The sequence below is a fragment of the Pleurodeles waltl genome, chromosome 7 (genome assembly GCF_031143425.1).
Source record: "Pleurodeles waltl isolate 20211129_DDA chromosome 7, aPleWal1.hap1.20221129, whole genome shotgun sequence".
Classification (NCBI taxonomy): Eukaryota; Metazoa; Chordata; class Amphibia; order Caudata; family Salamandridae; genus Pleurodeles; species Pleurodeles waltl.
In genome coordinates this window covers 628,941,072-629,013,160 of record NC_090446.1, presented here as the reverse complement: position 1 = coordinate 629,013,160, position 72,089 = coordinate 628,941,072, and positions in this window count along the sequence as shown.

Here is a 72,089-nt window from a genome sequence, read left to right as displayed (position 1 = left end):
TCTGACCTGAGTCTGAGTGGTAGGGGGAACCCAATCAATAATAGTTTGGATTTTCCCCTGAAGTGGTGCAATCTGTTCCCCACCAACAAGGTGTCCCAGATAAACCACCTTACCCTGCCCTATCTGGCACTTTGAAGCCTTGATAGTGAGGCCTGCCTTTTGCAGGGCCTCCAAAACTTTCCATAGGTGGACCAGGTGATCATCCCAGCTGGAGCTAAAGACAGCTATATGGTCCAAATATGCTGCACTGAAAGCTTCCAGCCCTTGCAGGACTGTGTTCACCAACCTCTGAAAAGTGGCAGGTGCATTTTTCAAACCAAAAGGCATTACAGTAAACTGGTAATGTCCTCCAATGGTAGAAAATGCAGTCTTAGGTTTAGCATCTTCTGACAATTTGATCTGCCAATACCCTGCAGTCAAATCAAAAGTGCTTAGATACTTGGCAGATGCCAGTGTATCTATAAGCTCATCTGCCCTGGGTATAGGGTGAGCATCAGTTTTGGTTACCAAGTTGAGACCTCTATAGTCTACACAAAACCGCATTTCCTTCTTTCCATCTTTAGAATTGGGTTTTGGTACCAGTACCACAGGAGAAGCCCATGGACTGTCAGAGTGCTCAACCACTCCTAGTTCCAACATTTTCTGAACTTCTTGCTTTATGCAGTCCCTGACATGGTCAGGATGCCTATAGATCTTACTTTTGACAGGTAAACTGTCTCCAGTATCTATAGTGTGCTCACACCAAGAAGTGGTGCCTGGCACAGTAGAGAAGAGTTCTGAAAATTGTCCTAGGAGATTTATGCAATTGTCTTTCTGCCCAGCAGTAAGACAATCAGCCAAAACTACACCTTCCACAAGAGCATCTTGATCTGTGGAAGAGAAGAGATCAGGTAGAGGATCACTGTCTTCTTCCTGTCCCTCATCTGTTGCCATGAGCAGGGTGAGATCAGCCCTGTCATAGTAGGGTTTCAGGCGGTTGACATGGAGCACCCTAAGGGGACTCCTGGCAGTGCCTAAGTCAACCAAGTAGGTGACTTCACCCTTCTTTTCAACAATTGTGTGGGGTCCACTCCATTTATCTTGGAGTGCTCTTGGGGCCACAGGCTCCAAGACCCACACTTTCTGCCCTGGTTGGTACTGAACCAAAACAGCCTTCTGATCATGCCATTGCTTCTGGAGCTCTTGGCTGGCCTGAAGGTTTTTACTGGCCTTTTTCCTGTACTCAGCCATCCTTGATCTGAGGCCAAGTACATAGTCCACAATATCCTGCTTAGGAGCTTTTAAAGGTTGTTCCCAACCCTCCTTTACAAGTGTGAGTGGACCCCTAACAGGGTGTCCAAAAAGAAGTTCAAAGGGGCTGAAGCCCACTCCTTTCTGGGATACCTCCCTGTAGGCAAAAAGGAGGCATGGTAGAAGGATATCCCATCTCCTGCGGAGTTTTTCAGGGAGACCCATAATCATGCCTTTGAGAGTTTTATTAAATCTCTCCACCAGTCCATTTGTTTGTGGATGATAGGGTGTTGTGAACTTGTACGTTACACCACACTCCTTCCACATGGCCTTTAAGTATGCAGACATGAAATTACTTCCTCTATCTGATACTACTTCCTTTGGGAAGCCCACCCTGGAAAATATTCCCAGGAGGGCCTTTGCCACTGCAGGAGCTGTAGTGGTCCTTAAAGGAATTGCTTCAGGATATCTTGTGGCATGGTCCACTACCACCAAGATAAACCTATTGCCTGAAGCAGTAGGAGGGTCAAGGGGGCCAACTATGTCAACCCCTACCCTTTCAAAGGGAACCCCAACCACAGGCAGTGGGATAAGGGGTGCCTTTGGGGTGCCACCTGTCTTGCCACTGGCTTGACAGGTTTCACAGGACTTACAAAATTCCTTTGTGTCCTCAGACATCCTAGGCCAATGAAACAGGGGAACAAGCCTGTCCCAAGTTTTCATTTGTCCTAGATGCCCAGCTAAGGGAATGTCATGTGCCAGTGTTAGGAGGAACTTTCTGTACTCCTGAGGAATCACTAATCTCCTGGCAGCTCCAGGTTTAGGATCCCTATGCTCAGTGTACAAGAGGTTGTCCTCCCAGTAAACTCTGTGAGAGTCACTGACATCCCCATTAGCCTGTTTGACAGCTTGCTGTCTGAGACCCTCTAATGTGGGACAGGTTTGTTGTGCCACACTCAGCTCCTCTCTGGCAGGCCCCCCTTCACCCAAGAGCTCAGCAGTGTCTGCTTCCAGCTCCTCTGGTGTAGGTTCTGCACAGGGAGGGAATTCTTCTTCCTCAGAAGTAGAATCCACTGTAGAGGGAGGGATAGTAGGAAGTGGTTTGCTTCTACTAGCCCTAGCTTTAGGGAGCACTTGGTCCATTGTTCCAGGATCCAAGCTTCCCTGTCCTTTTTGCTTTTTGGCCTGAGCCCTTGTCAAAGCAAAAATATGCCCTGGGATGCCCAGCATTGCTGCTTGGGCCTCCAACTCCACATCTGACCAAGCTGATGTCTCCAAATCATTCCCTAATAGACAGTCTACAGGTAAATCTGAAGCTACCACAACTTTCTTTGGACCAGTTACCCCCCCCCGAGTTGAGATTTACAACAGCCATGGGGTGGCTTTGTGTTATGTTGTGAGCATCGGTTACTTGGTACTGGTGTCCAAGTATGTGTTGTTCATGGTGCACCAGTTTCTCAATCACCATTGTGACACTGGCACCTGTGTCCCTGTAGGCCTGGACCTCAACACCATTTATTAGGGTTAGTTGCTTGTACTTCTCCAAGTTATGGGGGCAAGCAACCAAAGTGGCCAAATCAATAGCCCCTTCAGAGACTAAAGTAGCCTCTGTGGTCTCCCTAATCAGACCAACCCCAACTAAGTTACCAAAAGTGAGCCCAGCTACTCCCTTGGATTGGCTATTAGTAGGTTTGCTCCCACCACCACTGCTATTAGTAGGGACACTAGGTGTAGCAGTAGGGGTTGTAGTGGTAGGAGCAGTGGTGCCTTTCTTTGGACAACTGGGATCTGTTGTCCAATGGCCTTTTATTTTACATAAATAGCACCATGGTTTCTTTTCCTTGTTCTGATTAAAGGAGGATTTGGACCCACCACCCCCACCAGAGTGTTTTTGTGGGCCTGATGAAGACTCATTTTCAGATTTGTCCCCACCCTTGTCTGAAGACTTACCATCCTTCTTTTTGTTGCCATCTTTGTCACCCCCTGTATGAACTTTTCTGTTCACTCTTGTTCTGACCCATTTGTCTGCCTTCTTTCCCAATTCTTGGGGAGAGGTCAGATCAGAGTCCACCAAGTACTGGTGCAACAAATCAGACACACAATTATTAAGAATATGCTCTCTCAGGATTAAGTTATACAGGCTGTCATAATCAGTAACTTTACTGCCATTTAACCACCCCTCCAAGGCCTTCACTGAATGGTCAATGAAATCAACCCAGTCTTGTGAAGACTCCTTTTTGGTCTCTCTGAACTTTATCCTGTACTGTTCAGTGGTTAAGCCATAACCATCCAGGAGTGCATTCTTAAGAACTTGGAAATCATTGGCATCATTTTCTTTCACAGTAAGGAGCCTATCCCTACCTTTTCCACTAAATGATAGCCATAGGATAGCAGCCCAGCCTTTGAGGGACATCCTGTACAACACAGGCCCTCTCAAGTGCAGCAAACCACTTGTTAATGTCATCCCCCTCCTTATAAGGGGGAACTATCTTGTGCAGATTCCTGGAATCATGCTCTTTTGCAGGATGACTATGGGGAATACTGCTGCTGCCACCATGGGTATCTAAACCCAACTTCTGTCTTTCCTTCTCTAATTCAAAAGACTGTCTATCCAAATCCAGCTGTTGCTTTTTGAGCTTCAGTCTGGTTTGTTCCACCCTCAACTTATTGAGTTCCCTCTCTAACATTCTGTCATCAGGGTTGGTGGGAGGGACATTTCTAGAAACAGAGCTATGATGGGAATGAACAGAAGGAGACCTGTCCCTTACAGAAGCCACCCTAACAGCTTGGTTTACAGAAACATTACTACCAGTATGGTGAGAATAAATGCTTTTGCTATGATGTGAGACAACACTATTTATATGGTGTGGCTCATCATCATTACAATCTATGCTAGATTGTCTAGTAATGGGCAGGCTAGGAAGTTTCTTTCCTGAATCTTTTCCTGGGGGAGTCCCTGAATCAGATTGAGAACTATTAGGTACTTTTTCAACAGATGAGGCACCTATGGCCTTATCCTGTTCTCTAAGCATGTTAAGTAACAGTTCCAAGGAAGGATTCTTCCCTACACTCAAACCTCTCTCTATACAGAGACTCCTTGCTCTTTTCCAGCTAAGGTTGACATATGCAAGTTTGGACAGATCAACATTTTGGCCTGTGCCAGACATTTTTAGAGAGAATTAAAGTGATAGAAAAAGAGAAAAAAGTTTTCAGAACTTTTTGGAAAGACAGAAAAAAACTTTTTAAACTTTTAAGAACTTTTTGAAAGTTTAGAAGTACTTTTCAGCACTTAGAAAAGAGTGAAAAGAGGAAATGCAAAACTTTTTGGCTATGTGTATATACACTGACCTTGTTTTGTATATTTTTCTCTTATGAAAAGTACAATGACAAGAGTGGTAAGTAGTCTCAAGCACTTATCCCACCGCTGCACAACCAATGTAGGAGGCTGGACTGGCTTGTAGTGAGTACCAAGGGGTACGTGCACCTTGCACCAGGCCCAGTTATCCCTTATTAGTGTATAGGGTGTCTAGCAGCTTAGGCTGATAGATAATGGTAGCTTAGCAGAGCAGCTTAGGCTGAACTAGGAGACGTGTGAAGCTACTACAGTACCACCTAGTGTCATATGCACAATATCATAAGAAAACACAATACACAGTTATACTAAAAATAAAGGTACTTTATTTTTATGACAATATGCCAAAGTATCTTAGAGTGTACCCTCAGTGAGAGGACAGGAAATATACACAAGATATATATACACAATAGCAAAAATATGCAGTATAGTCTTAGAAAACAGTGCAAACAATGTATAGTTACAATAGGATGCAATGGGGAAACATAGGGATAGGGGCAACACAAACCATATACTCCAAAAGTGGAATGCGAACCACGAATGGACCCCAAACCTATGTGACCTTGTAGAGGGTCGCTGGGACTATTAGAAAATAGTGAGAGTTAGAAAAATAACCCTCCCCAAGACCCTGAAAAGTGAGTGCAAAGTGCACTAAAGTTCCCCTAAGGACAAAGTAGTCGTGTTAGAGGAATAATGCAGGAAAGACACAAACCAGCAATGCAACAACTGTGGATTTCCGATCTAGGGTACCTGTGGAACAAGGGGACCAAGTCCAAAAGTCACAAGCAAGTCGGAGATGGGCAGATGCCCAGGAAATGCCAGCTGCGGGTGCAAAGAAGCTTCTACTGGACAGAAGAAGCTGAGGTTTCTGCAGGAACGAAAAGGACTAGAGACTTCCCCTTTGGTGGACGGATCCCTCTCGCCGTGGGGAGTCGTGCAGAAGTCTTTTCCCGCCAAAGGAACGCCACCAAGCCTTGCTAGCTGCAAATCGTGCGTTTGGAGTTTTTGGATGCTGCTGGGGCCCAGGAGGGACCAGGAGGTCGCAAATTGGATCTAAAGAGAGAGGGGACGTCAAGCAAGACAAAGAGCCCTCACTGAAGCAGGTAGCACCTGGAGAAGTGCCAGAAACAGGCACTACGAGGATGTGTGAAACGGTGCTTGCCGAAGTTGCACAAAGGAGTCCCACGTCGCCGGACACCAACTTAGAAAGTCGTGCAATGCAGGTTAGAGTGCCGTGGACCCAGGCTTGGCTGTGCACAAAGGATTTCCGCCGGAAGTGCACAGGGGCCGGAGTAGCTGCAAAGTCGCGGTTCCCAGCAATGCAGCCCAGCGAGGTGAGGCAAGGACTTACCTCCACCAAACTTAGACTGAAGAGTCACTGGACTGTGGGGGTCACTTGGACAGAGTCGCTGGATTCGAGGGACCTCGCTCGTTGTGCTGAGAGGAGACCCAAGGGACCGGTAATGCAGCTTTTTGGTGCCTGCGATTGCAGGGGGAAGATTCCGTCGACCCACGGGAGATTTCTTCGGAGCTTCTGGTGCAGAGAGGAGGCAGGCAACCCCCACAGCATGCACAAGCAGGAAAACAGTCGAGAAGGCGGCAGGATCAGCGTTACAGAGTTGCAGTAGTCGTCTTTGCTACTATGTTGCAGGTTTGCAGGCTTCCAGCGCGGTCAGCAGTCGATTCCTTATCAGAAGGTGAAGAGGGAGATGCAGAGGAACTCGGATGAGCTCTTGCATTCGTTATCTAAAGTTTCCCCAGAGACAGAGACCCTAAATAGCCAGAAAAGAGGGTTTGGCTACCTAGGAGAGAGGATAGGCTACTAACACCTGAAGGAGCCTATCAGCAGGAGTCTCTGACGTCACCTGGTGGCACTGGCCACTCAGAGCAGTCCAGTGTGCCAGCAGCACCTCTGTTTCCAAGATGGCAGAGGTCTGGAGCACACTGGAGGAGCTCTGGACACCTCCCAGGGGAGGTGCAGGTCAGGGGAGTGGTCACTCCCCTTTCCTTTGTCCAGTTTCGCGCCAGAGCAGGGGCTAAGGGGTCCCTGAACCGGTGTAGACTGGCTTATGCAGAATTGGGCACCTCTGTGCCCAACAAAGCATTTCCAGAGGCTGGGGGAGGCTACTCCTCCCCTGCCTTCACACCATTTTCCAAAGGGAGAGGGTGTCACACCCTCTCTCAGAGGAAGTTCTTTGTTCTGCCATCCTGGGCCAGGCCTGGCTGGACCCCAGGAGGGCAGCTGCCTGTCTGAGGGGTTGGCAGCAGCAGCAGCTGCAGTGAAATCCCAGGAAGGGCAGTTTGGCAGTACCAGGGTCTGTGCTACAGACCACTGGGATCATGGGATTGTGCCAACTATGCCAGGATGGCCTAGAGGGGGCAATTCCATGATCATAGACATGTTACAGGGCCATATTCGGAGTTACCATTGTGAAGCTACATATAGGTAGTGACCTATATGTAGTGCACGCGTGTAATGGTGTCCCCGCACTCACAAAGTTCAGGGAATTGGCTCTGAACAATGTGGGGGCACCTTGGCTAGTGCCAGGGTGCCCTCACACTAAGTAACTTTGCACCTAACCTTTACCAGGTAAAGGTTAGACATATAGGTGACTTATAAGTTACTTAAGTGCAGTGTAAAATGGCTGTGAAATAACGTGGACGTTATTTCACTCAGGCTGCAGTGGCAGGCCTGTGTAAGGATTGTCAGAGCTCCCTATGGGTGGCAAAAGAAATGCTGCAGCCCATAGGGATCTCCTGGAACCCCAATACCCTGGGTAACTCAGTACCATATACTAGTGAATTATAAGGGTGTCCCAGTAAGCCAATGTAAATTGGTAAAAATGGTCACTAGCCTGTCAGTGACAATTTGGAAAGAAATGAGAGAGCATAACCACTGAGGTTCTGATTAGCAGAGCCTCAGTGAGACAGTTAGTCACTACACAGGTAACACATTCAGGCACACTTATGAGCACTGGGGCCCTGGGTTACCAGGGTCCCAGTGACACATACAACTAAAACAACATATATACAGTGAAAATGGGGGTAACATGCCAGGCAAGATGGTACTTTCCTACAGCGCTCATAACCTTTTGTCCACATAAACTACCCATGCCAAATTTGCGTCCTTTTTCTCCAACTTCCTAGGGATTCTACAGGTACCCAGACTTTGTGGGTTCCCCTAAAGGAGACCAAGACATTAGCCAAAATGCAGCAAAATGTTTGTTCTTTTAAAAACAGAAATGGGAAAAAGGGCTGCAGAAGAAGGCTTGTGTTTTTTTTCCCTGAAAGTGGCATCAACAAAGGGTTTGCAATGCTAAAATCACCATCTTCCCAGCTTTCAGGAAAAGGCAGAGTTGAATCAGAAAACCCCATTTTCAACACAATTTTAGAATTTTACTGTGACATACCTCATTTTTGCTATTTATTGTGCTTTCAGCCTCCTTCCAGTTTGTGACAGAAATGGGTGTGAAACCAATGCTGGATCCCAGAAAGCTAAACATTTCTGAAAAGTAGATACAGTTCTGAATTCAGCAAGGAGTAATTTGTGTAGATCCTACAAGGGTTTCTTATAGAAAATAACAGCTGAACTAAAAAAATATCGAAATTGAGGTAAAAAAACAAACAGCCTACTTTCTCCACATTTTACTCTGTAACTTTTTTCTGCGATGTCAGATTTTTTAAAGCAATATACCGTTACATCTGCTGGACTCTTCTGGTTGTGGGTATATATAGGGCTCGTAGATTTATCAAGAACCATAGGTACCCTGAGGGAATAAATGAGCTGGATCTTGCAATGGGGTTTTCATTCTATACCGGGTGTACAGCAATTCATTTGCTGAAATATAAAGAGTAAAAAATAGGTATCAAAAAAACCTTTGTATATCCAAAATGGGCACAAGTTAGGGTGTTGAGAAGCAGTGGTTATTTGCACATCTCTGAATTCCGGGGTGCCCATAATAGCATGTGAATTACAGGGCATTTCTCAAATAGATGTCTTTTTTACACACTGTCTTACATTTGGAAGGAGAAAATGTAGAGAAAGACAAGGGGCAATAACACTTGTTTTGCTATTCTGTGTTTCCACAAGTCTCCCGATAAAAATGGTTCCTCACTTGTGTGGGTAGGACTAACGCCCGCAACAGGAAATGCCCCAAAACACAACGTGGACACATCACATTTTCCAAAAGAAAAGACCTGTTTTTTGCAAAGTGCCTAGCTGTGGATTTTGGCCTCTAGCTGAGCCGGCACCTAGGGCAACCTACCAAACCAGTGCATTTTTGAAAACTAGACACCTAGGGGAATCCAAGATGGGGTGACTTGTGGGGCTCTCACCAGGTTATGTTACCCAGAATCCTTTGCAAACCTCAAAATTTGGCCCAAAAAACACTTTTTCCGCATATTTCGGTGACAGAAAGTTCTGGAATCTGAGAGGAGCCACACATTTTCTTCCACCCAGCATTCCCCCAGGTTTCATGATAAAATTGGTACCTAACTTGTGTGGGTAGGCCTAGTGCCTGCGGAAGAAAATGCCCCAAAACACTATCTGGACACATCAAAATTATCAAATACAAAACAACCTGTTTTTTACGGGGGCACCTGCGTTTTTGGTCCTGGGTTCAGCAGCCATCTAGGGAAACCTACCAAACCCAGATATTTCTGATAACTAGACACCTGAGGGAGTTCAGGGAGGTGTGACTTGCATAGATCCCCCAATGTTTTCTTACCCAGAATCCTTAGCAAACCTCAGATTTAGCAAAAAAAATCACATTTTCCCACATTTCTGTGTCAGATCATCACACCGGGACACATTTTCTACCACGTAACGTTCCCGTCAGTCTCCTGGTAAAAATGATACCTCACTTGTGTAGGTGGGCCAAGTGACTGTGACAGAGAAGAGCCAAAAAGATGTCAAAATTGAGGGAGAACCAAAGCGGGTCCAAAAGGGCAGTTTTAAAAAATAAAAATGTTTAGGCTGAAAGTGCAGCAGAATTATTATTGGTATAGATGAGACAATGCTGGGTGGTCGGAATTTTGTGGGTTACTGCAGATTCCAGAAGGTTCCATCACAAAAATGCGGGAAAAATGTGTGATTTCCAGCAAAGTTGGAGGTTTGCAGGGGTTTGTGGGTAAGAAAATGGTGCGGGGTGCATATGAAGTACACCACCCTGGAATCACCCAGATGTTTAGTTTTCAGATGTGTTTAGGTCTTATTGTTTTTTCTACACAGCAGCGTCCCAAAGTCCAAAAAGTGCAGCCCTCACCATTCCAAGTTGGACAATTTTGAGAGTTAGCCAAGCTCTCAAGACCCAAATGTAAAACCAAAACCCCAAATAATCAAATGTCCTCTTTCTTGCCGTGGGATAAGATGTTTTAGTGTGTGGGGGAGAGCTGAAAGACTGTTACCCCCTTCAGTTGGGGTGGGGGCATAACCAGGCCCATACTGTTTGGTAGCCACCACCCCACTATTTTTCGTTTTTTTTTAAATTCCCTGGCATCTCATAGACTTTCTGCCCCTCCCCCGGGCTGTGGATCAGGGGTAATTGCCCCATCTGCCCACTGGTGGGCAAAACAACTTTGGCCCCATTTATTTGGGGTGTGGGTATGGCCATACCCCAACCCTCTGTTTTTGAAAAAGAAAATCTTCCCGGGTCTCTGGTGGGCTTTCTGCCCCCCTTGGGGGCAGATGGGCCTTCCAATAATAGGCCCATCTGCATCCAAGGGGGGCAGATATGGCCAACAGTAATGTGCCTCATTGGGGAGTGACCCTTTCCCAAGAGGCTGCCCCCCAAACAAAACACACATACACACACACCAATCCCTGGTGCCTAAGTAGTTTCTGCCCCTCCTCCCCGGTAACAGATCGGCCTAATAGAAATAGGCCAATCTGACCTATAGGGGAGCAGAAATGGCATAAAATAAATTTGCCTCTGAGGGGAACGACCCTTGCCTAAGGGGTCACACCCCTTGGGTGAAATTGATGAAAAAAAAAAAATCCCTGGTGTGTAGTGGTTTCTGCCCCCCTTGGGGGCAGATTGGCCTAATAAAAATAGGCTGTTCCACCCCCAAGGGGCCCGAAATGGCCTAAATACAATTTGCTCCCCAGGGGAGCGACCCTTGCCTAAAGGGTCACTCCCCATATATAAAAAACAAAAGTAAACATAAACAAAATATATCCCTGGTGTATAGGGGTTTCTGCCCCCCCTTGGGGGCAGATTGGCCTAACAAAAATAGGCCGATCTACCCCTAAGGGGGGCAGAAATGGGATAAATGCAATTTTCCCTCCCAGGGGAGCGACCCTTGCCAAAGGGGTTGCTCCCCATACATAAAAACATAACGTAAATAAAAAAAATATAATCTCTGGTGTCTAGAGGTTTCTGCCCGACTGGGGGTAGAATGGCCTAATTATAATAGGCTGATCTGAAAAGGCCTAAAAATAATTTGGCCCCCCCTTGCCCAAGAGGCCGCTCCCCTTATGAGTAAGTGTCCAAAAAAATTCCCTGGTGTCTAGTGGCCATTTCTGCTGACCGATCGCATCGCGATCGGGCAGCAGAAATGCTTGCAGAGACATGAAAGGAAAGAAAAGGCCTTTCCTTTCATGCCTCTACCTGCCCCCTCCTCCTGAGCGGAAGAGAAATGCTGAGCATTTCTCTCCCGCATCGCGCTAGAAGCATGCTTCCAGTGCGATGGGAGGTGACCTCTGATGAGGTTAGCATGCATTCGCGTGCTGATGTCATCAGGGAGTACAGGGGGGTTGGGGCGGAAGGGGAAGCGATTTACCTTTCAGCCCTGCCCTGTGGGTGGGGCAAGGGGAGGCCCTCGGGAGAAGCACCAGGACTTCCCCTGAGGGCCTATACCAGGACGTAGTGGTTACGTCCGTGGCGCCTCAGCGCCGCGCCACTGGACTTAACCACTATGTCCATAGCGGGGAAGGGTCTAACTGAGCCAAACAAATTTCAAAGCATACAACCTCATATGCCATCAAATATTACACCACAACATATGCACTTTTTGCAAAAAACATATGAAATGCAAACAATAGCCAACATTTTTAATTGAATCCAATGCCATCCCTGCCCTGAATGAGGTTTTAAAAACATTTACTTCATGCACTGAAGACTAATATTAGTGGGCCTACTGACTAGTTGCCACTTTGGAAGACAAGGCCACATAGTAAAATAAATGAATATTGCAAATCTAACAAACATGGAGAAAAGGTTTTAAGCTGTGAAGAAAATTTCCTTTATCAAAGATGAAACATCAATGAAATGCAAACTAAATAACCAGACCCCTACCTAAACTCCAGGCTACCCGCCATTATAAAATGTAAACATCAAATTAAAGTAAAAATAACTACTGGGGCATCCTCAAGCAAACAAACAACACCCTTAAAAAATTGTTTTTGAAATTACTTGTGTGAGATCACAAAAAAATAAGACCCGAGTGATTATGCTCTCTCTCACAAAACTCTGTATTTCATCCACAATTGGCACACTGGTGCCCCATTATAAGTCCCTAGTACATGGTACCTAGGTACCCAGGGCATTAGGGTCCCAGGGGCATCCCTATGGGCTGCAGCATATATTTTGCCACCCATAGGGAGCCACTGCAAAGGCTTTTGCAGGACTGCCATTGCATCCTGAGTGAAAATGTGCAAGCACCCTTTCACTGCCATTTTTCACTATACCAGGTCACTTATAAGTCACCCCTATGGTAGGCCTTCTAGCCCAGAAAGCAGGGTGCAAAGTACCTGTGTGTGAGGGCACCCCTGCACTAGCAGAGGTACCTCCACGAACTCCAAGCCAATTTTCCCAGACTTCGTGAGTGCGGGGACACCATTTTATGCGTGTACTGGACATAGGTCACTACCTATGTCCAGCTACCTAATGGTAACTCCGAACATAGGCACGTTTTGTATCAAACATTTTGGAATCATACCCCAAGGCTTTTGCAAGCATTGGTTGTATGATTCCATGCAATCTGGGGGCTCCTTAGAGGACCCCCAGTATTGCCATTACAGCCTTCTGAGGGTTTCCAGGCAGCCCAAGCTGCTGCAACCTCACAGACAGGTTTCTGCCCTCCTGCTGCTTGGGAAGCTCAAGCCCAGGAAGGCAGAACAAAGAATTTCCTTTGAGAGAGTGGTGTTATACTCTCTCTCTTTGGAAATAGGTGTTACAGGTTTGTGAGGGGTAGCCTCCCCAAGCCAATCTAAATGCTTTGAAGGGCACATTTGGTGCCCTCTGTTCATAAACCAGTCTACACCGGTTCAGGGACCCCCAGTCCCTGCTCTGGCGCACAACTGGACAAAGGAGAGGGGAGTGACTACTCCCCTGTCCATCACTCCAGGGGTGGTGCTCTGAGCTCCTCCAATGGGGCCCTGGGTTTTGCCATCTTGGAGTCAAGGTTGGCAGGGAACTCTGGGAGCATCTGAGTGGCCAGTGCCAGCAGGTGACGTCAGAGCCCCTTTCTGATAGGTAGTCACCCAGCTAGGTCACCAAACCCCTTTCAGGGATATTTAAGGTCTCTCCTTTGGGTGGTTCCTCAGATTCAGATTACAAGACTCCAGCAGGAATCCTCTGCATCCTCCACTTCGACCTCTGACAGAAGAAACTGCATCTGGACTCTTCAGGACCCTGCAAGCTGCAACAAATAAGCAAGACGCATTCTGCAACTCTATCCAGTGTTCCTTCCAGCAACTGCAAAATTGCCCCGGTTGTGTATCCTCTGAGGTCAGCCCATCCTCAGCCTGCATCAGAAGGAAGAAGGAATTTCCCTTGGGGTGAAGGAGTCACTCCCCTGCTCCTGCAGGACCATCTGCGATGATGACTGACTGCGTGGATCCCCTCTCCTACTGAGTTGCATGGATCCTGCATCACCAGTGGTAGACTGAAGTGGTCCAGACGGTCCTCTCTTCCAAATGTCCATCTTTGGTGGAGGTAAGTGCTTGTCTCCCCATGCAAGACAGTACCCCTGTGCACTGCATCCTTTGCAGCTGCCATGGCTTGTTGGCATCCTTCTTCCAAGATCTTCATGCATCTTGAAACTCCAGCCCCAGCACACCTTCCTGCGATGCACAGCTCCCTGAGTGGTTCTCCGGCGGTATGGGAGCCTTTCTCATAGTGCTGCGTGGGTCCTTTCTGCAGATCTTATGTCCCCGTCCTGTTGGACTTTTGTGTGCATTGCCTGGTCTTCTGTGGGCTCTCTGATTTGCTGAGTGCCCCCTCTGACTACCCCTCCTGGGTAGAGTCCACCTTCCTGGTCCCCGGCAGCGCCATTTTCTGCTAACTGCGAGCTTTGCGTGTACCAAGGCTTGTTGGAGAATTCCAACAACGCAAACCCAAATGCAATCCTCCATTTTGCATGGGACATCACCTGCACCCTCCAGGAGCCCGACTTTATCTTCTTGGGGGCAGTGCTGACTCTTCTTATTCACCAGTGGTTCACCTTTTGCACCTTCACCTGGGTTGGTAGGGGCTCCTGCCCTTCGTGGAATTGGCTGTGCTTCTTGGACATGGTCCCCTCTCTCCATAGGTCCTCTGGTCCAGGAATCCACTGTTGTTGTCTTGCAGTTTCTTATGGGTCTTGCAATATTCTTCTTTACTTCTCTGTGTGTGTTCTGGGAAACTTACTGTGCTTTACTCCTGTTCTCCTGGTTGCTGGGGTGGGTTGTAGTACTTACCTTTGGGCTTTTCTAGTACTCCCAGCTCTCCTCTACACAGTACATTTGCCTAGGTGGGGGACCGACTTTTGCATTCCACTTTCTTCGTATATGGTTTGTGTTCCCCCTAGGCCATTTCTAACTATTCTGATTTTCACTTATTGCATAGTCTCTATGGTATTTTTGGTATTTGTGTCACCAAAATAAAGTTCCTTTATTTTTGTAACACTGAGTGTTTTCTTTCATGTGTGTAAGTACTAAGTGTGACTACAGTGATATTGCATGAGCTTTGCATGTCTCCTAGATAAGCCTTGGCTGCTCATCCACAGCTTCCTCTAGAGAGCCTGGCTTGTAAACGCTGATTACACTACACTAATAAGGGATATCTGGACCTGGTATAAGGTGTAAGTACCATAGGTACCCACCACAAACCAGGCCAGCCTCCAACAAAAAATATATACAGGAGACAAAGAGAGTGATCCTTCTACCTCAAACTTCAAGTGAAAAGTGACCAGAAGATGGAAAAAAGCACTGGGAGGAACCTGCTGGACAGGAACAGGAAGTTGCAGTCTCTGTGGTACTTCCTTCCCGTTTGTAAAAAAAAAGACTTCTCAATCAAAAGAACAACTTGAAGGGTCCATAGGAGAAGAAAATCCACTCAAAAAACACTTTTTAAGTAGCTTTAGCTGTTTCTGGAGTAGAAAATCTACTCCAGGTCGATTCGTGCTTGTGAGTGGGACTGTTTTGGTCTCCGTTGCAGCCGGAAACAGCACAAGTGAAAACAAAGTCTTGTGCGTGTGACCTGAAACAGCGCAGGAGAATGCAAAGTCTCTTGCGCGCATTCTAGCAGCACCGGAGTATTGTGGGACTCACTAGAGAGCACCAAATCCTGACCTCACGCGCACTAACGAACTCCACTCTGCGTGTATTGCAGAATTCTGGAACTCCACAATTCTCCATATGCGCAAAGTGCCTGAATTTCCCAAATTCAACTGCCAGAGCAGATTTCTATGCCCCTGCCTAGTTCCTATGCCTTTGGGGACTGCCGCATGCCATCCTCCTTGTACTGGCTCCTATTTCTTGACTACATGGCACGCACTGCTGTCCAGTACCTCTCACATACTTCTCCATGTGCGTGGGGCCACGAGAAACACTACCTACTAAGCCACAGCACATATCCCTCGTGTTCTTGCTCTCTGAGGTGGTTGAGGATCCCTCTTAGAGGCCCGTTTTCTTCTGGCCCTGCTGCTGCAATCTTGGGTCCACTGGAGAGATCATTGCCTGTTTGCTGACCTCATTGACCTGGGTGGCAGCCCTGGGCTCTGAGCCTGCTTGTGCTCCCCCAACCCAGAACTGGAGGTAATCTGGGGTGTAGCAGGGCTCATGGAGGATCACTGGTCCAACTCCGCTCATCCCTTGGCGACTGTTCCATATGGCGGACTTCGGGTCTACATGGGCCAGATTTGCGACACACAGTCCCCGCTGGCTGGCTTCTTATTACATCACAGCCTCGCATCCTGGCTCTCTTCATTTTTCATTATGGAGCAAGTATTTTTCTGAGGATGATTCATGCTGATACTAATGACTATGGACCATAAGCGGGTGCTTACCAAATATGGTGCTACATCCTGACAGTTTTCTCACTCAAAGATAGGGTGAAGACTGATGCCACAGAGAAGCCACATCCCCTTGCAGGGGCTCCAGCCCATCCTACTGTCACCGACTCTTAAATTACAGGGACTGAAACACTATTCTGAGTCTTCCAAAGGACCGAAGATTGATGGCTTATCAGAGAAACAAACGCTCCCTCTATCCTGATTTTACTCAGTCTGTGCAGGCGGCATGTTGAGAGTTCCTATCAGCTAAAAGGATCCTTCAAAAGGCAGCTATCCCCTATGCATTGCCATACCCGGCAAAGCTGCACGTCCCGTTTAAGGGGAAACCTCACTTCTTCACTGATTCTACGTCTACTTTCAAGTCCGCAAAGCAAATCGCTGCCAAATAGCTGAGGCCTGGTGCCTCCCGGAGTAGTCAAACAGATAATTCCCTCAGTGACAATGACTGATGTATGGACTGCCAAATGCTTGCTGAGAATGACACAGAGGTGTTTGGCCTGTCGGACATGGTTCCTGATCATGCAGGATGCCAGACTGTTGCCGGATGGACTGGTACCTCCGGGAGATTGCTGCATTCTCAGTTTACACCAATTTCTTTAAATGTGTCTGCAGACTGTCACCTGGGTGTATTACACCTGTTCGGCCACCCTCCCTGATATGGACTGGGGCATTCTCCCGACTGTCCTCTGCCTCCGGAGATGTTTACCTGATTGGTTTTTGTTTCTTTAAAAGGATATTGTTAATGCCTCTCTCAACCATGATTCTGGTTGGAGTAGGTGGTGGGAAGTATTGGGTTGTTGTTTTGTTGTGGTTGATTGCCATTGCTTTACTTCCTCCTCATGGTCACTGAATCTACTAACGCCTACTCATGCATGGGTTACCTCATGACACTTTCTTGTCCAATTCCATAACTTCACCTCCTCGGCACCATGACATTGCTTAAATGCCTCACCAGGAACATCAGTGGGCTTAGTGACCACAGGAAAGCTTGCCTAGTACATGCATACCTCACTAGACATCACATAGATATCTGTCTTCCTCCAAGAGTTACACCTTAACCAACCCTCTACACCTGGGCTGAGTGCATGTTGGTGCAGGGAGACATATACCTCCTTCTATTACAATTATTCTAGGAGTGTTGCAATATTACTACGCAAAGGCTTGTAGTAGCAAGCGAGATGTGCACTCTGTGATAAGTCATACACACAGAGTACACTGTTCCTGTAGAAAAAAGCACAGGTTCAACAAGAGGCACTTCTTTTTTCAGCAGCAAGAGCCCTCACACACCCAATGGGTGTCATGCTTCCTCATAGGGCAGCTCCTCGCTAGGCCGGCGCTGCAGTGCCTAACGGGCCCCATAAGGGGCACTTTACTAGTGTTCTTTTCAGATTGAAGGGGTGTGCCATGAAAAATAGTAGAACTACATTAAAGGTCTACCCTAAAAAAAGGTGGAGAAAAATGGAAAAGAAAACTTAAAATTGGCTCTCGAAACAACTGATTTAATTGGTGTAGAGACTCTAGGTCAATATTAAAAACAAGGGGGAGTGGGAACGGAATAAGGTTCCACCACTCAACAACCAATAACAGCCTAAACAGAGAAGATATCCTGGGGCTGGTACACAGTCAACATGTTTCGCACCCTTGGTGTCTCTACAGATCAATTGGCGCTTCACCAGGACCAAAAAATTTATAACTCCTATGCTTGTAGAAACCTGAAGAGTTCATAGAAACAAACGCAGAAGATTTTTTTTTGTTTATTTCTGCTGTGTTTTGTGCAATTAAGCGGCCCCTTGGGCAAGGGTCGCTCCCATTTGGGGGGCATGTTTGTTGGGGGTAGATCAACCTATTATATTTAGGCTGATCTGCCCCCAAGGGGGGCAGAAACCACTAGAATGGCAGGGATTTTTTTTATATGTTTATTTATGTAGGGGGGTGTTCCCTTGGGCAAGGGTCGCTCACCATGGGGACACACTACTAAAGGCATTTTCTGCCCTCCTTGGGGCAGATAGGCCTATTTTGTAGTAGGCCCATCTGTCCCTATGGCAGAATCCACTTAGGCACCAATTTCTAAATGCTTGATGGTGGGGTGTTTGTCAACTGACGAAGTATTTGCATTTGTGATCATTATTTTTCTCCTTTTTGTTCTAGTTGAAAGCTTTTGTTTTCTTTGCTGTGGCTCCTTGCGGTTTTGGCAGTGGTTGACTTGTGGATTGCATAGTTGCATGTTTTAGGTAAGTAAAAACAATTTATTCCAAAGGAGTATTATTGCCATGCATGAATGACATGTTTGTAGGTGGTGTATTGAATGCATGATTGTGTGTGAAATTGTCCTTAGATTTGTGCACAATATTTGTGTTGTCTTATTTATAATTTGCTTTTCTTTCTTTTGTTTAGTGGGATATCATTGGTGATTGCTGTGTCTGTGCAGAGTAGTTGCTGGTGAGTCAAACTTTTTCAGGCAAGTGAGCAGTATAGTTTTTCAGTTTATAACTCTTACTGATAAAGCTACATTTTATTACTTATCTTACACAGTGCTTGTTGTTGGTGGTGCATTTGTCCAGTTAATTTTCGTAGGAAAGATCATGGCTAGCCGCAGGATGACCGCTCAGCTGGTGGTTGGTATGCTTTTTGAGTCATTGTCTGATCATGATTATGATAGGGACTCTGCATCTGAGGCAGAGGAGGAAGTGAGAGATTCTGGCAGTGAAGTTTCTGTTGGAGAGGAATCTTCTGATGAGGAAGCCACACTCAGTGTAGATGAAGGGCCTGTTTTAGAGGAGCACATTCGTGTGCCATTAGTGCCACAACCTGGGGCTGAAAGGTTTCCCGTTAGAAGACCTGAACTCTGGGTTGCCCCAAACATGGAGCAGCCAGAGTTGCCTGTCTTTACTGGTCTCCCGGGGTGTAGATTCAACACAGAGAACATTTTGCCTGTCAATTTCTTTGAGTTATTTGTGGATGATGTGTTTTTGGAAGAGATTGTTGAGCAGACTAATTTGTATGCGGAGCAGCATTTGAGGGACAACGCTGCTAGACTTAGGTCACACTCTAGAGCTACCCAGTGGATTCCCACAAATTTGAGGAGAGGAAAAGGTTTTTGGGTTTGACTCTCTTGATGGGGTTGATAAGGAAGACGTCACTGGCTTCTTATTGGTCCACTAGTCCCTTGATGGCTCTTACTGCATCAAAGGAGGCACTCGCTGTGCACCTATACCGACCCCTCGCTGGACCGCTTGAGCAGTGGAGTCCAGCGTAGGGGTGGATTAAGTAGCCAGCAGTTGATTGAGCGCACCTGCCAGGAATTACTCGAGCCGGAAAGAGCCAGTCTCGAGAGGTAGGGCGCTGTTCCACTGACGTTGGGCGTAGCCTCCGAGAAGCCGTGAAACAGTGTTTCCGGCTTCCCGAGGTGGCGTGCATGCGTGCGCGCTAAGGAATCTGGGGAATGTAGTCCCCAGATCCAGTGCGAGCGCTGAGAGCCGGAGCGAGGAGTCCGGACTTGGGACTATGTAGTGGGGGCGGGGGTTGTGGTGGAGGGAAAAAGGGAGAGAAAGGGGGAAGGGAAAAAGAGGGGGAAGGTTAGGGGGAAAACAGCAAGGATGAATGGGGGGGAGAATAAAAGAAGGGGGAAGGGAAAATTGGAAGAATAAGTAAGAAGATGAAACCAGAAGAAGAACAGAGGGGGGGAAAAGAGAAGGGTGGCAAAAAAGGGGGGGGAGGGAAAGGAAAACACTGGAGAGGGCAGGGGGTAAGGGGATATGAGAAGATGCATTAGCCTTGCCACGAGATCACCCTGATTCTGACCATCTTTTTAAGATTAGGCCTGTACTTGATCATTTTGTAGATCGGTTTTCAGAGGTCCATGTTCCAGGCAAAGAAGTAGCTGTGGACGAGTCTTTGGTCCTCTTCAAGGGTTGTTTGGTTTTTAGGCAGTACATTCCTAGCAAGAGGGCACGATATGGAATTAAATTGTAAATGCTGTCTGAAAGTAGTACAGGATATGTGTAAAGTTTCCGTGTCTACACTGGTAGGGATTCCAGTTTTGCCCCCCCCCTCCCCCCGGTTGTCCTCCCACTTTTGGAGTTACTGAGAAAATTGTGTGGGAACTTGGTAGACGACTGTTCAACAAAGGTCACCATTTGTATGTAGATAACTTTCACACTGGAGTGCAGTTGTTCAAGGAATTGTTTAGAGTGGACACTGTTGCTTGTGGCACAATTCATTGTAACCGGAAAGGCTATCCAAGGGAGTTTGTCTGTAAACAACTTGAGAGGGGACAGTGCAGTGCCTTGCGGAATGATGAGCTGCTAGCTTTGAAATTTTCAGACAAGAGTGATGTCTACATGCTAAGTACCATCCATGATGAGAGTACTTCCCCCGTGACTGTTTGGGGCCAGGTTGCTGAAGTGCGCAAACCTGTGTGCATTTCAGATTATATAAAGCACATGGGAGGTGTAGATAGAGTTGATCAGAGGTTTGAACCTTATACTGCTATTCGTCAGTCTTACGTTTGGTATAAGAAGTTAGCAATTCACCTCTTCCACTTAGCAACTTTTAATGCTCTTGTTGTGTTTAAGGATAGGTCTCCAGAGTCAAAGATTACATTTGTGAAATTTCAGGAGTCAGTGATAGAGAGCCTTATTGTGGTGGAACAGGCAGGACTTCCTAGAGAAGCAGTGGTGGAGGATGTGGCTAGATTGAAAGATTGCCACTTTGCTGAGCACATTCCTCCCACGCCCAAAAAAGACTTTCCAGCTAAGAAATGTAGAGTGTGTGCTTGAAGAGGTATCCGGAGGGAGACTCGAATGTACTGCCCAGATTGCCCTTCAATGCCTGGGGTGTGTGTTGGTGGTTGTTTCAAGAATTACCACACCCAGAAGAATTACTGGGAACTACCATGAGTGTAAACTGCCTGTTTTATATTTTCATGGGTTCAGTTTCATGGTTGGCATTTCTGTCATGTACTTAGTTAGAGCTTTTGTGTTTGTAGTTTTGCAATTATTTCTAATTAGTTAGTGGTTTATTTGTTTTTAAAACAAAAAGAAAGTGATGCATTGTGTGTGGAGTGGAGCTTGGCTGGCGGTGTACATATTGACTTGCTGTTGGCTACTGCAACACACTGCCAGCCAAACGCCAGTGCACACACTCCCATCAGCTGGTGTGATTGCTGAATCAGGCATGTGGGGGTATGAAAGTGATGGGCCCTTGAGTAGAGCTGTCTGTCGATACGAGTGTTGTAATGTGCTGGGCCCGTGGGTGGTGGTGTGAATGGTCTTGTGCATGTCATGAATGAAAGGTTTGTGAAAGGACTGTAAGGCGGTTGGTTGGTGCCTTGCCGTGGCTTTACAGATCACGCGCTGTGAGTCATTGGTTCAGTTTTTTGGCCTTTCAGCTATTAACAGTGCATTTCATTTTTGTGAAATCTCTTGTTAATAAAATTTGATCCACTGAACCTTCACTCACCCTCATGCTAAATCCACCGGTATGTGTGGTAAAAATAACAATACCTGCTCCGCTGTAGTCAGGCGTCGCAGCACACCTGTGACACGCTAGGTGTCTCGGGTGGGACCCCGATGATGAAGCATGCCACCAACTTGGTTGGTGGGTGAGGGGTCTTTTTAACATAAGTGTTTCTTTTCACAATTTTAGTGTTTGGAACATGTCATAAGTATGTGGACACACCAAAATGATCTACTGCAAAACTACCTGTGTTTGGGGGGGGCACCTATGTTTTTTGTCCCGAATGCGGCCTTCATCTGGGGAAACCTACCAAACACAGACATATTTAAAAAATAGACACCCCAATGAGTCCAAGGAGGTGTGGCTTGCCTGGATCCCCCAAAATGTTCTTACCTAGACTCCTAGGCAAACCACAAAATTTGCTTAAAAAATCATATTTTCCTCACTTTTCTCTGTAGGATCACCACTGCAGCACCCAGCGTTCCCCTCAGTCTCCCAAGTAAAATGATACCTCACGTGCACGGGTCCCCAAAGCAGAGTCAGCCTAAAAGATGTATAAAAGAAAAATGTGTGCTTATCAACTCGCTGTGCTATCCCTTCAATCTCTACAGGTTGTTGGCATTTTTCTGTTGCAGGCACCTGGGCCACCCACACAAGTGAGGTACCATTTTTATCGGGAGACTTGGGGGAACGCTGGGTGGAAGGAAATGTGTGGCCCCTCTCAGATTCCAGAACTTTCTGTCACCGAAATGAGAGGAAAGAGGTTTTTTTGGCCAAATTTTGAGGTTTGCAAAGGATTCTGGGTAACAGAACCTGGTCAGAGCCCCACAAGTCACCCCATCTTGGATTCCCCTAGGTGTCTAGTTTTAAAAAATGTGCAGGTTTGCTAGGTTTACCCAGTTGCCGGCTGAGCTAGAGGCCGAAATCCACATCTAGGCACTTTGCAAAAAACAGCTCTGTTTTCTTTGTGAAAATGTGATGTGTCCAGTATGTGTTTCCTGACGCAGGCGCTAGGCCTACCCATGCAAGTGAGGTACCATTTCTATCGGGAGACTTGGGGGAACACAGAATAAGAAAACTAGTGTTATTGCCCCTTGTCTTTCTCTACATTTTTTCCTTCCAAATGCATACAGTGTGTAAAAAAGACGTCTAGAAATGCCCTGTAATTCACATGCTAGTATGGGCACTCCTGAATTTAGGTATGTGCAAATAACCACTACTTCTCAACACCTTATCTTGTGACCATTTTGGAAATACAAAGGTTTTCTTGATACATATTTTTCACTTTTTATATTTCAGCAAATGAATTGCTGTATACCCGGAATAAAATGAAAACCCATTGCAAGGTGCAGCTCATTTATTGGCTCAGGGTGCCTAGGGTTCTTGATGAACATACAATCCCTATATATCCCCGCAACCAGAAGAGTCCATCTGACGTAACGGTATATTGCTATCCAAAATCTGACATCACAGGAAAAAGTTACAAAGTAAAGCGTGGAGAAAAATGGCTGTTTTTTTCACCTCAATTTCAATATTCTTTTATTTCAGCTGTGCTTTTATGTAGGAAACACTTATAGGATCTACACAAATGACCCCTTGTTGAATTCAGAATTTTGTCTACTTTTCAGATATGTTTAGCTTTCTGGGATCCAGCATTGGTTTCTTAACCATTACAGTCACTAACCGGAAGGAGGCTGAAAGCACAAAAAATAGTAAAAATGGGGTATGTCCCAGTAAAATGTCAAAATTGTGTTGAAAAATTGGGTTTTCTAATTCAAGTCTGCCTGTTCCCGAAAGCTGGCAAGATGGTGATTTTAGCACTGCAAACCCTTTATTGATGCCATTTTCAGGGAAAAAACCACAAGCCTTCTTCTGTAGCCCTTTTTTCCCATTTTGCTGTGTTTTGGCTAATTTCTTGGTCTCCTTCATGGGAACCCACAAAGTCTGGGCACCTCTCGAATCCCTAGGATGTTGGAAAAAAAGGATGCAAATTTGGCGTCGGTAGCTTATGTGAACAAAAAGTTATGAGGGCCTAAGCGCAAACTGACCCAAATAGCCAAAAAAAGGCTTGGCACAGGAGGGGAAAAGGCCTGGCAGCAAAGCGGTTAATTAATCAATCACTCATGTTAAGGCCGTTTTGTTTTTGCAATTGTGCATTGTTGCATTTGCTCACTTTGGGACATGCATTTGAATAAGGGCATTTGCACTGTTATTTTATTATTTTTGCCCTCAATAAAAAGAATTATCCACTTTGAGAAACTCTTTCTTTAATATCCCAATCACCTCTGGAGGTGATCTACTCGTACCCTCTCTGGAAACGGCTTTCCTCCAGCCTATCACAAGAACAAATTTCTTACGCTTTCCTGGGAAATAATTGGCAATGGCACAATTTTGAATATCCACAAACCTGAGAGTTTTTGGATGTTCCTAAATTTTCCAAAGCATCCTTACCCTGAAATTCCCACTCTCCCACATGTTGAGTAAGATATTCATGAGTTATATCGCACCAAACTGTTATAGCGTTACGTTTGAACAATCGCCTTACATGTGCAAATTCACGAATTCAGATTTTGTGAAGTGTAAAAATGAACGTGCACTTATTGCACAGCTAGGCTTTAGTTACGCAAGTCATCGTCAAACACACCCAAAGCTATAATTGTTCCTTCAATTTCTTTGGTAAGTGACAAACGTTCCAGCAAAAAGCTATTGGTACCAAAGGAAAGAATATTTCTGGGATCTGCCCGAAGTGATATTGGGCCGGATGTAGAAAGATTCCAAAGTGCGATTTGCAATTTGCGAGTCCCTGCGACTCGCAAATTGCAAGTCGCAATTTGGAATGCAGAAAGGTGTCTCAGACACCTTCTGCAACTCGCTATGGGGTCGCAAAGACCCACCTAATAAATATTTATGAGGTGGGTCGCAGTTTGCGACCCCATAGCGAGTCTAGGCACTCACGGGGATGGTGGCCTGCTGGAGACAGCAGACCACCATCTCCGTGACTGCTTTTAAATAAAGCAGTTTTTTTTTCTAACTGCAGCCCGTTTTCCTTAAAGGAAAACGAGCTGCAAATAGAAAAAAATACCGAAACCTTTTGTTTCGGTTTTTTTCAGAGTAGGCAGTGCTGCCTGCTCTGAAAAAATAATTTTGTGAGCATTCATAAAGGGGAAGGGGTCCCGTGGGGACCCCTTCCCCTTTGCGAATGAGTTACCATCCACTTCAAGTGGATGGTAACTGCGAGTTGATTTGCGACCGCTTTCGCGGTCACAAATCAACTTAAATCACGGTGCGAGTCGCAAATAGGAAGGGAACACCCCTTCCTATTTGCGAGTCGGAAACACATTTTGCGAGTCGGTTCCGACTCGCAAAATGTGTTTCTGCATCGCTTGAGGGCTTTTGCACCTCGCAAACGGCGTTTTTCGCCGTTTGCGAGGTGCAAAAGCCTACCTACATCTGGCCCATTGTCTCCTAAGTCACCAGCATGCGAATACTTACAGCACTCATCTTCAATCCTCACCTCGTACAACGGCACCTGACTACACCAACATGCACCCATGTCGATAAAGACATATTTACAGTAGGTATTTTGTGCAGCTTAATACTAGGAAATCTGCACTTGCATCTCCGGCCAAACTTCCTAATGCTCCAGGCCTGTGCAGGTCTTTAAACTAGTATAATTCAGAATAAAAACATTTACAAAAGAGATTACATTTTAATGAATTGTGCAAGTAGCCTCCAGCGAATTGCTGTGACATTAACAATAGCCTGCCAGTAGTCTGCTGTCCTAATGATATAAGATCCAGTGAAAGCAGTGACCTAGAGCTCGGAGGCTCATTTTTAACTTGCCCCTTCTCACTCTCATGGGATGGCTTTAGTCTGTTATCTGCAGCAGGTGAATGCAAACATAAGTGAGATAAATTATAACCAGAACATTTACAGGCGGTGAATAGTTGGATGTGCTAATGTTGAAAGAGCTAATTACTTAGAGCCTGATTTAGATCTTGGCAGACAAGTTACTCTGTCAGAAAAGTGAGACATCCCATCTGCCAAAACTAAATCCCACAGGATATAGATTTTGGCAGAGGGGATATCCTTCATCATTGTGACAGAGTAACTCGCCACCAAGATCTAAATCAGGCCGTTAATGGTTGCTTACTGCTAGGCATGTGAACCTTAGGCAGGGTCTCTCCCCAAACTTTTTTCCTGCTTGCCTTTAATTTTGTTGAAATTGTTTTTGTTGGTATTAGGCTCTGTGCAATTTACCACTGCTGCTAAAGTGCTTGTGCTCTCTCCCTAAAACATAGTTTGACTGGCATAAACCTAATTGGCATATTTAATTTACTTATAAGTCTGTAGGAAAATGCAATACATGTGCCCAGGGCGTGTGAATTAACTGCTACTAGTGGGCCTGCAGCACTGCTTGTACCATACTCTCACCAGCCTGTGAGAAAGTAGCCTCTTTCTAGCATCGTTACCCCCACTTTTGGCCTGTTTGTGAGTGTGTATAAGTGTGTTTTTACTGTGTCACTGGGATCCTGCTAGCCAGGCCCCCTGTGCTCATAGTGAAAACCCTATATGTCAGTGTGTTTTGCTTGTCTCACTGAGATCCTGCTAGCCAGGACCCCAGTGCTCATAATTTGTGGCCTGATGTGTGTGTTGTCAGTAGTGCTTAACTGTGTCACTGAGGTTCTGCTAACCAGAACCTCAGTGCTTATGCTCCCTCTGCTTTTAAATTTGTCACTATAGGCTAGTGACTTAATGTAGGAAAGTACCATCTTGCCTGGCATGTTACCCCCATTTTTCACTGTATATATGTTGTTTTAGTTGTATGTGTCACTGGGACCCTGGTAACCCAGGGCCCCAGTGCTCATAAGTGTGCCTGAATGTGTTACCTGTGTAGTGACTAACTGTCTCACTGAGGCTCTGCTAATCAGAACCTCAGTGGTTATGCTCTCTCATTTCTTTCCAAATTGTCACTGACAGGCTAGTGACCATTTTTACCAATTTACATTGGCTTACTGGAACACCCTTATAATTCCCTAGTATATGGTACTGAGGTACCCAGGGTATTGGGGTTCCAGGAGATCCCTATGGGCTGCAGCATTTCTTTTGCCACCCATAGGGAGCTCTGACAATTCTTACACAGGCCTGCCACTGCAGCCTGAGTGAAATAACGTCCACGTTATTTCACAGCCATTTTACACTGCACTTAAGTAACTTATAAGTCACCTATATGTCTAACCTTTACCTGGTAAAGGTTAGGTGCAAAGTTACTTAGTGTGAGGGCACCCTGGCACTAGCCAAGGTGCCCCCACATTGTTCAGAGCCAATTCACTGAACTTTGTGAGTGCGGGGACACCATTACACGCGTGCACTACATATAGGTCACTACCTATATGTAGCTTCACCATGGTAACTCCGAATATGGCCATGTAACATGTCTATGATCATGGAATTGCCCCCTCTATGCCATCCTGGCATTGTTGGTACAATTCCATGATCCCAGTGGTCTGTAGCACAGACCCTGGCACTGCCAGACTGCCCTTCCTGGGGTTTCACTGCAGCTGCTGCTGCTGCCAACCCCTCAGACAGGCAGCTGCCCTCCTGGGGTCCAGCCAGGCCTGGCCCAGGATGGCAGAACAAAGAACTTCCTCTGAGAGAGGGTGTGACACCCTCTCCCTTTGGAAAATGGTGTGAAGGCATGGGAGGAGTAGCCTCCCCCAGCCTCTGGAAATGCTTTGTTGGGCACAGATGTGCCCAATTCTGCATAAGCCAGTCTACACCGGTTCAGGGACCCCTTAGCCCCTGCTCTGGCGCGAAACTGGACAAAGGAAAGGGGAGTGACCACTCCCCTGACCTGCACCTCCCCTGGGAGGTGTCCAGAGCTCCTCCAGTGTGCTCCAGACCTCTGCCATCTTGGAAACAGAGGTGCTGCTGGCACACTGGACTGCTCTGAGTGGCCAGTGCCACCAGGTGACGTCAGAGACTCCTTGTGATAGGCTCCTTCAGGTGTTAGTAGCCTTTCCTCTCTCCTAGGTAGCCAAACCCTCTTTTCTGGCTATTTAGGGTCTCTGTCTCTGGGGAAACTTTAGATAATGAATGCATGAGCTCAGCCGAGTTCCTCTGCATCTCCCTCTTCACCTTCTGATAAGGAATCGACCGCTGACCGCGCTGGAAGCCTGCAAACCTGCAACATAGTAGCAAAGACGACTACTGCAACTCTGTAACGCTGATCCTGCCGCCTTCTCGACTGTTTTCCTGCTTGTGCATGCTGTGGGGGTAGTCTGCCTCCTCTCTGCACCAGAAGCTCCGAAGAAATCTCCCGTGGGTCGACGGAATCTTCCCCCTGCAACCGCAGGCACCAAAAAGCTGCATTACCGGTCCCTTGGGTCTCCTCTCAGCACGACGAGCGAGGTCCCTCGAATCCAGCGACACCGTCCAAGTGACCCCCACAGTCCAGTGACTCTTCAGCCCAAGTTTGGTGGAGGTAAGTCCTTGCCTCACCTCGCTGGGCTGCATTGCTGGGAACCGCGACTTTGCAAGCTACTCCGGCCCCTGTGCACTTCCGGCGGAAATCCTTCGTGCACAGCCAAGCCTGGGTCCACGGCACTCTAACCTGCATTGCACGACTTTCTAAGTTGGCCTCCGGCGACGTGGGACTCCTTTGTGCAACTTTGGCGAGCACCGTTTCACGCATCCTCGTAGTGCCTGTTTCTGGCACTTCTCCGGGTGCTATCTGCTTCAGTGAGGGCTCTTTGTCTTGCTCGACGTCCCCTCTCTCTGCAGGTCCAATTTGCGACCTCCTGGTCCCTCCTGGGCCCCAGCAGCGTCCAAAAACTCCAAACGCACGATTTGCGTGTAGCAAGGCTTGTTGGCGTTCATCCGGCGGGAAAACACTTCTGCACGACTCTCCAAGGTGTGGGGGATCCATCCTCCAAAGGGGAAGTCTCTAGCCCTTGTCGTTCCTGCAGTATTCACAGTTCTTCAGCCTAGTAAGAGCTTCTTTGCACCAACCGCTGGCATTTCTTGGGCATCTGCCCATCTCCGAGCTGCTTGTGACTTTTGGACTTGGTCCCCTTGTTCCACAGGTACCCTCAGTCAGGAATCCATCGTTGTTGCATTGCTGATTTGTGTTTTCCTTGCATTTTCCCTCTAACACGACTATTTTGTCCTTAGGGGAACTTTAGTGCACTTTGCACTCACTTTTCAGGGTCTTGGGGAGGGTTACTTTTCTAACTCTCACTATTTTCTAATAGTCCCAGCGACCCTCTACAAGGTCACATAGGTTTGGGGTCCATTCGTGGTTCGCATTCCACTTTTGGAGTATATGGTTTGTGTTGCCCCTATCCCTATGTTTCCCCATTGCATCCTATTGTAACTATACATTGTTTGCACTGTTTTCTAAGACTATACTGCATATTTTTGCTATTGTGTATATATATCTTGTGTATATTTCCTATCCTCTCACTGAGGGTACACTCTAAGATACTTTGGCATATTGTCATAAAAATAAAGTACCTTTATTTTTAGTATAACTGTGTATTGTGTTTTCTTATGATATTGTGCATATGACACTAAGTGGTACTGTAGTAGCTTCACACGTCTCCTAGTTCAGCCTAAGCTGCTCTGCTAAGCTACCATTATCTATCAGCCTAAGCTGCTAGACACCCTATACACTAATAAGGGATAACTGGGCCTGGTGCAAGGTGCAAGTACCCCTTGGTACTCACTACAAACCAGTCCAGCCTCCTACATTGGTTGTGCAGTGGTGGGATAAGTGCTTTGAGACTACTTACCACTCTTGTCATTGTACTTTTCATAAGAGAAAAATATACAAAAAAAGGTCAGTGTATATACACATAGCCAAAAAGTTTTGCATTTCCTCTTTTCACTCTTTTCTAAGTGCTGAAAAGTACTTCTAAACTTTCAAAAAGTTCTTAAAAGTTTAAAAAGTTTTTTTCTGTCTTATCAAAAAGTTCTGAAAACTTTTTCTCTTTTGCTATCACTTTAACTCTCTCTAAAAAATGTCTGGCACAGGAAAAAAAGTTGAACTGTCCAAACTTGCATATGATCACCTTAGCTGGAAAGGAGCAAGGAGTCTCTGCATAGAGAGAGGTTTGAGTGTAGGGAAGAATCCTTCCTTAGAACTGTTAATTAATATGCTTAGAGTACAGGATAAGGCCATAAGTGCCCAATCTGTAGAAAAAGTAGCTAATGGTTCTCAATCTGATCCAGGGACTCCCCCAGGAAAAGGTTCAGGAAAGAAACTTCTCAGCCTGCCCATTACTAGACAGTCTAGCATAGTTGGTACAGAGGTTGAATCACATCATACTGATGATGTGCTCTCACATTATGCTGGTAGCCAAGCTGTTAGGGTGCCCTTTGTAAGGGACAGGTCTCCTTCTGTTCATTCCCATCATACCTCTGTATCTAGAAATGTCCCTCCCACCCACCCTGATGACAGATTGTTAGAAAGGGAGCTCAATAGATTGAGAGTGGAGCAAACCAGACTGAAGCTCAAGAAACAACAGCTGGATTTGGATAGACAGTCTTTAGAAATAGAGAGGGAAAGACAGAAGATGGGTTTAGATACCCATGGTGGCAGCAGCAGTATTCCCCATAGTCATCCTGCAAAAGAGCATGATTCCAGGAATCTGCACAAGATAGTTCCCCCTTATAAGGAGGGGGATGACATTAACAAGTGGTTTGCTGCACTTGAGAGGGCCTGTGCTGTACAGGATGTCCCTCAAAAGCAGTGGGCTGCTATCCTATGGCTATCATTTACTGGAAAAGGTAGGGATAGGCTCCTTACTGTAAAAGAAAATGATGCTAACAATTTCCAAGTTCTTAAGAATGCACTCCTGGATGGTTATGGCTTAACCACTGAACAGTACAGGATAAAGTTCAGAGATACCAAAAAGGAGTCTTCACAAGACTGGGTTGATTTCATTGACCAGGCAGTGAAGGCCTTGGAGGGGTGGTTACATGGCAGTAAAGTTACTGATTATGACAGCCTGTATAACTTGATCCTGAGAGAGCATATTCTTAATAATTGTGTGTCTGATTTGTTGCACCAGTACTTGGTGGACTCTGATCTGACCTCTCCCCAAGAATTGGGAAAGAAGGCAGACAAATGGGTCAGAACAAGAGTGAACAGAAAAGTTCATACAGGGGGTGACAAAGATGGCAACAAAAAGAAGGATGGTAAGTCTTCTGACAAGGGTGGGGACAAATCTAAAAATGAGTCTTCATCAGGCCCACAAAAACACTCTGGTGGGGGTGCTGGGTCCAAATCCTCCTTTAATCAGAACAAGGAAAAGAAACCATGGTGCTATTTATGTAAAATAAAAGGCCATTGGACAACAGATCCCAGTTGTCCAAAGAAAGGCACCACAGCTCCTACCACTACAACCCCTACTGCTACACCTAGTGTCCCTACTAATATCAGTAGTGGTGGGAGCAAACCTACTAATAGCCAATCCAAGGGAGTAGCTGGGCTCACTTTTGGTAATTTAGTTGGGGTTGGTCTGATTAGGGAGACCACAGAGGCTACTTTAGTCTCTGAAGGGGCTATTGATTTAGCCACTTTGGTTGCTTGCCCCCATAACTTGGAGAAGTACAAGCAACTAACCCTAATAAATGGTGTTGAGGTCCAGGCCTACAGGGACACAGGTGCCAGTGTCACAATGGTGATTGAGAAACTGGTGCACCCTGAACAACACATACTTGGACACCAGTACCAAGTAACCGATGCTCACAACATAACACAAAGACACCCCATGGCTGTTGTAAATCTCAACTGGGGGGGGGGTATCTGGTCCAAAGAAAGTTGTGGTAGCTTCAGATTTACCTGGAGACTGTCTATTAGGGAATGATTTGGAGACATCAGCTTGGTCAGATGTGGAGTTGGAGGCCCATGCAGCAATGCTGGGCATCCCAGGGCATATTTTTGCTTTGACAAGGGCTCAGGCCAAAAAGCGAAAAGGACAGGGAAGCTTGGATCCTGGAACAATGGACCAAGTGCTCCCTAAAGCTAGGGCTAGTAGAAGCAAACCACTTCCTACTATCCCTCCCTCTACAGTGGATTCTACTTCTGAGGAAGAAGAATTCCCTCCCTGTGCAGAACCTACACCAGAGGAGCTGGAAGCAGACACTGCTGAGCTTTTGGGTGAAGGGGGGCCTGCCAGAGAGGAGCTGAGTGTGGCACAGCAAACCTGTCCCACATTAGAGGGTCTCAGACAGCAAGCTGTCAAACAGGCTAATGGGGATGTCAGTGACTCTCACAGAGTTTACTGGGAGGACAACCTCTTGTACACTGAGCATAGGGATCCTAAACCTGGAGCTGCCAGGAGATTAGTGATTCCTCAGGAGTACAGAAAGTTCCTCCTAGCACTGGCACATGACATTCCCTTAGCTGGGCACCTGGGTCAAATGAAAACTTGGGACAGATTGGTACCATTGTTTCATTGGCCTAGGATGTCTGAGGACACAAAAGAATTTTGCAAGTCCTGTGAAACCTGTCAAGCCAGTGGCAAGACAGGTGGCACCCCAAAGGCACCCCTTATCCCACTGCCTGTGGTTGGGGTTCCCTTTGAAAGGGTAGGGGTTGACATAGTTGGCCCCCTTGACCCTCCTACTGCTTCAGGCAATAGGTTTATCTTGGTGGTAGTGGACCATGCCACAAGATATCCTGAAGCAATTCCTTTAAGGACCACTACAGCTCCTGCAGTGGCAAAGGCCCTCCTGGGAATATTTTCCAGGGTGGGCTTCCCAAAGGAAGTAGTATCAGACAGAGGAAGCAATTTCATGTCTGCATACTTAAAGGCCATGTGGAAGGAGTGTGGTGTAACTTACAAGTTCACAACACCCTATCATCCACAAACAAATGGACTGGTGGAGAGATTTAATAAAACTCTCAAAGGCATGATTATGGGACTCCCTGAAAAACTCCGCAGGAGATGGGATATCCTTCTACCATGCCTCCTTTTTGCCTACAGGGAGGTACCCCAGAAAGGAGTGGGCTTCAGCCCCTTTGAACTTCTTTTTGGACACCCTGTTAGGGGTCCACTCACACTTGTAAAGGAGGGTTGGGAACAACCTTTAAAAGCTCCTAAGCAGGATATTGTGGATTATGTACTTGGCCTCAGATCAAGGATGGCTGAGTACATGAAAAAGGCCAGTAAAAACCTTCAGGCCAGCCAAGAGCTCCAGAAGCAATGGCATGATCAGAAGGCTGTTTTGGTTCAGTACCAACCAGGGCAGAAAGTGTGGGTCTTGGAGCCTGTGGCCCCAAGAGCACTCCAAGATAAATGGAGTGGACCCCACACAATTGTTGAAAAGAAGGGTGAAGTCACCTACTTGGTTGACTTAGGCACTGCCAGGAGTCCCCTTAGGGTGCTCCATGTCAACCGCCTGAAACCCTACTATGACAGGGCTGATCTCACCCTGCTCATGGCAACAGATGAGGGACAGGAAGAAGACAGTGATCCTCTACCTGATCTCTTCTCTTCCACAGAACAAGATGCTCTTGTGGAAGGTGTAGTTTTGGCTGATTGTCTTACTGCTGAGCAGAAAGATAATTGCATAAATCTCCTGGGACAATTTTCAGAACTCTTCTCCATTGTGCCAGGCACCACTTCTTGGTGTGAGCACACTATAGATACTGGAGACAGTTTACCTGTCAAAAGTAAGATCTATAGGCAGCCTGACCATGTCAGGGACTGCATAAAGCAAGAAGTTCAGAAAATGTTGGAACTAGGAGTGGTTGAGCACTCTGACAGTCCATGGGCTTCTCCTGTGGTACTGGTACCAAAACCCAATTCTAAAGATGGAAAGAAGGAAATGAGGTTTTGTGTAGACTATAGAGGTCTCAACTTGGTAACCAAAACTGATGCTCACCCTATACCCAGGGCAGATGAGCTTATAGATACACTGGCATCTGCCAAGTATCTAAGCACTTTTGATTTGACTGCAGGGTATTGGCAGATCAAATTGTCAGAAGATGCTAAACCTAAGACTGCATTTTCTACCATTGGAGGACATTACCAGTTTACTGTAATGCCTTTTGGTTTGAAAAATGCACCTGCCACTTTTCAGAGGTTGGTGAACACAGTCCTGCAAGGGCTGGAAGCTTTCAGTGCAGCATATTTGGATGATATAGCTGTCTTTAGCTCCAGCTGGGATGATCACCTGGTCCACCTATGGAAAGTTTTGGAGGCCCTGCGAAAGGCAGGCCTCACTATCAAGGCTTCAAAGTGCCAGATAGGGCAGGGTAAGGTGGTTTATCTGGGACACCTTGTTGGTGGGGAACAGATTGCACCACTTCAGGGGAAAATCCAAACTATTATTGATTGGGTTCCCCCTACCACTCAGACTCAGGTGAGAGCCTTCCTAGGCCTCACTGGGTATTACAGGAGGTTCATTAAGAACTATGGCTCCATTGCAGCCCCTCTTAATGACCTCACATCCAAGAAAATGCCTAAAAAGGTATTATGGACAGCAAACTGTCAGAAAGCTTTTGAGGAGCTGAAGCAGGCCATGTGCTCTGCACCTGTCCTGAAAAGCCCTTGTTACTCTAAAAAATTCTATGTCCAGACTGATGCATCTGAATTAGGAGTAGGGGCATTCCTATCACAACTTAATTCTGAGGGCCAGGATCAACCTGTTGCTTTTATTAGTAGAAGGTTGACCCCTAGAGAAAAGCGTTGGTCTGCCATTGAGAGGGAGGCCTTTGCTGTGGTCTGGGCTCTGAAGAAGTTGAGGCCATACCTGTTTGGCACTCACTTCATTGTTCAGACAGACCACAAACCTCTACTTTGGCTAAAACAAATGAAAGGTGAAAATCCTAAATTGTTGAGGTGGTCCATATCCCTACAGGGAATGGACTATACAGTGGAACATAGACCTGGGAGTAGCCACTCCAATGCAGATGGACTCTCCAGATATTTCCACTTAGACAATGAAGACTCATCAGGTAATGGCTAGTCTTATTGTCCTTCGTTTGGGGGGGGGTTGTGTAGGAAAGTACCATCTTGCCTGGCATGTTACCCCCATTTTTCACTGTATATATGTTGTTTTAGTTGTATGTGTCACTGGGACCCTGGTAACCCAGGGCCCCAGTGCTCATAAGTGTGCCTGAATGTGTTACCTGTGTAGTGACTAACTGTCTCACTGAGGCTCTGCTAATCAGAACCTCAGTGGTTATGCTCTCTCATTTCTTTCCAAATTGTCACTGACAGGCTAGTGACCATTTTTACCAATTTACATTGGCTTACTGGAACACCCTTATAATTCCCTAGTATATGGTACTGAGGTACCCAGGGTATTGGGGTTCCAGGAGATCCCTATGGGCTGCAGCATTTCTTTTGCCACCCATAGGGAGCTCTGACAATTCTTACACAGGCCTGCCACTGCAGCCTGAGTGAAATAACGTCCACGTTATTTCACAGCCATTTTACACTGCACTTAAGTAACTTATAAGTCACCTATATGTCTAACCTTTACCTGGTAAAGGTTAGGTGCAAAGTTACTTAGTGTGAGGGCACCCTGGCACTAGCCAAGGTGCCCCCACATTGTTCAGAGCCAATTCACTGAACTTTGTGAGTGCGGGGACACCATTACACGCGTGCACTACATATAGGTCACTACCTATATGTAGCTTCACCATGGTAACTCCGAATATGGCCATGTAACATGTCTATGATCATGGAATTGCCCCCTCTATGCCATCCTGGCATTGTTGGTACAATTCCATGATCCCAGTGGTCTGTAGCACAGACCCTGGCACTGCCAGACTGCCCTTCCTGGGGTTTCACTGCAGCTGCTGCTGCTGCCAACCCCTCAGACAGGCAGCTGCCCTCCTGGGGTCCAGCCAGGCCTGGCCCAGGATGGCAGAACAAAGAACTTCCTCTGAGAGAGGGTGTGACACCCTCTCCCTTTGGAAAATGGTGTGAAGGCAGGGGAGGAGTAGCCTCCCCCAGCCTCTGGAAATGCTTTGTTGGGCACAGATGTGCCCAATTCTGCATAAGCCAGTCTACACCGGTTCAGGGACCCCTTAGCCCCTGCTCTGGCGCGAAACTGGACAAAGGAAAGGGGAGTGACCACTCCCCTGACCTGCACCTCCCCTGGGAGGTGTCCAGAGCTCCTCCAGTGTGCTCCAGACCTCTGCCATCTTGGAAACAGAGGTGCTGCTGGCACACTCGACTGCTCTGAGTGGCCAGTGCCACCAGGTGACGTCAGAGACTCCTGCTGATAGGCTCCTTCAGGTGTTAGTAGCCTTTCCTCTCTCCTAGGTAGCCAAACCCTCTTTTCTGGCTATTTAGGGTCTCTGTCTCTGGGGAAACTTTAGATAACGAATGCATGAGCTCAGCCGAGTTCCTCTGCATCTCCCTCTTCACCTTCTGATAAGGAATCGACCGCTGACCGCGCTGGAAGCCTGCAAACCTGCAACATAGTAGCAAAGACGACTACTGCAACTCTGTAACGCTGATCCTGCCGCCTTCTCGACTGTTTTCCTGCTTGTGCATGCTGTGGGGGTAGTCTGCCTCCTCTCTGCACCAGAAGCTCCGAAGAAATCTCCCGTGGGTCGACGGAATCTTCCCCCTGCAACCGCAGGCACCAAAAAGCTGCATTACCGGTCCCTTGGGTCTCCTCTCAGCACGACGAGCGAGGTCCCTCGAATCCAGCGACACTGTCCAAGTGACCCCCACAGTCCAGTGACTCTTCAGCCCTAGTTTGGTGGAGGTAAGTCCTTGCCTCACCTCGCTGGGCTGCATTGCTGGGAACCGCGACTTTGCAAGCTACTCCGGCCCCTGTGCACTTCCGGCGGAAATCCTTCGTGCACAGCCAAGCCTGGGTCCACGGCACTCTAACCTGCATTGCACGACTTTCTAAGTTGGCCTCCGGCGACGTGGGACTCCTTTGTGCAACTTCGGCGAGCACCGTTTCACGCATCCTCGTAGTGCCTGTTTCTGGCACTTCTCCGGGTGCTACCTGCTTCAGTGAGGGCTCTTTGTCTTGCTCGACGTCCCCTCTCTCTGCAGGTCCAATTTGCTACCTTCTGGTCCCTCCTGGGCCCCAGCAGTGTCCAAAAACGCCAAACGCACTATTTGCGTGTAGCAAGGCTTGTTGGCGTCCATCCGGCGGGAAAACACTTTTGCACGACTCTCCAAGGCGTGGGGGATCCATCCTCCAAAGGGGAAGTCTCTAGCCCTTGTCGTTCCTGCAGTATTCACAGTTCTTCAGCCTAGTAAGAGCTTCTTTGCACCAACCGCTGGCATTTCTTGGGCATCTGCCCATCTCCGAGCTGCTTGTGACTTTTGGACTTGGTCCCCTTGTTCCACAGGTACCCTCAGTCAGGAATCCATCGTTGTTGCATTGCTGATTTGTGTTTTCCTTGCATTTTCCCTCTAACACGACTATTTTGTCCTTAGGGGAACTTTAGTGCACTTTGCACTCACTTTTCAGGGTCTTGGGGAGGGTTATTTTTCTAACTCTCACTATTTTCTAATAGTCCCAGCGACCCTCTACAAGGTCACATAGGTTTGGGGTCCATTCGTGGTTAGCATTCCACTTTTGGAGTATATGGTTTGTGTTGCCCCTATCCCTATGTTTCCCCATTGCATCCTATTGTAACTATACATTGTTTGCACTGTTTTCTAAGACTATACTGCATATTTTTGCTATTGTGTATATATATCTTGTGTATATTTCCTATCCTCTCACTGAGGGTACACTCTAAGATACTTTGGCATATTGTCATAAAAATAAAGTACCTTTATTTTTAGTATAACTGTGTATTGTGTTTTCTTATGATATTGTGCATATGACACTAAGTGGTACTGTAGTAGCTTCACACGTCTCCTAGTTCAGCCTAAGCTGCTCTGCTAAGCTACCATTATCTATCAGCCTAAGCTGCTAGACACCCTATACACTAATAAGGGATAACTGGGCCTGGTGCAAGGTGCAAGTACCCCTTGGTACTCACTACAAACCAGTCCAGCCTCCTACACTTAATTGACCAGTTCCAATTGGCACACTCGGACCCCCATTATAAGTCCCTAGTATATGGTACCTATGTACCCAGGGCATTGGGGTTCCAGGAGATCCTTATGGGCTGCAGCATTTCTTTTGCCACCCGTAAGGAGCTCAGACAAACTGTTTCGCAGGCCTGACATTGCAGCCTGCGTGAAATAGTGCACACATTATTTCACAGCCATTTTCACTGCACTTAAGTAACTTATAAGTCACCTATATGTCTAACCTTCATTTACTGAATGCTAGGTGCAAAGTTACTAAGTGTGAGGGTACCCTTGCACTAACAAAGGTGCCTCCACGCAGTCCAGGGCCAATTCCCCAGACTTTGTGAGAGCGGGGACGCCATTACACATGTGCACTACATATAGGTCAATACCTATATGTAGCTTCACAATGGGAACCCCGAATATGGCCATGTAAGGTGTCTAAGATCATGGAAATGTTCCCCCATAACAAATCTGGTTTTAGGGAGCCAATTCCATGCATCCAGTGGGGACTCCACGATGGATGCCCACTACTGCCAAACTAGCTCTCTGAGGCTTGCGCACTGGCACCTCACAGACAGGGTTTTGCCCTCCTGGGGTCTGAGCAGCTCAGTCACAGGAAGGCAGAACAAAGCATTTCCTTTGGGAGGAGGGTGTTACACCCTCTCCCTTTGGAAATAGGTGTTACAGGCTGGGGAGGGGTAGCCTCCCTCAGCCTCTGGAAACGCTTTGAAGGACACAGATGGTGCCCTCTTTGCATTAGCCAGTCTACCCTGGTTCAGGGACCGCCAGTCCCTGCTCTGGCGCGATACAGGACAAAGGAAAGGGGAGTGACCACTCCCTTGTCCATCACCACCCCAGGGGTGGTGCCCAGAGCTCCTCCATTGTGTCTCAGACTTCAGCTATCTTGTTTTCCAAGGTGTGGGGACACTCTGGAGGCCTCTGAGTGGCCAGTGACAGCAGGTGACATCAGAGACCCCTCCTGATAGGTCCATACCTGATAAGGTAGCCAATCCCTATCTCAGGGCTATTTAGGGTCTCTCTTGCGGGTTTCTCTTCAGATTCTGCTTGCAAGTTTCCTTCAGGAATCCTCTGCAAATACTACTTCATCCTCTGACCTCGGATCGACCCTAGACTACTTCAGGAACCGCTGTAACAGCAACAAAGTATCCAAAAGGGCTCACTTTTCCTCTGCAACTTCAGCTCCAACCAGCAACTGCAGCAGTTTCCATGGTGTGCACGCTCTGGGGACTCCCTGTCTTCACCCTGCATCAGAAGGACCGAAGAAATCTCCAGTAGAGTGATGGAGTCACTTCTCTGCTCTTGCAGGCACCTTCTAAGTCGATGACCGGTTCTCTTGGTGGTGGACCCCTTCGACACAGACTGTCCTGGGGTCCTGCTGTTCCAATTTGGAGGAGGTAAGACCTTGCCTTGCCCGTTAGCGACAGTACCCCTGTGCACCACATCGTCTTCACTTTCTGAGGCCTCTGTGCACTATTTGCAAGAATCCTTCGTGCACAGCCTGGCCCAGGTCCCCAGCACTCTATCCTGCAATGCTCAACTCACTGAGTTGTCCTCCAGCGGTGTGGGACCTTCCTCTGTAGTGCTGCACCAACCACATTTTGCACCTCCTTTGTCCCTGTGTCCTGGCACTCCCGTGGGTGCTGTCTAGTCAACTGAGGGCTCTCTGAATTGCTGAGAGCTCCCTCTTCCTCCTCAAGCTGAGTTGAGGCCCCCAGGTTTCTCCTGGGTCCAGACAGCGCCACTTTTACACAAAATGCGACTTTGCCGGAACCGAGGCTTGTTTGACTAATCCAGTGCCGAAACTCGCCTGCATCCAACATCTCTTCGTGGGACATCCATTGCATCATGCAGGAACCCGCTGACATCTTCTTTGGGTACATTTCAGCAGTCTTCACCCAACCAGGGTCTCTTCTTTTGCACCCTCTTCTAGGTTGGCAGGGGCTCCTGTCCTTCCTGGAACTTTTTCCGACTTCTGGACTTGGTCTCCTTCCTTTGCAGGTCTTCAGGTCCTCGAATCCACCATTTGCTGTTTGCAGTCTTGCTTGGTTCTTGCAATAACTCTAATCACGTCTTGTAGTGTGCACTAAGGGAACTTGCAGTACTTTACTCCTACTTTCCTGGGCTCTGGGGTGGGGGTAGTTTACTGACCTTTGCTAGATTCTTACTCTCCCACCGATTCTCTACACACTACAATTGTCTAGGTGGGAATTTGTGATTTGCATTCCACTTTCTTAGTATATGGTTTGTGTTGCCCCAAGACCTATTTTCCCCCATTGCATTCTATAGCATTTCCTATTGTTATGACTATCCTATGTCTAATTACTTACCTTATTTTGGTGTCGAGTGTATATATTGTGTATAATACTTACCTCCAGAAGGTGTATTGCCTCTAAGACATTTTTGGCCTTGTGTCACCCAAATAAACTACCTTTATTTTTGGTAACACTGAGTATTTGTCTTTAGTTATATATAAGTACTGTGTAACTATAAGTGGTATTGGAGGAGCTTTGCATGTCTCCTAGTTCAGCCTAAGCTGCTCTACTATAGCTACCTCTGTCAGCCTAAGCTGCTAGAACACTACTACATTTCACTAATAAGGGATAACTGGACCTGGTGTAAGGTGTAAGTACCCAAGGTACCCACTACAAACCAGACCAGCCTCCTACAACACCTAAATCACCAAATTCATTGAGACCATCCACATCCTGGACCCCTCCAAATCTGGTTTCAGAAGCAACCACAGCACTGACACTGCTCTCCTCCCCGCAACAGATGACATTGGTAATTTCCTCGACCAAGGTGAAACCGCAGGCCTCATCCTCCTGGATCTCTCGACCGCCCAACACCATCTCCAAACCATTCCCTCCGAGCAAGCCTCCATGATGCCGGCTTCCATGGCAAAGCCTGGAATGGATCTTCTCCTTCCTCTCCGGCCAAACCCAGAGGGTCAGGCTCCTACTGTTCACATCCAAACATACAGAGATCAGCTGCTGTGTCCCCCAGGGGCTCCTCCCTGACCACCACCCTCTTCAGCATCTACATGGACATCGTAGGAAACCAAAGACTCAACATTGTTTGCTACGCTGATGACACTCAGCTGATCTTCTCCCTCACCAATGAACCTACAGTTACAAATAACAACTTCCACAACGGGATGAAGGCAGTCACCAACTGGATGAAAGACAGCTGCCTCAAGCTCAACTTCGACAAGACAGAAGTCCTTATTTTGGGCACCACCCCATCTGCCTGCGATGACTCCTGGAGGCCCACAGCGCTCGGAGCCCCACACCCGACTGACCACGCACGTAAAATTGGCATCATCATCGACTCTTCACTCTCTATGAACCACCAAGTCAGCGCCATCTCGTCCTCCTGATTCCACACACTCCACCTACTCTGGAGATCTTCAAGTGGATCCCTGTAAAATCCAGAAGAACAGTGACCCAGGCGTTCGTCAACAGCAAGCTCGACTACGGCAACACACTCTATGCTAGCATCTCCCAGAAGCTCCAAAAGAAGCTGCAAAGAATCCAGAATGCCGCCACTAGACTTATCCTGGACATCCCTCGCTGCAGCCACATCTTCCGGCCCCTGAGAGACCTCCACTGGCTCCCGATCATGAAAAGAATCACCTTCAAGCTCCTCACGCACACCTACAAGGCAATCCACAACATCAGACCTCAACCATTGCCCCACCTTCCGCAAATCCCACCAGGAAACTCTGTTCAGCTTACCTGGCCCTGTCAACCATGCAACAGATTGACAAGACCACAGCCGGAGGAAGATCCTTCTCCTACCTCACCACTAAGACCTGAAACTCTCTTCCTCATAATCTCAGGCAATCTCCCTCTTTGCTTCACTTCAGGAAGGACCTCAAGACCTGGCTCTTCGACTGAACTGGCCATCCAGTGCCTCTAGTAAGCTGCACTACCCCCTCACCCACACGCACCTTGAGACCTAAACGGGTGATTAGCCACGCTCTATAAGATTCCTGATTGAGTGATCAGAGTTGGCCTGAATTTTTAACTTTGTCCTGGTCCACTGCAACCAGATATCTCCGGTTAGAACTTTTTGCTTCTAAGACCTAATTTTCAGTTTTTTTTTTTTAAAATGCATAACTACAGTTCTACTAACTGGATTTTTGCCATTTTGGTCTTGTTTTATTTATTAAATTAGCCTCTATTTTCCTAACCATGTGTGGTATCTTTTTGTGTGGTTTTTTCACTGTTTTACTGTGTTTGAAGGGCTGCCCAAATACTTTATACATTGCCTTTTAAGTTAAGCCTAACTGCTCTGGGCCAAGCTACCAGCAGGTGAGGACAGGTTAATTTAGGGCGTGTTTGTGACTTATAATGGCTAGCAGTGTGGTTCCTTCTTCGACAGGACACATACCTCTGCCAACCAGAAATCCAACTTCTAACACTTACTTTCCCAAATACCCCAATTAAAAAAAACACTGATAACAGTATGCAGGGGAAGTAAAACACAATTTCAATTAAGTGCACATTTCTTTGAATGTCTGGAATAGGATAGGTTTTCTCTGGTGATCAAAAGTAGAGTTATTCCCATTTCAAACTCAAGTAAAGTCAAATAATCGTTATTCAGTTAATATTTCACAACCATAAAAGATGACATAAAACAATAAATAGGAAAGACTTATTACAAATGTAACATCAGATATAATCTGAGTGCAGATAAGTCAGAGTTTTCCAAATCCTCATGGCACTGTTTACAAAACTTATCAGAGCAAAACAGATAGGTATAGTTGCAGGGACTGTAAATAGAGAAGAGCAGATCTACATAGTTTACAATGCATTACAAATTGTTTTAAAAAACGGGCTGTAGGTAGTTTATAAAAGTTTCCAAAAATAAAAAGTGTCTTTTGCAGATGCTCTATTACAATGACAAAATCTATTACCTTTAAACCACTGACCTGATGTGAGATGTATTACCATAAAATGTATTGCAACAAGATGACAACGGGTTAAGATACAGCATTTGTGGCTACTTGAAACATGCAAAAGATAAAACTGCAAGCCATTACCAAAAGAGATTAGAGTATAGGCTGCCACTGAGATCTTAACACTTTGACATTGTAGTCTAGCCTTAATCATTGAAGCTTTTAGATTCTGCTTAAATTCAAGTTTTGAAAATGTCATAACAATAGGAAGAATACCTTTTAGTAGTGCCCAAAGTAAAACCTAGTAATTCATGTGTTGATCTAATAAATTCCAACCAAGCAACTGTATATGAGAAGTCAAGGGACAAACAGTCAGAAATTAAGGTCCTATTCAAACTGGATTGAGGGTTCAGCCAAACTGAATGCCAGAGCTGGATCAGATATATGGGGTCATTACAACCTCGGCGGTCTTTTAACAAGACCGCCGAGGGACCGTGCGGAAGACCGCCAGTAGTGGCGGTTTGCCGCTCAGCGTCTTATGACTGTTGGCTGCCCTCCGTCGTTTTCCCGACGGAGAGCCGCCAACCTGGTCAGTAGATGGTCCAGGCAGGAGGCAAAAAGGTCAATTGAGAAGGTGTCCCACCTGGCCTGCAGATTCTGGAACACAGAGGGATCTAACTTACAAAGACTCACATCGTAGATGTGGTTTGGAGGCATCCAGAGAATCATCCCCAACCACGGGGTCGGGTGATGGTGTCTGGGTTGAAGGGTGAAAGCTTCCCAGGAGAGGCAAGGGAGTGAGGGGTCAACAGACAGGGTATGGGAATCTAAGAAGGCCTTTTTAAGGCATTCAAAGGCATCTAGATCAACTCCCAGGTCCCCCAAGCATTTGCGCTTTCCATCTGTCGCAAGTGCCAGGCCTAGAGGTAGCGGGACCTCAGGTCCAGGGATGGCTTCCCTCTGACAGAGGGGTTGTTAGCACTTGGATGCCAAGTGCATACGTTTCTTCTCTAAGGGTGCCACTGCTTGGGAGACTACCATGTGGATAGAGGCATCCATGATGCCAAGAAGAAATGTTCATCAGTAGGAAGGTAGGGAATCTGTTATTCTTCTAAGTACTCAAATGTAGTGTCCTACATGGTGTAATATAGGGAGACATTTGTTGGGAAATAGCCAAGTATAGGGAGGGTGACCCTCACAGTAACTGAAGTGCTCAGTCTGAAGGGGTAGGCAATGTGTCGTTTAGGTTTAGAAAAATCCCACTTTAAGCTACAAGCACCTGCAAGGATACACTCACTCCTTAGTTTTATATGAGGACTAACAGATCAAATCGGGTCGTCTCCCCAAGATATAGGCCGGTAAATGGCTTGTTAAAGACCCCTAAAAGCTGTCAGACTCCGAGTGCAGGCTCGCTTTACCTGCCAGTATGTTTGTATCTCTTAATGTCTTAAGTCATCAGGGGTCAAAGCGCAGACATCTTTGCACACAGAAGAACCAGAGTGTAAGATTAAGCGTGGAAATCGCTGACAGGCAGAAACAGCTCCCGGTCAGAGGACGCAGCCAAATGAGTTTCATCTGTCAAGAAGCTAAAACTGATGCACCAACCGCCAGGGGAAGTAGGGTGCGAGGAGCACAAGTTCAAAATTGAAGAGCAGTGCCGCCCAGCCGCTGGAAGATTGCTTTGTGCTGAAAATACCAGTTGCGAAGGAGCATTCCCGTGGCCAAGCTAAAAGCGAAAACAAAGTTAACACACAAAACTTGTCAACAAGAGGCATAGGATATCACAAATAGGCAGAAGTAAGTTTGTGAAAACCTTCTACTGCAGTAATGGAATGAGATACAATCGTAAGAGCCTGAGGTACTTAACTTCAGGCTGCTGGAGCAGCAAAGAAAGAGGAAGGGGGGCTGTCTTCAGAGGACCTTATTCTGACATTTGGGGAAGCTGATTGGGTGAACTGTTTAACTTCCTTTTTCCCAGTGTTTCATATGAAAACTAAGGGGGTCATTACAACATTGGCGGTAAAAGGCGCTTACCGCCGTGCAGAAGACCGCCAATACACTGCCGGCGCCGTGGTAGACCGCCACAGCTATTATGACACACATCTTGGAATCCGCCGAAATTCAGACACCCACACAATACCTCCACACCAAAGGTCAGCGATAAACATGCGGAAACAAATCCTTCCACTCCATGCCAACTGAAACAAGCCCAGGCTATTACGACCCACGAATCCACGCGGCGGTCTTACAACCGCGGTATTCCATTGGCGGTACACACCGCCGCGTTCAAAATACACACACAGCTCCAAAACACCGCCACATTGGACAATTACAAATACACACACCTGATACACATACAAACACCACTCCCACACACCCAACACAATATAAAACACACACCCACATCACCCACAAACCCCTACAACCTGAAATTCTGAGAGAAGGCCAGAGAGAGAGCACAGAATAGACAACACCATCACACAGAGGCACACAACATCATCACCCACACAACATCCAAGCACAAAACACCACATACCACTACACTCACCACACTCATCACCACATACACCACCCCACACATCACCCACACCACCCCATGTCACGCCAAAGACACCCCCGCTTCTCCGAGGAGGAGCTCAGGGTCATGGTGGAGGAAATCCTCCGGGTAGAGCCACAGCTATTTGGCTCACAGGTACAGCACACATCAATAGCCAGGAAGATGGAGCTATGGCAAAGAATCGTGGAAAGGGTGAACGCCGTGGGACAGCATCCAAGAAATAGTGAGGACATCAGGAAGAGGTGGAACGACCTACGGGGGAAGGTGTGTTCCACGGTCTCCAGGCACCACATCGCGGTGCAGCGGACTAGCGGCGGACCCCCACCTCCTCCCCCACAACTAACAACATGGGAGGAGCAAGTCTTGAGCATCTTGCATCCTGAGGGCCTAGGAGGAGTCGTTGGAGGAACGGACACTGGTAAGTCAAATCTTAACTATCCCATCCCCCACCCTACCTGCATGTTATCACACACCCCCACCCTCACACCCTCCCCTATCACCCAAACTCCTTACTAATGTACCCATGACACCAACCACCCATCCCAACCCCAAGCCCTGCATGACACAACTAAGCATGGACACCCATCACTAAAGCATGCCCACTGCACATACCCAGAACACCCCCCCAACCATCAGCACACAAGCCCCCACACAGGAATGCCTGCACTGGGGTTCACGCACACCCAGCCATTGCACACCATGAAACACACACATGCAATAATCATGTACTTATACCCCCGCAGGAACCCGAAGGAACGTCACCACACCAGAGGGTCCAGACAACACCACTCCACCCCCAGAAGAGGCCCACAGTGACGATAGCAGCTCTGCCCTACTGGATCCTGATGACCAGCCCGGACCATTGTGGGCCTCAGGACAGTCGGTTCCCCTTGCCCAGCCACAGCCCAACACCGAACTTCCACCCTCTGGTAACACCAGCACAGCACCCACCCAGCGGGCCCAAATCTCCCTACCCAGGACAGGTCAATCAGCGGTGTGTCCACCACTACAGGGCAACCAGGGTAACCCACCACCCCAACAACAACAGGGACCTGGGGGCAGTGGTAGTGGGCACACGGTCCAGGGGACGGAGGCACAGGAACACAGGGGAACTGGGAGGGCTGCTGTGCGACAGAGGGAGGACAGGCCAAGGGACCCTACTCTCCACGAGGCCCTCTCCTCCATCATGGGAGCCTACCACCACTCCCAGGAGACGATGGCAACGGTCCTGGACAAGTTGCAGGAGACCCTGCGTCTGCAGGAGGAGCAGTATTTGGGGTTCAGGGAGGAGCTCAGGACCATCGGCTCCGCCCTGGGCACCATCGTAGGGGTGCTGACGGACATTCAAAAGACCTTGAGGGACACCGTGGCACTCCAAGGGGCCCCTGACACTAGCCACGATGATGAACTGCCCACCACCTCCGCCGGCGCTAGTGGACAGGACTCCCCGCCACAGGACCACCACACCAGGACCCCATCCCCTGCAGATGGACAACCACCACGCAAGTGGTCCCTGAGATCCAGGAACAGGACAGAGCAAGATGGCAAGACCCCGGCCAAGAAATGAGACCACCCTGATTGTCATCCCACTGTCCCACTTTGTTACCCTGTCCAAATCGTAACTGCCCCAGCTCCACTTCCAATGGCCAGATGTGCAATGTACCTGTGAGACTAATAGACTGGACTCTGCCATGGACATTCCTCCACCATCACCCATCCCCATTTTACAACCCCCCATAATTTTTTAGCACTTAAATAAACATTCTTGAAACACTAAAAAAACTGGAGTCAGTCTATGATTTGGAACTTTGTATTATCAATTACAGTGTCATAATGGGTTACCCATTGGAAGGCTAACATACCAATGTCACACATCACAAGCCCTTCAAGGATGCAAGCAGTTGACAAGTAGGTTACCACACTTGTGAAACTGAAATGGAAGGGGACAACTCAGTTAACAAATAGTGAGTGAAATGTAGGTACAGAATAGAGGTAGACGAGTGAAAGTTAATGTAATGTAAAACCTGAAAATGTACTCACCTGTGTTTCACTGGAAATATTGCTGTATTACTGACTCCCTGTTGTTGTTTTCTTCTTCCTCAGCTTCATCTTCATCACTGTCCACAGGCTCCACAGGCTCCACAGCTTCTACAACACCGTCATCTGGATCATCCTCCTGCAGAAAAGGCACCTGGCGTCGCAATGCCAAATTATGGAGCATGGAGCAGGCGATGATGATGTCGCACACCTTCTTCGGTGAGTAGAATAGGGATCCACCTGTCATATGGAGGCACCTGAACCTGGCCTTCAGGAGGCCGAAGGTGCGTTCCATCACCCTCCTAGTCCGCCCATGGGCCTCATTGTAGCGTTCCTGTGCCCTGGTCCTGGGATTCCTCAAAAAGGTCAATAGCCACGAAAGGTTGGGGTAACCAGAGTCCCCCAATAGCCATACACAGTGCCTCTGGAGTTGACCCATCATATCAGGGATGCTGCTATTCCGCAGGATGTAGGCGTCATTCACAGAGCCAGGGAACATAGCATTAACCTTCGAGATGTACTGGTCTGCCAAACAGACCATCTGGACATTCATTGAATGATAACTCTTCCTGTTCCTGTACACCTGTTCACTCCTGCGGGGGGGACCAGAGCTACATTGGTCCCATCAATGGAACCTATGACGTTGGGGATATGTCCAAGGGTATAGAAGTCACCTTTCACTGTAGGCAAATCCTCCACCTCACGGAAAATGATGTATCTCCTTACGTGTTTCAGCAGGGCAGCCAACACTCTGGACAACACGTTGGAAAACATAGGCTGGGACATCTTTGATTCCATGGCCACTGTTGTCTGAAATGACCCACTTGCAAGGAAATGGAGCACTGACAGCATCTGCACGTCAGGGGGGATTCCAGTCGGATAGCGGATTGGTGACATCAGGTCTGGCTCCAACTGGGTACATAGTTCCTGGATTGTGGCACGGTCAAACCTGTAGGTCACGATGACATGTCTCTCTTCCATTGTCAACAGGTCCACCAGCGGTCGGTACACCGGAGGATTCCACCATCTTCTCATATGTCCCAGCTGACGGTGCCTAAGAAGGACAACAGCGAAGAAACAGTCACTATTCCTCCAGGTATGTACCCACAGTTACACACAAGACTACACCAGACAATAAACCCTTCCTGTATGTGTGTTGAGTATAGGCCTAGCTATGTGTGACGCAGTAGTAAATTAAGCCATGTGGGCCCCTGAAATGGCGGCTGCCTGACCTCTAAACTGGGACAATGGGATTGTGGGGTAACTGCGTTGGCGTTGCACACCGTCGCGGTAGGCGGTCGTAGACCGCGGCGCAATGCTGCATTGGTTAACATTGGACCCTATGGGTCCCAGGAGCCAATGAACAGGTGCGCCGGCGGTGATGATGCGCCCCGCCGCTGACGTCACCGCCGTGGACGTCACCGCCATTTTCTATCTGTTCAATCACTAGATACCTGACCTTCGACAGGAGAGGACCTACACTGCTAGTGCTGCTGTGACCTCGGTCTGGAAGCGACGATGGCTGCTGCGTCTGGGGAAAGGGCCCCTGCCTTCACTGCACAGGAGTTGGAGAAACTTGTGGATGGGGTCCTCCCCCAGTACATGCTACTCTACGGTCCTCCAGACCAACAGGTTAGTACACAGGGAGCATGTTGTATGGGCTAGGCCTGGGTGGAGAGGGCTGGGTGGAAGAGGGAAGGGGCCAGAGTTCATAGTACATTAATGCATGGGAATGAATGGGCCACATGGTCAGAGTAGGGAGGGGGCCACTGACATTGACGGTGCAGTTGGTAATGACTGTTCCTCTTCCCTTGTGCATGTCATGTAGGTCAGCGCCCACCAGAAGAGGGACATTTGGCGTGCCATCGCCAAGGAGGTCCGGACCCTGGGGGCCCACCAGAGACGGGGTACCCACTGCCGGAAGAGATGGGAGGACATTCGCCGCTGCAGCAAGAAGACGGCAGAGGCTCAGTTGGGGATGGCCTCCCAACGTGGGAGGGGTGCCCGTCGCACCATGACCCCCCTGATGTTCCGGATCCTGGTGGTGGACTACCCGGAGTTGGATGGGCGCTTGAGAGCATCACAGCCGACACAAGGGGGTGAGTACAACCTCATTCTGCAGACTTTGCGTGCAGTTGAGGGGTCTGGGTGGGGGTGGTGGGCTGTGGGTGTCCCTAGGCCAGGGCGAGTTAGGTAGGCAAGGCCCCTCCGTAATGTAGGCCATGTGGCACTCTACCCTACCTCAGCAGAGTGCCAAATTGAGGTATAGTTGCCCCTGTGGCATCCATATGCGCAGATGTCCATCATTGCCATGTAGGCCATATCCCAGAAATTGCATGTGCAGAGGCCAGGAGCACGGCGTTATGCATGGGGCTGCTGCGTCTGTCTTGTCAACCAACGGTAGCGGAATGCCATGCACTAAAACTCTCTTTGTTCTGTCTCCCCCCCTTTTCCTGCTCTCCCTGTCCTTTTGTACATCAGCATCATCAGGCGGAGGTACAGTGGCACCCGAGCACGAGGGAGCTGCATTCCACATGGCCATGGAGGGCCACACCACAGACTCTGAATGCACCAGTGGGACGGAGAGCGAGGGGAGCTTCACGTCAGCGACCAGATCACCAACCAGCGACACGGACTCGTCCGCCGATGGGAGCTCCCCAGTGGTGGCGGCACCATCTGTGCGCCCCACTTCTACAGGTACAGCCGCCACCTCCCCTACCAGCACCGCCCTCCCAGTAGCCCCTCAGCGTTCGCCCCGTGCCCGCTCACCCAGGAGGGTGGGCATCACCTTCGCCCCAGGCACCTCAGGCCCTGCCCTTGTCACCCCTGCTGCCCTCAGTGAGGAGGCCATTGACCTCCTCAGGTCACTCACTGTTGGGCAGTCTACCATTGTGAATGCCATCCAGGTTGTAGAAAGGGAGTTGCAATACGGTAATGCATTCCTGGAGGGCATTCATTCTGGTCAGGCTGCCCTTCAGCAAACCCTGCAATCTCTGGCCTCAGCACTAATGGCAGCCATTGTCCCTGTGTCTAGCCTCCCCCCTCCAACTTCCTCCACCCAGACCCAATCCCCTGTACCCCAGCCCATCCCAAGCACACCTACAGACCAGCATGCACACAAGTCAACACACACAAGTAGCTCAAGCAAACATAGGCACCACACAACCCACAGGCACTCACACAAGCATCACACCCATACAGACACAGCAACATCCACTGTCTCCACTGTGTCCCCCTCCTCCTCTTCTCCCTTCTCCCTCCCAGTCTCGTCTACACACACACCTGCATGCACCACATCTACAGGCACTAGGACTCGCACCAGGACACCCAGCACCACAAGCCGCTCACCTGCACTCACCACCTCCACTGCCATTTACACGTCCTCTGTGTCCTCTCCCAGTGTGTCTGTGACGCCCCCTCCCAAAGTACACAAACGCCGGCAATCATTCACCCAACATCCATCCACCTCACGACAGCCTCCAGTACCTGCACCTGCACCCAAAACACCTAAAGTGACACCTCCTACAACCACCTCCTCTTCCTCCACTCCCAGACCCCCTCCAGCTACCCATCCCAGTGTCCGTCAGAAACTGTCCCTATGTCAAATTGACCTTTTTGCCCCCACCCCCCCCTCCAATTCATCAGTCCCGTCGTAGCGCCTCAGCCAAAAAGCCTCCAGTACCAGTGGTGCGTGTTCCAGGTTTTTGGAGTGCACCGTCCACCACGGCAGGCAGTAGGACCCGGAGCAAAGGCACTGGCAGCCCACCCCCTGTAAAGGCTCTGAAATTGGAGAGTGGACGACGGGACCGTGTAAAGACTCCTGGTAGGACAACAAGTGAAATGGGATCGAAGGCGATTAGTGAGTCAGCTGTAACTCCAAAAAAGGTGGGGAAGGTCCCGAGGAAGTCTCCCCAGCCTGTTGTGAGTGTCACCGCGGAGAAGTGCGCCATCATTTCCGGCGGTCCAGACACAACCGCCAGCACCGTCGTCACTGGTCCAGAGACCACCGCCAGAGTCACAGCCCAGGAGGGCCCAAGTATCGTCACTGGCCCAGAAACCACCGCCGGAGTCACAGCCCAGGAGGGCACAAGTATCGTTACTGGTCAGGAGACCACCGCGGGAGTCACAGCCCAGGAGGGCACAAGTATTGTTACTGGTCAGGAGACCACCGCCGGAGTCACAGCCCAGGAGGACACAAGTATCGTCACAGGTCCAGAAACCACCGCCAGAGTCACAGCCCAGGAGGGCACAAGTATCGTCACTGGTCCAGAAACCACCGCCAGAGTCACAGCCCAGGAGGGCACAAGTATCGTTACTGGTCAGGAGACCACCGCCGGAGTCACAGCCCAGGAGGGCACAAGTATCGTCACTGGTCCAGAAACCACCGCCAGAGTCACAGCCCAGGAGGGCACAAGTATCGTTACTGGTCAGGAGACCACTGCCGGAGTCACAGCCCAGGAGGGCACAAGTATCGTCACTGGTCCAGAAGCCACCGCCAGAGTCACAGCCCAGGAAGGCACAAGTATCGTTACTGGTCAGGAGACCACCGCCGGAGTCACAGCCCAGGAGGGCACAAGTATCGTCACTGGTCCAGAAACCACCGCCAGAGTCACAGCCCAGGAGGGCACAAGTATCGTCACTAGTCCAGAAACCACCACCAGAGTCACAGCCCAGGAGGGCACAAGTATCGTCACTGGTCCAGAAACCACCGCCAGAGTCACAGCCCAGGAGGGCACAAGTATCGTTACTGGTCCAGAAACCACCGCCAGAGTCACAGCCCAGGAGGGCACAAGTATCGTTACTGGTCCAGAAACCACCGCCAGAGTCACAGCCCAGGAGGGGACAGGATGCCACAGTCCCGCTGGCCAATGATGGAACGTCATGCCACACACCAATGTCCAGTGTGGAGATCGTCATGCCACACACCAATGCCCAGTGTGGAGATCGTCATGCCACACACCAATGTCAGTATCAGAACCGCCATGTCAAAGCACCGCTGAACAGGGCAAAGACCGCCATGGCAAAGCACCGCTGAACAGGGCAAAGACCGCCATGTCAAAGCACGGCTGAGCAGGGCAAAGACCGCCATGGCAAAGTACCGCTGAACAGTCCAGAACTGCCATGTCAAAGCACCGCTGAACAGGGCAAAGACCGCCATGGCAAAGCACCGCTGAACAGTCCAGAACCGCCATGTCAAAACACCACTGAACAGGGCAAAGACCGCCATGTCAAAGCACCGCTGAACAGGGCAAAGACCGCCATGGCAAAGCACCGCTGAACAGGGCAAAGACCGCCATGGCAAAGCACCGCTGAACACGGTCAAAGACCGCCATGGCAAAGCACTGCTGAACAGTCCAGAACCGCCATGTCAAAGCACTGCTGAACAGGGCAAAGACCGCCATGGAAAAGCACCGATGAACAGTCCAGAACCGCCATGTCAAAGCACCGCTGAACAGGGCAAAGACCGCCATGGCAAAGCACCGCTGAACAGGGCAAAGACCGCCATGGAAAAGCACCGCTGAACAGGGCAAAGACCGCCATGGCAAAGCACCGCTGAACAGGGCAAAGACCGCCATGGCAAAGCACCGCTGAACAGTCCAGAACCGCCATGTCAAAGCACCGCTGAACAGGGCAAAGACCGCCATGTCAAAGCACCGCTGAACAGGGCAAAGACCGCCATGTCAAAGCACCGCTGAACAGGGCAAAGGCCGCCATGGCAAAGCACTGCTGAACAGGGCAAAAACCGCCATGGCAAAGCAACGCTGAACAGGGCAAAGACCGCCATGTCAAAGCACCGCTGAACAGGGCAAAGACCGCCATGGCAAAGCACCGCTGAACAGGGCAAAGACCGCCATGGCAAAGCACCGCTGAACAGTCCAGAACCGCCATGTCAAAGCACCACTGAACAGGGCAAAGACCGCCATGGCAAAGCACCGCTGAACAGGGCATGCACCGTGTAGGAATGAATGGACCGCCACATCAGGCATCCTTATCCCATGTGCAGCTGGGACAGTGACAGGACAGGAACTTTCACGGGGAGACTCATCCAGTCTGGGCACCAGTCCCCCTCCAGAACCAGTGGAGACCTGCATCTACTTGAGAGACTGTGGCTTTGCACTCCCCAGGATGGCACAGTGGGCAAACCACCCACTGAAGAGACTTCAGAGACTGTGGCTTTGCACTCCCCAGCATGGCACAGTGGGCAAACCACCCACTGAAGAGACTTGAGAGACTGTGGTTTTGCACTCCCCAGGATGGCACGGTGGGCAAACCACCCACTGAAGAGACTTGTGAGACTGTGGCTTTGCACTCCCCAGGATGGTACAGTGGGCAATCCACCCACTGTAGAGACTTGTGAGACTGTGGCTTTGCACTCCCCAGGATGGTACAGTGGGCAATCCACCAACTGTAGAGACTTGAGAGACTGTGGCTTTGCAATCCCCAGGATACATCAATGGGCATGGAGCCCCGTCGTGGATGTGGCTCCGCATTCATGTGGCTGAGGTGCCCCCCCTTCCCTTCCCCCTGAGGTGCCTGTAGTGTTTCTATCTGATGCCCCGGCAGGGGTTCTCTCGGATTTTGGTCAGGTATCTATTGTGGGTCTCGCCCATGCTTTTTTGTACTGTTGGTGCACGGACATTGTTGTGTACATATCTGCCCTACTACTCGGATTGTATGTGTAAATAAGAGTGATTTAGAGATATATATCTGTATATTTTTGTATGACATGTATATTGGCACATTACAATGTTTGGCCGAATTTTGCATTGTCTTTGCATTCTTCCGGGGGGATTGTGGGTTGTTAATGTGATTTTTGTGACTGCATTGGTGTGTATGTTGTCTAATGCGAGGGTGGAGGTGTTTGGTGGGTGTCCCCCTGACTTTTGCCTCCCCCCTCCCCCGTGTCGTAGATGCAGTACTCACCGGTATCTTCTGCGCCTACGTAGCTGTTGGTCGTAAAGGAGCAGAAAGACAAGGGCAGGGAGTATTTGGAGTTCCGGGTCCATGGAGTCCTCGTGGGATGTGTTCAGGTGAGCGTTTTCCCATTGAAATGGCTGTTTCCGCCGTGTTTTTATCCACGGTGAATCCACCCCGGAAAAGGTGGCGGATTGGTGGGTTGTAATAGTGTGGGCGGTACATTGTCTTCCGCCTGTCTGTTGGCAGTAACCGCCGCGCTGCTTGTCTGTACCGCCGTGGCGGGCGGTGTGTTAAAGTGGCTGTCTTTGTTGGCGGTTTCCGCCAGGGTCATAATTCCCTTTTTTGGTCCGTCGGCCTGTTTGCGGTATTACCGCACCTTCTACACCGTCCGCCAGGGTTGTAATGACCACCTAAATGTTTTATATACTGTTATATGATGGCTGCTGGAACATAAAAGTGAATAAAGTACAGCCTAATCCTTGCCTCCGGTCCTGACATTGAATTTCATCCATACTAAAACTAATAATAAATGAATCAGATGCCACTGTGATTTCACCATCAATAGCAACAGCAACTCCCCCATCTATGTCATTGGAAGAAAATGTACTATAATGGGCTAATGTTAGACCTGACACGCTGAGGTAATGGTTCCCCAAACTTTTTTGTGTTTTCATGTGGGTTTTGCTGATTTACTTTTAGCGGCCTTAGGGCCCTGTCACTTTCCCACTGTAGATACAGTGTGAAAGTGCATGAGCCCTTCCTACATATGTTAGGGAGTGGCACTAACCTCTGTGGCCTTTGCTGGATAAGCCGGTAGGCAAGGTTTTGACACTTGGCCTTTATGGGCTGGATCATGACCCCGCTAAAGATTAAGATTTGCATTACACAGCCCCATGGCAGACAAGACTGAAATTCAGGGGAGACATCTGTTGTTTAAAGGAAGATACTTTGAACCACCCCCAACTTCAAAGACACACTACAGTATAACTACTGGTGCCATACTGCAGCAGGGTAGAGATCCAATTGCAGGGACATGGGACCGGAGTCCCTGGACCGCATTGTGGATACTGCCAGAGGAATCTGTTGTACACAAGGAGGATAACTGCCCTAAGAAGTGTTAGCGCACCCTTCCTGATTTGTGGCTGACCTGAGCCAACTGTCTGCTGCTGTGCGGCCCTGAGGTATTCTCTCCAAGAGCTTGTCAGCTTGCCCCCTATTCTTTGTGGAGATCTCAGGGACATCAAAGACCTCCTGTGAAGGGCCCACACCATCTGCTCATGACACCTAGAGAGCGGTTCCCTCAGAAGTGCCCACATTAGCTGCTGAATCCCAACTAACAGCGTGGGATAAGCATGAAGCTAAGAATTGTGCCTGGAGAACAGATTGCTGGAGCTGAGCCCCAAAAAGTATTGTCCACACCTAAGGGAAGAGTGGCCCCTGGATTGTGAGGCCTCAGCACATGTAAGCACCTTATTGGTGTGTGAGCAGATTCACCAGTTGTGAGACCCCGCATGGCCCGCTTCGTCGATCGTGCTGAAGCTCCTTCTTGAGGCACGTCAACTGCATGCTCATGCTTCACAGGTTGCAACCTTTGGAGTTAGGGGCGTAACCGTAGTAGTGCCTCATTCTACCTCCTGCAGCACTACTGAACATGTGTCTGTGTGTGACTGGAATTGCCTGATGTGACCCATATCAACGTGCACTGGGTGTTGTGCCTCATTTCTAGAGAGGTACTGAACTTGCATCTCTTCGATTGTGTGTGTGATCAGAGCTGCCTGGTATGACTCGTATCAACGCACACAGGTGTTGTGTCTCATTCCTCGAGAAAGAGGGCATTGATAACTTCATCGCAAGTGATCGGAACTGCCTGGTGCGACTTTTACCAATGAGCACCTGACATTGTGCTTCATTCTTCCGGAGGCACAGGATTGGTAATTCTTCATTGTGAGTGATCAGAATTGTCTGGTGCAACCCGTATCAACGGGCACCGGGTTTTGTGCCTCATTTAGGGAGGCACAGAAATCGCAACTCATTGTTGTGTGTGTGACCGGAATTGTCTAATGCGACTCGGGTCATTGCTCACCAGACATTGTGCCCTGATTGCCTCGGTGCTACTGTGTTGAACAGGTACCTGACATGGCACCTGTACCTTCTGAGATCCTCCCCTGCTACATTCCCATTGTTCATCGATCATTTATTTGGGGCCCACAGTGTGGTGAACTATCTCCCCTCTGCTTAACTGGCCCTAACGACTGTGTGTGCCAGGAAGTATTGCCCGGACCAGTCCTGGGTGGTGAGAGTAATTGACTGGGCTGAAGGAACACTTTTGAGACTGAACACTTTTGAGAGTGGTCAGAAGTGGGTCAGGAAACTGCACAACCTCTTCCCCCTCCCACCTGCCCACAGGTGCTTCACAGAACTGGGCTGGTGCCAGAAGGCACATTGGGGAATCCTTTAATTGAACAAACTATTGCCCTCAGTCACTTGTGCTCTGTGTCCTGTGGGTGAACTTCCTGAGTGGTGGCCAACCCCCTTTTGCTTGTCAACTGCCTTCTAATCAGTCCTGCTACCTAACCCCCACCGTTTTCCCTGGGACTTCAATTAAGTGTGACTCCAACCAAGAGTGGCCTGCCTTCAGGGGGAGTTGTAATCTTTTTCTAATTCATGGGTGTGGGGTAGTCAGAGTGAGACTGGAGGAGGACTTTGGCCATGTGGTCTGCTTTTGTGCTACCAATTGACCTGCTGGATATCAGTGGCACAGCATTACGATGCTGCATGCATGTGTCTGTATAAATGTGCTCCATACAGACCTGCTTAGTATCTGTAGCACCAAGTAGAAGCGCTGAGTGAATGTGTGTATGTGGGAGTGCTTGCATGCAGACCGCCTGTTAGTGAATATATTGACCAGAGGTACTGCTTTACACGTTGATTTGTTGCTAACTGGATATTACCTTTAATATTAATTTTACCCGTGCAGCCTTGGTGCATGGTGCTGCTCAAAGTGTTATCCTGTGTACATATTCCTGATGTTGTAATCGGGGGTATTCTACAACTGTGTGGTATTGCATTATATTAAATGTCGGGGTGAGGCTAGTTCTGACAACATATCACACTGCATAACAGTGCAGAGGGGGGGTAGAGTTGGATGACTCCCAAATGTGCATGCTACTGAAGTGACTCTAACAGGGTTGGGCTTAGTACTGATCGCAATATTAGCAAGTGTGATTTATGCCGAGAACTTCATGCTTTTTATGTTGTATTAATTGATGTGTGTATTGAATACAAACTGTGCTTGCCTACCACACGTATGAAGTCTCTTTTGTAATGTTAAGTGTATTTATTGTGCAAGAGTGCTGGCCAATACTTTACACATTGCCTCAATGATGAGCCTGATTCTCTGTGCCAAGGTACCCAAGTGTAAGTGCAGGTTATGCAGCGAGTATAATCACCCTGATGTGAGTGGTAGGTTCAGCCTGGCTGAGTTCCCGCCACAGCCAACCAGAAAGTACGCCTCCAACAGCTATCCACACATCTTCCGAAACCCATTGATCCAGAGAAGGGTAGTTTTATCCTTGAAATTGGATAGAGAACAGAACAAGCTTGAGTCTTTTAAAACACTTATTTTAATCAAATTGTCCCATGCCTCATCTTTAATACTATGATTATGCATTTTTAAAGCATGCTTGTCATTTAATCTGCACTTGGCAATTGCAGTGCAATCTTTGGAGTGGCCTTTCAATGCCTTCTTTAGTTTTGAATATGCTTTCCTACATGTGGCATCAAGCCAACCGTTTGATTACCCTTTAGAGTTGTAGGTTTACAATAATAGCACAGCAAGTAGCTTCAACTGAATTTACTACCTCATTTGGACAAGAGGCATCTGCTAAATAAATATTAAATTTCTTTTTTCTCTGAGACCAAATCAGAGAGATAATCCTTTGGATCAATCCTAGCTCTTTTAATACAAACTCCATTTGGTCTAGATGCGCTTAACTTGCGGACTATAAGAAGATGGGTTTTGCCAGGGATCCACAAACTGAGCTTAACTTCAACTATACTGTGGCCGCTCAAACAAACTTGGGTGACCTTAAAAACTCTTCAGAGTGGTGTTGAATTCCCTGAAATAAATAGATGGTCGACAACTCTTGTAGCTCCCCTTCCTGTAAAAGTTGATAGGATCATCTCTTAGCAGGGCAAAAATCACTCACGAACCTCCGATTAACTGTACTTGTTAGGACATTTAAAGCATCTCAGTAAGGTGAATGAGAGAAATTAGTTTTGCCATCTTCCGTATCATCTACAAAGCAGCGCACTGCCTTTGATTCATGAGTGCACAGGTGAACATTGAAATCCATAGCACATACAAGGAGCGTATTGTGCTTAATTAGAGCAATATGTTTCACAAGAGCTATATCTTGGGCATCCAACATGTTCATATACATTTATTTTCAAATCCATTGTTTTGATAATTAATTAATACTAAATAATTTCCTGAGGTGATTCCTAAACAAAGCAAATGAAAATGAAGAGTGTCATTGATAAACCACCTTAGTGTTTCTTCTAGGAGACTAGAGACTAGTCTAAGTAACTAGTCCTCCTTTGGCTCGTCCATCTCTAGAAGGTTCAGCAGGTGTAAAATACATAGTATACCTATTCACATAAAAGGAATCTTGAAAAAGTAGTCAGCCAGTCAGGATTACTTAATTTAGTAGATATTCCTGCCACAGTTCAAGTAGCTGAATTAATAATGCCTTCCAGATTGCAGGAATTGTTCTTTAAATGCCACTCCAAATCCATAGCTTTAGCAAGTGGGGAAAACGGTTAAACATAGGAATCTAAGCTACTGGGCCTGCTGTCACTGAGGGTCCTCCTAATGTAGAAAAGCATACCAGAGGACCAAAAGTCTTAGGGCCAGATGTATGAAAAGTTTTTGCACTCGCAAACGATGCGAATCGCAAAAATAGGCTGTTTGCGAGTGCAAAAACGTGGTCTGCGATGCATGAAAGGCATTCACAGACCAAAAACAAGAAATAGCAAAAAAAACGTTTTTTTTGCGTTGCGACCTGGTTTTGTGAGTCACATTTTGCAATTCAGTATCTCCAGTAGGAAATTGCGAGGAGCAAAATGCGAATCGCAAAATCCGATTCGCAAAGAGATGCAGCAAAAAATCGCAATTAGCGATTTTTCGCAGAATGTGATTTTACACATGCAAAATACCACTAAGTGAAAGCAGGTGGTAACCATGTGCAACCTATATAAAGAGGCCCAGAATGCCTCAGACTCCCTACCACAATGGCTGCACTCTATGTCATGGCGAGGAGGATGAGGATCCTGGCAGGTTTGAGGAGAGGGAGGAGGAGACAGGAGCGCATTTTCAGAGTGCGCATTACACTTTTTGACCTGACAGAGGAGGAAATATATGAGAGGTATAGGTTGAACTCAGCCATGACTCTTGATCTGATAGCTGAGCTACAAACCATACTGCAGCGCAGAACACTAAGGACCCATAGCATACCCACCCATGTGCAGGTATTATGCTCCTTACACCTACTCGCCTCAGGGAGCTATCAAGGGGTAATAGCAGCGGCTGGGGGGGGTCACACAGAGCGCCCCCTCCAGGCTGGGGGGGTCACACAGAGCACCCTCTCCAGATTCTTCAATGCATTTATGAACGCCATGCTAAGCAAACTCCAACAGTACATCAGATTCCCCCACACCCCACAGGAAATACAGCAGACAAAAATTGACTTTTATCAGATAGCACAGTTCCCCCACATCCTAGGTGCCATAGATGGCACACATGTGGCAATATGCCCACCATCAGTCACAGAGTATCTGTACCGAAACCGTAAACAACAACATTCAATGAATATACAGGTGACATGCAATGCCACCTACATCATAACTGATCTTGTGGCCAGGTACCCAGGGAGTACACATGATTCATACATCTTTCGTCACAGCGGCATTCACACAAGACTGCTAGCTGGGGAGTTTGGTGAAGGATATCTACTAGGTAATGTCACTCTTTACAATGGCGCATAGGTAACAAACCCATGTCAGATGGCTGAGGTACCCAACAAACCTTCTGTTCCTTTCAGGAGACAGTGCCTATGCAGTGCGCACCTACATGATGACGCCCTACCTCAATCCCACCACATCGGCAGAACAGAGATACAATGCAGCACACAGGGTAACCCGCAACGTGGTGGAGCGCACATTTGTCCTCCTGAAGAGTCGCTTCCGTTGCCTCCACAAGAGTGGAGGGGCACTACAGTACAGTCCAGAAACCACATGTAGAATAGTGGCTACTTGTGCAGTCTTGCACAATATAGCTACAACCAGGGGCACACCTATAGAAATCAGTGACACTGAATCCGATGAGGATGACGATCCCATACCACCTCTACAGCCAGCAGACAGGACCAGTGCAGCAGAGGGACGGCAAAGGCGTGCTGACATCACACACAACCATTTCAGACGTGAGTATGTACAATCAAACTCCACTGACTACTGTAGCTATAGTGAGGAAAAAATATTTATTCCTTTACGGCAGGTTATGAATTGTGATGAATAAAGTAAAAGGGGGATTGGTAAAACAAAAATAAACAAATGAACTGAGTCCCACACTATTACTTCATAGTGAGGACACCAGAGTCAATGAGGTAAGAGTCACTTCCTCCTCCCTCGCACACCACTGGGGTGCCCAGTTGAATCACTGGCACCCTGAATGTCAGGCTCTGTGGCAGTGCTGCGCCTGGCACTGCACCGTCTGTCGTCTGGAGCTGGTACGTGCACACTACTGAGGCTCGAGGTGTCCTCTGTGTCCCCCAAGGCAACCTCACTGGGAGTGGCCGACCTCTGTCCCATTACTTGTTCGATCACAGTGGTGATCTGGACAAGGGCCTGGACCACATCCCTACTGGTGTGTGCAGCCTCTACCTGGGCCACCACAGCACGATGGGCGATGAGGGCGGTGGAGTTGGCCATACGATTGGAGGACCTGCAGTAGGTCGCAAACATGGTGTGAAAACAGTGCTCATGTCTGCGTCTACTCAGTCTTTCTTGTCTCAGCTCTTCGCAAAGGTCACGCACTGCAGTGGTCAGCTCCCTAGTGTCCTGGGAGGCCTGTACCTGTCCCTCACGCAGCTGGTTGATGTTTTCATTCAGGGTGTCCAGTCTCCGATGCAGTCCAACCGTATTTCTATTGTGGACTCTAAGGCTCCTGTCCAAACTTTGTATCCTTCTATTCTGCAGGCGCTGTTGCTGCAACATAGCAGCCTCAAGTCCACCAAACAGAGATGTACCCTCAGCTGCCTCCTGCAGTTGCTGTTGTGACACTGGGGCACTGGGACGACGCGCTGCAGGACCCCTGTCCTCCGGTACCTGGCTGCGCATCCCGGATGCAGATGGTGTGCCTGAACTCTCATGCTGCACATCAGAGTCACCACTGAGGTCTGGTAGTGGCAATGGCCTAGGCCTGCGGCGCACAGTTGGGAGATTGATGGACCCACTGGTGTTGTTGTCAGAGGGCAGCTGTGTGTCTGTGTCCGCTACACCCGTCATTGCTGTGGCTGCTGTGCCAGGCCCACCTGCAACAACAATATGCAGCATGTCAGTTCTGTATGTTACATTATCTGTCCAGAAATGGCAATAAAACTATAGATACTGCTGTACATGGTGTAGTGTGTGTTCTGTCACTATGCTTGCTTACATTATCATGCCACTGTCTGTACTAGTTCATGGACCACGTCTCCCATAATGCATTTTTGTGCTGCTACTGAGATGTGGAGAGGACTACTTCACACACTACTTCACATTACATGCTAATTCCTAAGGGGCTTTTATGCATGCACATACAGTGTTCACACAACAACATTTGCACTTACCTTGGCTGGTAATTGGTTGAGCCGAGGTGTCTATGTCTGTGACCCCTGTCACTGCTTCTGGTAGGAGGGTTGATTCCACCAGGTCCTCCAGTGGTGTGGCAGGTGGCTCGGTTGGTGGTCCACCTCTTGTGCTCCTGGCCTCTGCAAGTCGCCTCGCCACCCTCTCCTTTGCCCGGGACCGCAGGTCATACCAGCGCTTCTTGATTTCATCAATGGAGCGCTGGGCCACTCCAATTGCGCAAATCTTGCTTTGGATCTCCAGCCAGAGTCTCCTCTTCTCACTCTCTGGCACCTGGAGGGATGATTTGCCAAACAGGCGGTCATGGCTCCTCACCACCTCCTCTGTTAAGATCTACAGCTCCTGCTCACTGAACTTCGGTTTGCGCTTCCTCTCCTGCTTCTCAGATCCAGGAACTTGGGGCTCCATTGTGGCACAGATGATGCTGCTCCTTCACAGTGCTCCTCACAGTGGCTGGGCTGCTCTCACTCTGGATGCTGGCTTGGGTGTGGCTCTTGTACCTGCCTGGGATGACTCATTTCCTGCTGATGAGTCATCAGGCTCCTCCAGGTGTGCATTCTCGAACTTTCTCGCATTTTGCGATTTTTTTACCGAATTGCAAAAAACTCGCAAATTGCGAGAATGCAAATTGCGATTCGGAAAATGGGCCTCGCAAACCACAAATAGCGATTTTTAAGAAATCGCTAATTTCGAATCGCAATTTTGTTACGTGGCTAATTGCGATTTCTTAAAAATCGCATTTTGCGATTCGCAGACCCCAGTTTTCATACATCTGGCCCTTAATCCTTTGTTCCAAATGCCAAGAGAAGAACCCCAAGGGAAGAAGTTGAGTATAAAACAGAGACAAAAGGCTAGTACTGGTGGAAATCTAATAACAGGCCGCCACCTGAGGGTGCTTAAAGTTGACTATCACACAGTCTCCAGGGTGTTGTTTATGTTATGGGCCAACCCAGGCTGATCTAATGACCATTACAAAATCACTATAATTTATTAACTAACAAAGCATCTGAGTCAATAGAAAACTATGGTGGTCATTCCAACCCTGGAAGACGGTGTTAAAGCGGCGGTAAGACCACCAACAGGCCAACCGTAAAAAAATTGCAATTACGACCGTGGCAGAAACCGCCAACAAAGACAGCCACTTTAACACTCCAACCGCCACGGCGGTACAAACAAACAGCACGACGGTCACCGCCAACAGACAGGTGGAGGACAATGTGCCGCCCACACTATTATGACAGGCCAATCCGCCACCTTTTCCGGGGCGGATTCAGCACGGGTAAAAACACGGCGGAAACAGGCAGTTCAAAGGAAAAACGCTCACCTCTACACACTCCACGAGGAAGGAGGACACCATGGAGCCGGAACTTCATATTCCCCCTGCGCTAGTCTTCCTGCTTCTGTACCAGGAGCACCAATGCCGGTGGCGAAGACCACAGTGAGTACTGCACCTAAGACATGGGGAAGGGGGAAGGGAAAAAACAGGGACACTCACAAGCAACACCCCAACCCCCACCCCCACCCTCACCCACTACAACCAACACACCAATGCATATGTATACATTACAGTAACACCCCCCAACCCCACCCAGAAGAATGCAAAGACAAACGGAAATGAGTGTAACCATTGTAATATATCAAAATTCAGTAAGCAAAAAAATATATATATATACACTATTAACAAAATATACACCACGATTAGTAGTCCAGGTATTGCACCATTCATAGTCCGTGGACCACTGGGCCCAAAATGCATGGGCGAGGCCCACACAAGATACCCGAACATGATGGAGAGAACACTGCTGGGGCATCAGATATAAATACAACAGGCACCTCAGGGGGAAGTGAAGGGGGGCACCTCAGCTGGATGAGTGCACGACGCCAGATCCACGAGGGGGCTCCATGCCCATTGATGTATCCTGGGGAGTGCAAAGCCACAGTCTCTCAAGTCTCTACAGTGGGTGGATTGCCCACTGTACCATCCTGGGGAGTGCAAAGCCACAGTCTTTCAAGTCCCTACAGTGGGTGGCTTTCCCACTGCTGCATCCTGGGGAGTGCAAAGTCACAGTCTCTCAAGTCTCTACAGTGGGTGGATTGCCCACTGTACCATCCTGGGGAGTGCAAAGCCACAGTCTCACAAGTCTCAACTGTGGGTGGTTTGCCCACTGTACCCTCCTGGGGTGTGCAAAGCCACAGTCTCTCAAGTCCCTGCAGTGGGTGATTTGCCCACTGCTGCATCCTGGGGAGTGCAAAGCCACAGTCTCTCAAGTCTCTACAGTGGGTGGATTGCCCACTGTACGATCCTGGAGAATGCAAAGCCACAGTCTCACAAGTCTCAACAGTGGGTGGTGTGCCCACTGTACCATCCCGGGGAGTGCAAAGCCACAGTCTCTCAAGTCCCTACAGTGGGTGGATTGCCCACTGCTGCATCCTGGGGAGTGCAAAGCCACAGTCTTTCAAGTCTCTACAGTGGGTGGATTGCCCACTGTACCATCCTGGGGAGTGCAAAGCCACAGTCTCACAAGTCTCAACAGTGGGTGGTTTACCCACTGTTCCATCCTGGGGAGTGCAAAGCCACAGTCTCTCAAGTGGATGCATGTCTCCACTGGTTCTGGAAGGGGCTTGGTGCCCAGAGTGCTTCATCCTGTGCAGGACAGAGGTAGTGGATGCATGTCTCCACTGGTTCTGGAGGGGGACTGGTGCCCAGAGTGCATCACTCACCCCGTGACGGTCCCAGTTGCGTCACTGCCCCTGCCGCTCATGGGCTAGCGGTGCTTGAGTTGGCGGCCCTTGCCCTGTTCGGCGGTGCTTGCACTGTACAGCGGTGCTTGCCCTGTTCAGCGGTGCTTGAGTTGGCGGTCCTTGCCCTGTTCAGCGGTGCTTGCCTTGGCGGTCCTTGCCCTGTTCGGCGGTGCTTGCCCTGTTCAGCAGTGCTTGCCCTGTTCAGCAGTGCTTGACTTGGCGGTCCTTGCCCTGTTCAGCGGTGCTTGACTTGGCGGTCCTTGCCCTGTTCAGCGGTGCTTGAGTTGGCGGTCCTTGTCCTGTTCAGCGGTGCTTGCCCTGTTTAGCGGTGCTTGAGTTGGCAGTCCTTGCCCTGTTCAGCGGTGCTTGGGTTGGCGGTCCTTGCCCTGTTCTGCGGTGCTTGCCCTGTTCAGCGGTGCTTGCCTTGGCGGTCCTTGCCCTGTTCGGCGGTACTTGCCCTGTTCAGTGGTGCTTGCCCTGTTCAGCGGTGCTTGACTTGGCGGTCCTTGCCCTGTTCAGCGGTGCTTGAGTTGGCGGTCCTTGCCCTGTTCGCCAGTCCTTGCCCTGTTCAGCTGTGCTTGCCATGTTCAGCGGTGCTTGACTTGCCAGTCCTTCATTGCCCAGCTGGGCTGTGGCTGGTGGTCCTTCATTGGTCAGATGGGCTGTGGCTGGTGGGGCCCTCCTGGGCAGCTGGGCTGTGGCTGGCGGGGCCCTCCTTGGCAGCTAGGCTGTGGCTGGCGGGGCCCTCCTGGGGAGCTGGGCTGTGGCTGGCGGGGTCCTCCTGGACAGCGATGATGGGGCTGGTGGTGCCCTCCTGGGCAGCTGGGCTGTGGCTGGCAGGGCCCTCCTGGGCAGCTGGGCTGTGGCTGGCGGGCCCTCCTGGGCAGCTGGGCTGTGGCTGGCGGGTTCCTCCTGGACAGCGACGATGGGGCTGGCGGTGCCCTCCTGGGCTGCTGGGCTGTGGCTGGCGGGGCCCTCCTGGGCAGCTGGGCTGTGGCAGGCGGTGCCCTCCTGGGCAGCTGGGCTGTGGCTGGCGGGGTCCTCCTGGGCAGCTGGGCTGTGGCTGGCGGTGGCCTCCTGGGCAGCGACGATGGGGCTGGCGGTGGCCTCTTGGCAAGCTACGATGGGCTGGCGGTGGCCACCTGGCCAGCGGGGATGATGGCGGTCTTCTCCACCGTGCTGCTCCTCCCAGACTTTGCAGGTTTCTTCTGCCCCTTCCCCACCTTGGGAGGAGTCACAGCTGAGTTGACACTCCCCCCGGGACCCCTGTGGGTGGCTTGGCTGGCTAGAGTCTTCCCCCTTTCCCTTTGTGCACTGGCCAACTTCTGGTGCTTCACAGGGGGGGACTGGCTGTGCTGTGGCTCCCTGACACACTGGCTGGCCTGGTGGCCAGTGCACTCCACATACCTGTGACAACAGGCACCACTGGTCCCGGAGATTTTGTGGCTGAGGTGCTAGTACGGGACCTATGAGTTGGACGGGGGGAGGGTAGGAAATAGGTTAAGGGTGGAAAGGAAAAGTTGTTTGGAGACACTGGGAAGGGTATCTGGAGGGGGTTTGGGAGTGGAGGAAGAGGTGGTGGTTGTAGGAGGTGTATGTTTTGTGGCTTTGGGTGCACGTGCATGTGCTGGAGGCTGTTGTGAGGTGGATGTATGTTGGGTGGGTGTGTGTCTGCGTTTGTGTATCTTCGGAGGGGCGTCACAGACACACTGGGAGAGGACACAGGGGACGTGTGAATGGTAGTGGAGGTGGTGAGTGCACGTGAGCGGGGTGTGGTGGTGGGTGTGCTGGTGCGGGACGTTCGTGGCTGTAGTGGTAGTGCATGCAGGTGTGAGTGGAGACGAGGAGGAGGGGGACACAGTGGAGGCAGTGGATGTTGTTGTGTCTGTATGTGTGTGATGCTTGCGTGAGTGCCTATGGGATGTGTGGTGCTTATGTTTCCCTGAGCTTACCTTGTGTGGCGAGGTGTGTGCAGGCTGGTGTGATGGTGTGCTTGAGATAGGCAGAGGTACAGGGGATTGGGTCTGGGTGGAGGAAGTTGGAGGGGGGAGGCTAGACACAGGGACAATGGCTGCCATCAGTGCTGAGGCCAGAGTTTGAAAGGTTCGATGAAGGGCAGCCTGACCAGAATGAATGCCCTCCAGGAATGCATTGGTTTGTTGCAACTCCCTTTCTACAACCTGGATGGCATTCAAAATGGTAGACTGCCCAACAGTGAGTGACCTGAGGAGGTCAATGGCCTCCTCACTGAGGGCAGCAGAGGTGGCAGGGACTGAGGTACCTGGGGCGAAGGTGATGCCCCCCCTCTGGGTGAGCGGGCATGGGGCGAAGGCTGAGGGGCTGCTGGGAGGGCGGTGCTGGTAGGGGGGGTGGAAGCTGTGCCTGTAGAAGTGGGGGGCACAGGTGTTGCCGCCACCACAAGGGAGCTCCCATCGGAGGACGAGTCCGTGTCGCAGGTTTCAGCTCCTGTCACCGCCGTGGTGCTCCCCTTGCCCTCCGTCCCACTAGTGTATTCAGAGTCCGTAGTGTGGGCCTCCATGGCCATGTGGGATGCAGCTCCCTCGTGCTCCGTTGACACTGCTCCTCCGCCTGATGATGCTAATGCACACAAGAACAGGGAGACCTCAAAAAAAGAGGGGGGGAACAGAAGAAAGACAGGTTGAGTGCATGGCTAACCGCTACAGTTGGCGGACAAGACAGACACAGCAGCCCCCTGCACTACATCGTGCTGTTGGGCTCTACAGTGCAATTCCTGGGTAATGGCCTACAAGGCTATGGACGACATCTGCACACATAGATGACACAGGTGCATGAATAGCTGTACTTGGCACTCTACAGAGGTAGGGTGGGGGGCCACAGGGCCATGCCTTACGAAGGGGCCTAACCTACGGAAATCGCACTGGCCTAGGGAAACCCACAGCCCTCCTCCCCCACCCAGACCCCTCCACTGCACCCAAAGTCAGCTGAATGAGAGTGTACTCACCCCCTTGTGTCTGCTGTGATGCCCTCAAGCGCCTATCCAACTAAGGGGGGTCATGGTTAGACGGGCACCCCTCCCACGTTGGGAGGCCATCCCCAGTTGAGCCTCCGCCATCTTCTTGCTCCAGCGGCGAATGTCCTCCCATCTCTTCCGGCAGTGGGTGCTCCGTCTGTGGTGGACCCCCAGGGTCTGGACGTCCTTGGCGATGGCACGCCAAATATCCTTCTTCTGGTGGGCGCTGACCTACATGAAATGTACAGGGGAAGAAGAGAAGTCATTACCAACTGCACCGTCAAAGTGAGTGGCCCCATCCCTACCCTTGCCACGTGGCACATGCACCCACTGTCTTTCATGCACTCAGATCTCTGCCCCCTCCCTTCTTACAACCAGCCCTCTCCACACAGGCATAGTGTAGTAAAGTACCATCTTGCCTGGCATGTTACCCCCATATTTCACTGTATATATGTTGTTTTAGTGTATGTGTCACTTGGACCCTGCCAGCCAGAGCCCCAGTGCTCATAAGTGTGCCTTGTATGTGTTCCGTGTGTAATGACTAACTGTCTAACTGAGGCTCTGCTAATCAGAACCTCAGTGGTTATGCTCTCTCTGTTTTCTAAATTGTCACTAACAGGCTAGTGACCAATTTCACCGATTCACATTGGCATACTGGAACACCCTTATAATTCCCTAGTATATGGTACTGAGGTACCCAGGGTATTGGGGTTCCAGGAGATCCCTATGGGCTGCAGCATTTCTTTTGCAACCCATAGGGAGCTCTGACAATTCTTACACAGGCCTGCCACTGCAGCCTGGGTGAAATAACGTCCACGTTACTTCACAGCCATTTACCAATGCACTTAAGTAACTTATAAGTCACCTATATGTCTAACCTTTACCTGGCAAAGGTTGGGTGCTAAGTTACTTAGTGTGTGGGCACCCTGGCACTAGCCAAGGTGCCCCCACATAGTTCAGGGCAAATTCCCCGGACTTTGTGAGTGCGGGGTCACCATTTCACGCGTGCACTATACATTGGTCACTACCTATGGATAGCGTCACAATGGTAACTCCGAACATGGCAATGTAACATGTCTAAGATCATGGAATTGTCACCCTAATGCCATTCTGGCATTGGGGAGACAATTCCATGATGCCCCGAATCTCTAGCACAGACCCGGGTACTGCCAAACTGCCTTTCATGGGGTTTCACTGCAGCTGCTGCTGCTGCCAACCCCTCAGACAGGTTTCTGCCCTCCTGGGGTCCAGCCAGGCTTGGCCCAGGAAGGCAGAACAAAGGACTTCCTCAGAGAGAGGGTGTTACACCCTCTCCCTTTGGAAAAATGTGTCAGGGCTGGGGAGGAGTAGCCTCCCCCAGCCTCTGGAAATGCTTTGATGGGCACAGATGGTGCCCATCTTTGCATAAGCCAGTCTACACCGGTTCAGGGATCCCCCAGCCCTGCTCTGGCGCGAAACTGGACAAAGGAAAGGGGAGTAACCACTCCCCTGACCTGCACCTCCCAGGGGAGGTGCCCAGAGCTCCTCCAGTGTGCTCCAGGCCTCTGCCATCTTGAAACAGAGGTGCTGCTGGCACACTGGACTGCTCTGAGTGGCCAGTGCCAGCAGGTGACGTCAGAAACTCCTTCTGATAGGCTCTTACCTGTGTTGCTAGCCTAACCTCCTTCCTAGGTAGCCAAACCTCCTTTTCTGGCTATTTAGGGTCTCTGCTTTGGGAAATTCTTTAGATAACGAATGCAAGTGCTCATCTGAGTTCCTCTGCATCTCTCTCTTCACCTTCTGCCAAAGGATTGACCGCTGACTGCTCAGGACGCCTGCAAAACTGCAACAAAGTAGCCAAAGACGACTACTGCAAACTTGTATCGCTTCTCCTGCCGCCTTCTCGACTGTTTCCTGGTGGTGCATGCTCTTGGGTTAGCCTGCCTCCTTTCTGCACCAGGAGCTCTGAAGAAATCTCCTGTGGGACGACGGAATCTTCCCCCTGCAACCGCAGGCAACAAAAGAACTGCATCACCGGTCCTCTGGGTCCCCTCTCAGCACAACAAGCGTGGCCCCTCTGTCCAAGTGACTCCCACAGTCCAGTGACTCTTCCGTCCAAGTTTGGTGGAGGTAAGTCCTTTCCTCCCCACGCCAGACTGCATTGCTGGGTACCACGTGATTTGCAGCTGCTCCGGCTCCTGTGCATTCTTCCAGGATTTCCTTTGTGCACGGCCAAGCCTGAGTCCCCGGCACTCTAACCTGCAGTGCACAACCTCCTGAGTTGTCCCCCGGCATCGTGGGACTCCCTTTTGTGTCTTCGGGTGAGCTCCAGTTCACTACTCTTTCAAGTGCCTGTTCCGGTACTTCTGCGGGTGCTGCCTGCTTCTGTGAGGGCTCCCGGACTTGCTGGGTGCCCCCTATGTCTCCTCATCGAAGTGGCGACATCCTGGTCCCTCCTGGGCCACAGCAGCTTCCAAAAACCCTAACTGCGACCCTTGCAGCTAGCAAGGCTTATTGGCGGTCTTTCTATGTGGGAACACATCTGCAAGCTTCTTCACGACGTGGGACATCCATCCTCCAAAGGAGAAGTTTCTAGCCCTCTTCGTTCTTGCAGAATCCATAGCTTCTACCATCCGGTGGCAGCTTCTTTGCACCCTCAGCTGGCATTTCCTGGGCATCTGCCCACTCTCGACTTTGTCGCGACTCTTGAACTTGGTCCCCTTGTTCTACAGGTACTCTCGTCCGGAAATCCACTTTGGTTGCATTGCTGGTGTTGGTCTTCCTTGCAGAATTCCCCTATCACGACTTCTGTGCTCTCTGGGGAATATAGGTGTCCTTTACACCTACTTTTCAGGGTCTTGGGGTGGGCTATTTTTCTAACCCTCACTGTTTTCTTACAGCCCCAGCGACCCTCTACAAGCTCACATAGGTTTGGGGTCCATTCGTGGTTCGCATTCCACTTTTGGAGTATATGGTTTGTGTTGCCCCTATGCCTATGTGCTCCTATTGCAATCTACTGTAATTCTACACTGCTTGCATTACTTCCTTTTGCTATTACTGCATATTTTTAGTAATGTGTACAGATATCTTGTGTATATTTGGCATCCTCATACTGAGGGTACTCACTGAGATACTTTTGGCATATTGTCATAAAAATAAAGTACCTTTATTTTTAATATATCTGTGTATTGTGTTTTCTTATGATATTGTGCATATGACACCAGTGGTATAGTAGGAGCTTTGCATGTCTCCTAGTTCAGCCTAAGCTGCTCTGCTATAGCTACCTTCTATCAGCCTAAGCTGCTAGAAACACCTCTTCTACACTAATAAGGGATAACTGGACCTGGTACAGAGTGTAAATACCCCTTGGTACCCACTACAAGCCAGGCCAGCCGCCTACACATAGCCCATACAACATGCTCCCTGTGTACTTACCTGTTGGTCTGGAGGACCGTAGAGTAGCGTGTACTGGAGGAGGATCCCGTCGACGAGCTTCTCCAACTCCTCCGATGTGAAGGCAGGGGCCCTTTCCCCAGACACACGAGCAATTGTCTCTTCCAGACCGAGGTCACAGCAGCACTTGCAGTGTAGGTCCTCTACTGTCGAAGATTAGATATCGAGTGATTCAACAGCTAGAAAACGGCGGTCACGTCTGCGGCTACATCGTCATTGGCTCCTGGGACCCATAGGGTCCAATGTTAACCAATGCAGCATTGCGCCGCGTTCTTCGACCGCCTACCACGACGGAGTACAACGCCAGCACAGTTACCTCACATCCCATTGTCCCACTTTAGAGATCAGGCAGCCGCCATTTCAGTGGCACACATGGCCTAATTACCAACTGCGTCACACATACCTAGGCCTACTCTCAACACACATGCAGGCCAGATTTTGTGTATGAATCGTGTTCTGTGTAGACTGTAGGTACATACCTCCGAGTTGTTTGACTCTGTGCTCGCTGTTGTCCTTCATAGGCACCGTCAGCTGGGACATGTGAGGAGATGGCGGGATCCTCCGGTGTACCGACCGTTGATGGACCTGTCGACAATGGAGGAAAGAAATTTGATTATCACCTACAGGTTTGACCGTGCCACAATCCAGGAACTGTGTTCCCAGTTGGAGCCAGACCTGATGTCAGCAATCCGACATCCCACAGGAATCCCCCCTCAAGTGCAGGTGCTATCAGTACTCCATTTCCTTGCAAGCGGGTCTTTTCGAACAACTGTGGCCATGGCATCAGGGATGTCCCAGCCTATGTTTTCCAACGTATTGTCCAGAGTGTTGTCTGCCCTTCTGAAACACATGCTGAGCTACATCGTTTTCCCTCAGGTGGAGGACTTGCCTACAGTGAAAGGTGACTTCTATGCCCTTGGACATATCCCCAACATCATAGGTGCCATTGATGGGACCCATGTGGCTTTGGTCCCCCCCCCACAGGAGTGAACAGGTGTACAGGAACCGGAAGAGTAATCATTCCATGAATGTACAGATGGTATGTTTGGCTGACCAGTACCTCTCCCATGTGAATGCCATGTTCCCTGGCTCAGTGCATGACGCTACATCACGCGGAATAGCGGCATCCCTTATGTGATGGGTCAACTCCAGAGGCACCGTGTGTGGCTATTAGGTGACTCTGGTTACCCCAACCTGTCATAGCTACTGATCCCAGTGAGGAATCCCAGGACCAGGGCAGAGGAACGCTA